The following is a 72,089-nucleotide window of genomic DNA, read 5'->3' as shown; positions in this document are numbered from 1 at the left end:
ACCAGCCACAAAGGGGTTGGTGCGCCCCCCCCCCCATATGGGCTGGCCAAATTGGAGAAAGAAAGGGGAAGAAGGAAAGGAAAAGGGAACAGGATTCCCCCTTCCCCCTCTTCCCTTCCTACTCCGAATACGAATAGGAAAGGGGGAGGCCGAATTGGGAGGACCCCAAGTAGGATTCCTCCTACTTGGGGTGCCCCCTTGGCTGCCTTTCCTCCCCTCCATCCTATATATATGTGGGGGGCCACCGCTAGAACACACAACAAACATTGTTAGCCGTGTGCGGCGCCCCTCTCCACAGTTTACGCCTCCGGTCTTATTCACGTAGTGCTTAGGCGAAGCCCTGCGCGGATCACTACACCATCACCGTCACCACGCCGTCGTGCTGACGAAACTATCCCTCGACACTTTGCTGGATGCTACCTCTTGAGCACTGCGTTGGTTTTCCCTTGAAGAGGAAAGGGTGATGCAGTAAAGCAGCGTAAGTATTTCCCTCAGTTTTTGAGAACCAAGGTATCAATCCAGTAGGAGGCCACGCACGAGTCCCTCGCACCTACACAAACAAATAAAATCCTCGCAACCAACGCAATAAAGGGGTTGTCAATCCCTTCACGGTCACTTACGAAAGTGAGATCTGATAGATATGATAAGATAATATTTTTGGTATTTTTATGATAAAGATGCAAAGTAAAGAAAGCAAAATAAAAACGGTGCCAGAAATAGCTAAGTGTTGGAAAATTAATATGATGGAAAATAGACCCGGGGGCCATAGGTTTCACTAGTGGCTTCTCTCGAGAGCATAAGTATTACGGTGGGTAAACAAATTACTGTTGAGCAATTGACAGAATTGAGCATAGTTATGAGAATATCTAGGTATGATCATGTATATAGGCATCACGTCCGCGACAAGTAGACCGACTCCTGCCTGCATCTACTACTATTACTCCACACATCGACCGCTATCCAGCATGCATCTAGAGTATTAAGTTCAAAAGAACAGAGTAACGCTTTAAGTAAGATGACATGATGTAGAGGGATAAACTCATGCAATATGATATAAACCCCATCTTGTTATCTTCGATGGCAACAATACAATACGTGCCTTGCTGCCCCTACTATCACTGGGAAAGGACACCGCAAGATTGAACCCAAAGCTAAGCACTTCTCCCATTGCAAGAAAGATCAATCTAGTAGGCCAAAACCAAACTGATAATTCGAAGAGACTTGCAAAGATAACCAATCATACATAAAAGAATTCAGAGAAGATTCAAATATTGTTCATAGATAAACTTGATCATAAACCCACAATTCATCGGTCTCAACAAACACACCGCAAAAGAAGATAACATCGAATAGATCTCCACAAGAGAGGAGGAGAACATTGTATTGAGATCCAAAAGGAGAGAAGAAGCCATCTAGCTAATAACTATGGACCCGAAGGTCTGAGGTAAACTACTCACACATCATCAGAGAGGCTATGGTGTTGATGTAGAAGCCCTCCGTGATAGATGCCCCCTCCGGTGGAGCTCCGGAAAAGGCCCCAAGATGGGACCTCACGGGTACAGAAGGTTGCGGCGGTGGAATTAGGTTTTTGGCTCCGTATCTGGTAGTTTGGGGGTACGTAGGTATATATAGGAGGAAGAAGTACGTCGATGGAGCAACATGGGGCCCACGAGGCTGGAGGGCGCGCCTGGGGGGTAGGCGCGCCCCCTACCTCGTGCCTTTCTGGTTGATGTCTTGACGTAGGGTCCAAGTCCTCTGGATCACGTTCGTTCCGAAAATCATGTTCCCGAAGGTTTCATTCCGTTTGGACTCCGCTTGATATTCTTTTTCTGCGAAACTCTGAAATAGGCAAAAAACAGCAATCCTGGGCTGGGCCTTCGGTTAATAGGTTAGTCCCAAAAATAATATAAAAGTGTATAATAAAGCCCAATAATGTCCAAAACAGAATATAATATAGCATGGAACAATAAAAAATTATAGATACGTTGGAGACGTATCACTAGATCAAGAGTTCGAGGGACGTCATCGAGCTGAACGTGTGCAGAACTCGGAGGTGCCGTACGTTCGGTGCTTGATCAGTCAGAACGAGAAGAAGTTTGACTACATCAACCGCATTGTCAAATGCTTCCGCTTTCGGTCTACGAGGGTATGTGGACACTCTCTCCCCCTCTCGTTGCTATGCATCTCCTAGATAGATCTTGCGTGAGTGTAGGAATTTTTTTGAATTGCATGCTACGTTTCCCAACAACTAGACCAAGGCGAACCTACGAACCATGAAGAAGCTATGATGAGCCCAGATTCCGATAAAATGGCTTGAGGCCATGAAATCTGAGATAGGATCCATGTATGAGAACAAAGTGTGGACTTTGGTGGACTTGCCCGATGATCGGCAAGCCATTGAGAATAAATGGATCTTCAAGAAGAAGACTGACGCTGATGGTAATGTTACTATCTACAAAGCTCGACTTATCGTGAAAGGTTTTCGACAAGTTCAAGGAGTTGACTACGATGGGACTTTCTCACCAGTAGCGATGCTTAAGTCTGTCCGAATCATGTAGCAATTGTCGCATTTTATAATTATGAAATCTGGCAAATGGACGTCAAAACTGCATTCCTTAATGGATTTATTAAAGAAGAGTTGTATATGATGCAACCGGAAGGTTTTTTCGATCCTAAAGGTGCTAACAAAGTATGCAAGCTCCAGCGATCCATCTATGGACTGGTGCAAGCATCTCGGAGTTGGAATATACGCTTTGGCGAGGTGACCAAAGCATATGGTTTTATACAGACTTATGGTGAAGCCTGTATTTACAAGAAAGTGAGTGGGAGCTCTGCAGCGTTTCTGATATTATATGTGGATGACATATTATTGATTGGAAATGATATATAATTTCTGGATAGCATAAAAGGATACTTGAATAAGAAATTTCAACGAAAGACCTCGGTGAAGCTTCTTATATATTGGGCATCAGGATCTATAGGGATAGATCAAGACGCTTAATAGGACTTTCACAAAGCACATACCTTGATAAAGTTTTGAAGAAGTTCAAAATGGATCAGTCAAAGAAAGGGTTCTTGCCTATGTTACAAGGTGTCAAATTGAGTCAGACTCAAAGCCCGACCACTGCAGAAGATAGAGAGAGAATGAAAGTCATTCCCTACGCCTCAGCCATATGTTCGATCATGTATGTTATGTTGTGTACCAGACCTGATGTGTGCCTTGCCATAAGTTTGGCAGGGAGGAACCAAAGTAATCCAGGGGTGGATCACTGGACAGCGGTCAAGAACATCCTGAAGTACCTGAAAAGGACCAAGGATATATTTCTCATTTATGGAGGTGACGAAGAGCTTGTCATAAAGGGTTACGTCGATGCTAGCTTCGACACTGATCTGGATGACTCTAAGTCACAAACCGGATACGTTTTTATATTGAATCGTGGTGCAGTTCCAAGTAGAGCGTCATGGCGGGATCTACGTGTGAAGCGGAGTACATAGCTGCTTCGGAAGTAGCACATGAAGGAGTCTAGATGAAGGAGTTCATATCTGATCTGGGTGTAATACCTAGTGCATCGGGTCCAATGAAAATCTTTTGTGACAATGCTGGAGCAATTGCCTTGGCGAAGGAATCCAGGTTTCACAAGAGAACCAAACACATCAAGAGACGCTTCAACTCCATTCGTGAAAAGGTCAAGGATGGAGACATAGAAGTTTGCAAAATACATACGGATCTAAATGTGGCAGACCCGTTGACTAAGCCTCTTCCGCAAGCAAAACATGATCAACACCAAGACTCCATGGGTGTTAGATTCATTACAATGTAATCTAGATTATTGACTCTAGTGCAAGTGGGAGACTAAAGGAAATATGCCCTAGAGGCAATAATAAAGTTGTTATTTCATATTTCCTTATTCATGATAAAAAGTTATTATTCATGCTAGAATTGTATTGATCGGAAACCTAAATACATGTGTGATAACATAAACAAATACTGTGTCCCTAGTAAGCCTCTACTAGACTAGCTCATTGATCAAAGATGGTTAAGGTTTCCTAAGCATAGACATGTGTTGTCATTTGATAATGGGATCACATCATTAGGAGAATGATGTGATGGACAAGACCCATCCGTTAGCTTAACATAATGATCGTTCAGTTTTATTGCTATTGCTTTCTTCATGGCAAATACATATTCCTTCAACTATGAGATTATGCAACTCCCGGATACCGGAGGAATACCTTGTGTGCTATAAAACGTCACAAACATAACTGGGTGATCATAAAGATGCTCTATAGGTATCTCCGAAGGTGTTTGTTGAGTTGGCATAGATTGAGATTAGGATTTGTCACTCTGAGTATCAGATAGGTATCTCTGGGCCCTCTCGGTAATACACATCATAAGAAGCCTTGCAAGTAAAGTGACTAATGAGTTAGTTACAGGATGATGTATTAAGAAACGAGTAAAGAGACTTGCCGGTAATGAGATTGAACGAGGTATGAAGATACTGACGATCGAATCTCGGGCAAGTAACATACCGGTGGACAAAGGGAATTGTGTATGTTGTCATTACGGTTCGACCGATAAAGAACTTCGTAGAATATGTAGGAGCCAATATGGGCATCCAGGTTCCACTATTGGTTATTGACCAGAGAGGTGTCTTGGTCATGTCTACATAGTTCTCGAACCCGTAGGGTCCGCACGCTTAACGTTCGTTGACGATATAGTGTTATATGAGTTATAAGTTTTGGTGACCGAATGTTGTTCGGAGTCCCGAATGAGATCAAGTACATGATGAGGAGTCTCAAAATGGTCGAGAGGTATTAATGATATATAGAACGATGGTATTTGGACACCGGAAGTATTTCGGGACATACCAGGAAGGAATCGGGTCACCGGAAGGGGTTCCGGGCACCCCCCCCCCCCCGAAAGATATGGGCCTTATGGGCCAAAGGAGGGACAAACCAACCCCTGGTGCGCCCCTCCCATGGCTGGCCGGCACTAAGGGGAAGGAAAGGGGAGGGGTGGCCCCTCCTGCCATTCCCTCCTCAGGGGAGAAAGGAAAGGGGGGCGCGCCACCTCCTCCTTCCTTCCTCCCGCGCTCCAAATAAGGAAAAGGGGGGCGTGGCTTGGGAGAGACCCCAAGTAGGATTCCTCCTACTTGGGCGCCCCCCTTGGCTGCTCCTCCCTCCCTCCCACCTATATATATGTGGGAGGGGAGTGCCTAGCACACAACAGACAATTGCCTAGCCGTGTGCGGCGCCCCCCTCCACCGTTTACACCCCCGGTCGTATTTTCGTAGTGCTTAGGCGAAGCCCTGCGGAGATAGCTTCACCATCACCGTAACCACGCCGTCGTGCTGCCGGAACTCATCCACTACCTCGTCGTCTTGCTAGATCAAGAAGGCGGAGGACCTCATCGAGCTTAACGTGTGCTGAACGCGGAGGTGCCGTACGTTCGGTGCTCGATCGGTTGGAACGCGAAGAAGTTCGACTACATCAACCACGTTGTAAAACGCTTCTGCTTACGGTCTACGAGGGTACATAGACACACTCTCCCCTCTCGTTGCTATGCATCTCCATGGATAGATCTTGCGTGTGCGTAGAATTTTTTTTGTTTTCCATGCAACGTTTCCCAACATTTACCATATAACGGTTCCCATTCAGAGATCGACAACTTCCGATGGGATATTGAAACGTCTCCAACGTATCTATAATTTTTTATTGTTCCATGATATTATATTATCTGTTTTGGATGTTTAATGGACTTTATTATGCACTTCTATATTATATTTGGGACTAACCTACTAACCAAAGGCCCAGTGCAAATTGCTTTTTTTTGCCTATTTCAGTGTTTCGCAGAAAAGGAATATCAAACGAAATCCAAACGGAATGAAACCTTTGGGAGAGTTATTTTTGGAACAAACGTGATCCAGGAGACTTGGAGTGGACGTCAAGGAAGCAATAAGGCGGCCACGAGGCAGGGAGGCGTGCCCCCATCCTCATGGGCCCCTCGTGGCTCCACCGACCTACTTCTTTTGCCTATATATACTCATATACCCCGAAAACATCCGAGAGCACCACGAAACCCTATTTCCACCGCCGCAACCTTCTGTACCCGTGAGATCCGATCTTGGGGCCTTTTCCGGTGCTCCGCCGGAGGGGGAATCGATCACGGAGGGCTTCTACATCAACACCATAGACTCTCCGATGATGTGTAGGTAGTTTACCATAGACCTTCGGGTCCATAGTTATTAGCTAGATGGCTTCTTCTCTCTCTTTGGATCTCAATACAAAGTTCTCCTCGATTCTCTTGGAGATCTATTCGATGTAATTCTTTTTGCGGTGTGTTTGTCGAGATCCGATGAATTGTGGGTTTATGATCAAGATTATCTATGAACAATATTTGGTTCTTCTCTGAATTCTTATATGTATGATTTGATATCTTTGCAAGTCTCTTCGAATTATCAATTTGGTTTGGCCTACTTGATTGATCTTTCTTGCAATGGGAGAAGTGCTTAGCTTTGGGTTCAATCGTGCGGTGTCCTTTCCCAGTGATAGCAGGGGCAGCAAGGCACGTATTGTATTGTTGCCACCAAGGATAAAAAGATGGGGTTTATATCATATTGCTTGAGTTTATCCCTCTACATCATGTCATCTTGCCTAATGTGTTACTCTGTTCTTATGAACTTAATACTCTAGATGCATGCTGGATAGCGGTCGATGTATGGAGTAATAGTAGTAGATGCAGAATCGTTTTGGTCTACTTGTCGCGGACGTGATGCCTATATACATGATCATGCCTAGATATTCTCATAACTATGCGCTTTTCTATCAATTGCTCGACAGTAATTTGTTCGCCCACCGTAGATTATGCTATCTTGATAGAAGCCACTAGTGAAACCTATGGCCCCCGGATCTATTTTCCATCATATAAGTTTCCGATCTATTTTATTTTGCAATCTTTACTTTCCAATCTATATCATAAAAATGCCAAAAATATTTATCTTATTATCTCTATCAGATCTCACTTTTGCAAGTGGCCGTGAAGGGATTAACAACCCCTTTATCGCGTTGGTTGCAAGGTTCTTGATTGTTTGTGAAGGTACGAGGGAGTTGCGTGTAGTCTCCTACTGGATTGATACCTTGGTTCTCAAAAACTGAGGGAAATACTTACGCTACTTTGCTGCATCACCCTTTCCTCTTCAAGGGAAAAACCAACGCATGCTCAAGAGGTAGCAAGAAGGATTTCTGGCGCCATTGCCGGGGAGGCTTACGCCAAGTCAAGTCAATATTTGATCTCCCAACAACTAGCCATTTCTGGCGCCGTTGCCGGGAGATCTACGCACAAGTCAAGACATACCAAGTACCCATCACAAACTCTTATCCCTCGCATTACATTATTTGCCTTTTGCCTCTCGTTTTCTTCTCCCCCACTTCACCTTTGCCGTTTTATTCGCCCTCTTTTTCCGTTCGTCTCTTTTCGCTTGCTTCTTGTGTGCCTGTTTGCCCTGATGGCCTTGCCTAAAAACGTTGATCCTCACCTTAGAAGGTTGGAAGAAATTGAAAACAACGTTAGAAGCTTTATGACTTTGCAATTTGAGCATAATAATTTCTTTAGAAACAAGCTTAAAGAACAAAAAAGCTTTATGGAGTACATGAATAAAGAGCTTGATGATATGTCTAAGGAATTTTATGGTTTGAAATCTCAGTTTGCTCATCTTGAAAACTTAATAGCCCAAATTTCGGATAAGCAGGCCACCTTAGTTAATAAGATGGCCGCCAAACCGGAAGAGCTAGATGATAATAAGGATGAAGATCTAAAAGTGATTGATGTGTCTCCTATTAAATCTTTATTTTGCAATATGAATCTTGATAATGATGGGACTGGAGATGAGTCAACTTTAGTTAAAAGGCGTCCCAATGATTCAGAATTTTTAGATCTTGATGCAAAAATTGGTAAAAGTGGGATTGAAGAGGTCAAAACTTTGCATAGCAATGAACCCACTATTTTGGATTTCAAGGAATTTAATTATGATAATTGCTCTTTGATAGATTGTATTTCCTTGTTGCAATCCGTGTTAAATTCTCCTCATGCTTATAGTCAAAATAAATATTTTACCAAACATAACGTTGATGCTTTAATGCAATCTGATGAAGAAAAACTTGAATTAGAAGTTTCTATCCCTAGAAAACTTTATGATGAGTGGGAACCTACTCAAAATTAAGATTAAAGATCATGAATGCTATGCTTTGTGTGATTTGGGTGCTAGTGTTTCCACGATTCCAAAAACTTTGTATGATGTGTTAGGTTTCCGTGAATTTGATGATTGTTCTTTAAACTTGCATCTTGCGGATTCCACCATTAAGAAACCTATGGGAAGGATTAATGATGTTCTTATTGTTGCAAATAGGAATTATGTGCCCGCAGATTTTATTGTTCTTGATATAGATTGCAATCCTACATGTCCTATTATTCTTGGTAGACCTTTCCTTAGAACGATTGGTGCAATTATTGATATGAAGAAAGGGAATATTAGATTCCAGTTTCCATTAAGGAAGGGCATGGAACACTTTCCTAGAAAGAAAATTAAATTACCTTATGAATCTATTATGAGAGCCACTTATGGATTGCATACCAAAGATGACAATACATAGATCTCTTCTTGCTTTTATGCCTAGCTAGGGGCGTTAAACGATGGCGCTTGTTGGGAGGCAACCCAATTTTATTTTTGTTTCTTGCTTTTTATTCCTGTTTAGTAATAAATATTTGATCTAGCCTCTGGTTAGATGTGGTTTTATGTTTTAATTAGTGTTTGTGCCAAGTAAAACATATAGGATCTTCTTGGGTGATAATTATTTGATCTTGCTGAAAAAGACAGAAACTTTCTGCTCACGAAAACAATTGTTAAAAATCACCAGAAAGTGATAAAATACTGATTCCAATTGCAGTAGATCAATAATAAAATTATCTAGGTCGTTCTATTTTGGTAGAATTTTTTAGTTACAGAAATTTTGCGTTTGATACAGATTACTACAGACTATTTTGTTTTTGACCTATTTTGTTTTTCGTGTGTTGTTTGCTTATTTTGATGAACCTATGGCTAGTATTGGGGGTATGAACCATAGAGAAGTTGGAATACAGTAGGTTTAACACCAATATAAATAAAAAATGAGTTCATTACAGTACCTTAAAGTGGTGGTGTAACATCCCAAATTTTCAATTTGAAATGTTAAACATTAGATCATCACGCATAACATATTTTATTGCATTTTGTTTTGCGATCCTAGAAATTCTACGCAACTCGAGGACCCACGGGGAGAGTTGGGGATTTCGTTATTTTCATATTTTGGGTTTTCTCAAATTTTGAAAATAGGATCATTTGCTTTAATTATTTTTCTCTCCAAAAATATTTCATATCAAAATATATGAGAGGGGATAAAATGACTTCTCCATAAATAATGAAATATTGGAGGAAAAATATTAAAAACAAATATTTGATTTTATTTGATTATTATTTGAATTAGGAAAAATACGCGTTTTTCAAAATTGCATTTAGACCCCAAATAAATGTTCATATTGTCCAGCTTGATTTTAGAAGTCGGGGAAAATTTATTTCGGGATTTTTGGAGTCCGTTTAGTATTTCTTTTCTTTGTTTTTCTGCACGAAATTATTTAAAAAACGCGAATGGACCTTGGCCCGTATTCGGCCAGGACTCCGCCCGGCCAGGCCTTTATAAGGCGCGCCCCCGAGGCCCCGTCAACCCAATTCACCCCCGCCGCCGCCGAAAAACCCTAACCCTAGCCCGATCCGCCGCCGCCGCCGACCCGCCGCCGACCCCGCCGCCCTGCCGGAGCCGCCCGTCGCCCCGCCGAGGTTGACCACCGCCCTGCCGCTGGCGGTTTTCCTCGAGAAAACCGTTCGGTTTTCCGTTCGGTTTTTTTAAAAAAAAACTAGATCTGCTTTTTTCGGTTTAGTTTATTTAGCGAACACTCGTTGGTTCGTTAATTTTTAACGAACGGTTTTTCGTTTTCTTTTCCCGCAGACAGCGAACGTTCGTTCATTAGCCTGTTCGTCCGTTTTCTTTTCTCGGATTTTCCGCGATTATTTCTGATCGCGATTTCCGATCTGTTTTTCGTTCTAGTATAACTTTTCGTTCGTTTATCGGAATCAGGCGATTCAAGCGCCTAGAGTTTCGTCTCGACACTCTCTTTCCGTTTAAGCAACTCAAACAAGTTTTTGCTACTGTAAAATTTGACTTAGGTCCAGATTAGTAAACGAAGATTGTTTCTTTCGCCGTTTGACTTTCGTTGCTTCGTTTGATTTGATTCTTTTTGCAAACCGGAGTTCTTAAGTAGAACTTTCTGGTTAGATCTTTTATTTGAGTTTTACCTATGCATTAGATGAGTGCTTATTGTATGCTTGTTTGTTTGCGATAGAGTACCCGGAGTGCGCAGCGTGCTACTTCGAAACTCTAGGTTTCACGGATCATCAGCAAGGCAAGTAACACTTTGATCATACCTCTTTTCATACCCAGTTTTATTGCATTAGATCAATCCTCAAACAATTGCATGATTAGGATCTAATTAAATTGTGGGTATCGGGAAGTAGATGAGGTAGTACCTATTACCTGTTTTATTATCAACCTTTGGGAGTTACTTCTACGTTTGCTTATTGCTATGCTAGTAGACGTGGATTGGGTGAGTGTATCCATGACAGATGTGAGATTGTTAATTAATGGTTTACTTAAGGTGGCAACTTAAACACACATCTGGGTGGATTGAGGCACCTGGGTATTCCAGTGATTGCCTGTTTTTTTTATGGACTGCCACCCAGTCTCAAAGGGATCATGAGATTATTCATACTAGAAACTTCCGTGTGCAGCCACAAGCTATTATGGGCTCTAGCATAGTTGATTAAGTCGTGTGAACTCTCACAGTGGTAGACTAGCAGATGTAGGGGAAAGTACGTGTAACTGTCTACCCATCGTAAGGTGCTAACGCTTCTGAAAGACTGTGTCTCGGTCATCCATTTCTCAAACACCATGTAGTGCGAGAAATCAAACGGAGGAGATCGAGTCTTGTGGGGAAAAGTGCACAAACCTCTGCAGAGTGTACAATCTAATCATGGTTAGCCGTGTCCCCGGTTATGGACATCTTGAGTATCTAGTTCTTGGATTATCATGTGAATCTCATCATCTTATACGTAACTAATTTTGTTGGGTTGTTAATGATTACTTTTAATTGGGATTGAGAGGGGGTTTACCTTCTCAATATTTTTCAACCAACTTTGTAGTTAAATAAAAATATATTCCTTTGCAGTAGGGAAAAATTGGCTTTTCGCAAAACTGTAACCATAGAGCTTTCCACCAGCCAAATATGCATGTAGTGATAGCATTATTCTGTTCATTACTCTCTATGTGTTACATTGCCAGCATATTCCATGTGCTGACCCATTTTCGGGCTGCAATGTATCATGTTGCAGACTTTTTAGACGACGAGTAAGGAGCCTTAGGTCGTGGTCTTATACTCAGTGATGTCGTTGGAGTTGATGGACTCACTTTATCTTCCAAGCCTTCCGTTGTTATCGTATTTAGATGGCCTTAAGCCATATTTATTGTAATAAGTTCTCTCTTGAGACCATTCGATGTAATAAGTGTGTGATTGCTACTCTGTTATAAATCCTTCAAGTACTGTGTGTGTCAGCATTACCGATCCAGGGATGACACTGATGCACAGAGACTAGACTGTTTGAGGTCTGGTCGCTACAGGTGGTTTGTTTTATTTCGCTAACGGAGCTCATGAGATTTTCTGTTGAGTTTTGTGTTGTGAAGTTTTCAAGTTTTTGGGTAAAGATTTGATGGATTATGGAACAAGGAGTGGCAAGAGCCTAAGCTTGGGGATGCCCAAGGCAACCCAAGGTAAAATTCAAGTACAACCAAAAGCCTAAGCTTGGGGATGCCCCGGAAGGCATCCCCTCTTTCGTTTTCGTCTATCGGTAACTTTACTTGAGGCTATATTTTTATTCACCACATGATATGTGTTTTGCTTGGAGCGTCTTGTATGATTTGAATCTTTGCTTTTTAGTTTACCACAATCATCCTTGTTGTACACACCTTTTGGAGATACACACATGAATCGGAATTTATTAGAATACTCTATGTGCTTCACTTATATCTTTTGAGCTAGATAATTTTGCTCTAGTGGTTCGCTTGTATCTTTTAGAGCACGGTGGTGGTTTTATTTTATAGAAATTATTGATCTCTCATGCTTCACTTATATTATTTTGAGAGTCCTATAAAACAGCATGGTAATTTGCTTTGGCTATAAAATTAGTCCTAATATGATGAACATCCAAGATGGGTATAATAAAAACTATCATATAAAGTGCATCGAATACTATGAGAAGTTTGATACTTGATAATTGTTTTGAGATATGAAGATGGTGATATTAGAGTCATGCTAGTTGAGTAGTTGTGAATTTGAGAAATACTTGTTCTAAAGTTTATGATTCCCGTACCATGCACGTATGGTGAACCGTTATGTGATGAAGTCAGAGCATGATTTATTTATTGATTGTCTTCCTTCTAAGTGGCGGTCGGGGACGAGCGATGGTATTTTCATACCAATCTATCCCCCTAGGAGCATGCACGTAGTACTTCATTTCGATAACTAATAGATTTTTGCAATAAATATGTGAGTTCTTTATGACTAATGTTGAGTCCATGGATTATACGCACTCTCACCCTTCCACCATTGCTAGCCTCTCTAATGCCGCGCACCTTTCGCCGGTATCATACACCCACCATATAACTTCCTCAAAACAGCCACCATACCTACCTATTATGGCATTTCCATAGCTATTCCGAGATATATTGCCATGCAATTTTCCACCGTTCCGTTTGTTATGACACGTTTCATCATTGTCATATTGCTTTGCATGATCATGTAGTTGACATCGTATTTGTGGCAAAGCCACCTTCATAATTCTTTCATACATGTCACTCTTGATTCATTGCATATCCCGGTACACCACCGGAGGCATTAACATAGAGTCATATTTTGTTCTAAGTATTGAGTTGTAAGTAAATAAAAGTGTGATGATCATCATTATTAGAGCATTGTCCCAAGTGAGGAAAGGATGATGGAGACTATGATTCCCCCACAAGTCGGGATGAGACTCCGGACGAAAAAAAGAAGAAGAGAAAAGGCCCAAATAAAAAAATAAAAAAATGAGAGAAAAAGAGAGAAGGGACAATGTTACTATCCTTTTACCACACTTGTGCTTCAAAGTAGCACTGTGACTTCATGATAGAGAGTCTCCTATGTTGTCACTTTCATATACTAGTGGGAATTTTACATTATAGAACTTGGCTTGTATATTCCAATGATGGGCTTCCTCAAAATGCCTAGGTCTTCGTGAGAAAGCGAGTTGGATGCACACCCACTTAGTTTATTTTGTTGAGCTTTCATACACTTATAGCTCTAGTGCATCCGTTGCATGGCAATCCCTACTCACTCACATTGATATCTATTGATGGGCATCTCCATAGCCCATTGATACGCCTAGTTGATGTGAGACTATCTTCTCCTTTTTGTCTTCTCCACAACCACCATTCTATTCCACATATAGTGTTATGTCCATGGCTCACGCTCATGTATTGCGTGAAGATTGAAAAAGTTTGAGAACACCAAAAGTATGAAACAATTGCTTGGCTTGTCATCGGGGTTGTGCATGATTTAAATATTTTGCGTGATGAAGATAGAGCATAGCCAGACTATATGATTTTGTAGGGATAACTTTCTTTGGCCATGTTATTTTGAGAAGACATAATTGCTTTGTTAGTATGCTTGAAGTATTATTTTTTTATGTCAATATTAAACTTTTATCTTGAATCTTTCAGATATGAACATTCATGCCACAATAAAGAAAATTACATTGAGAATTATGCTAGGTAGCATCCCACATCAAAAATTCTGTTTTTATCATTTACCTACTCGAGGACGAGCAGGAATTAAGCTTGGGGATGCTTGATACGTCTCCAACATATAATTTTTTATTGTTCCAAGCTATTATATTATCTGCTTGGATGTTTAATGGGCTTTATTATGCAGTTTTATATTATTTTTGGGACTAACCTACTAACCAAAGGCCCAGTGCAAATTGCTGTTTTTTTGTCTATTTCAGTGTTTCGCATAAAAGGAATATCAAATGGAATGAAACCTTCGGGAGAGTTATTTTTGGAACAAACGTGATCTAGGAGACTTGGTGTGGACGTCAAGGAAGCAACAAGGCGGCCACGAGGTAGGGAGGCGTGCCCCCCACCCTCGTGGCTCCACCGGCCTACTTCATCAGTGGTAGACTAGCAGATGTAGGGGAAAGTAGGTGTAACTGTCTACCCATCGTAAGGTGCTAACGCTTCTGAAAGACTGTGTCTCGGTCATCCGTTTCTCAAACACCATGTAGTGCGAGAAATCAAACGGAGGAGATCGAGTCTTGTGGGGAAAAGTGCACAAACCTGTGCAGAGTGTACAATCTAATCATGGTTAGTCGTGTCCCCCGGTTATGGACATCTTGAGTATCTAGTTCTTGGATTATCATGTGAATCTCATCATCTTATACGTAACTAATTTTGTTGGGTTGTTAATGATTACTTTTAATTGGGATTGAGAGGGGGTTTACCTTCTCAATATTTTTCAACCAACTTTGTAGTTAAATAAAAATATATTCCTTTGTAGTAGGGAAAAATTGGCTTTTCATAAAACTGTAACCATAGAGCTTTCCACCAGCCAAATATGCATGTAGTGATAGCATTATTCTGTTCATTACTCTCTATGTGTTACATTGCCAGCATATTCCATGTGCTGACCCGTTTTCGGGCTGCAACGTATCATGTTGCAGACTTTTCAGACGACGAGTAAGGAGCCTTAGGTTGTGGTCTTATACTCAGTGATGCCGTTGGAGTTGATGGACTCACTTTATCTTCCAAGACTTCCGCTGTTATCGTATTTAGATGGCCTTAAGCCATATTTATTGTAATAAGTTCTCTCTTGAGACTATTCGATGTAATAAGTGTGTGATTGCTACTATGTTATAAATCCTTCAAGTACTGTGCGTGTCAGCATTACCGATCCAGGGATGACACTGATGCACAGAGACTAGACTGTTTGAGGTCTGGTCGCTACTGTATCAGAGCACACGCTGACTGTAGGACACGACCACTAAGCTAAAGCCCTAGATCACTACTCTCTTCTCATTTCTGACTCCTCTCCTTTCTTCCACTCTTTTAGGATGGCGGATGCAAGGAACAAGTTCGCGCAACCGGATGAGGATACACCTTTTGGACAACACTTGTGGGAAGTTACTAGGTACCTGAACATCGGAATACCAAGATTCACTGGGACCTACAACGCCACACTACTAGAAGAGGAGCACTGGATGATTCAAGTTCAAGTTCCAGGAAGGACGTTCACGCCAGTCACTGAACCCATAGAGTTTTCCTTTGATGCACCAACCTGGAGTCTAGGAAAGAGTATGGCAGCTCACATTACCATGGGACGCATTGGAGAAGTGTACCACAATGATCTCAAGGATACTATCTACCAGATTTGTGGGCGCCAAGACGAGCAATGGGAGATGATCAGCACCAGGAAGGATAGATCTATTGCAGCTTTCATTCAGGAGTTAAACCAGCACATTCGTCGCCAGGAAAACCAGATGTGCGCAGACATGATAGATCTGAAGAAGGCAAAGACTAGGATCATGGAACTGGAAGAAGAACTCAAGGCTACACGCGAGGATTATATGGAGGAAATCGTCGCACTAGTGAGGAAGAACGGCGACCTGACACAGAAGCTAGGAGTATTCATGGGAGACCCGGCACCAGGAGGAGAAGATGACGATTCTACTTGCCCGGAGAACTACATCATCATCGACGACACCGACTCGGACCCCAGTGATGATGATTGGGAGGATGAAGCCGGAGCAGATATCATGGAGTCTTCGACTGAGCAATTTTTCTAGTAGACCACCAAATTAGTAGTAGTATTCCACCATGTATATAGTATAGTCCAAGCACTTTGTAACGATAGTTAGATCGATTGTATGCCTTGTTTGAATTGATTGGAGTGATATGATTGTGTTTGTCTCATGTGCATATGGGTAGTGTTTTCCCTCTAGACCTCATTCTATTCTATTTTCTCATCTTTTCTAAAAAAACCATCAGATGCCTCAGAGACGCGACACTGGATTTGTTTTCCCACCGGAGATCACTCAGTTGATTCAGCAGCAGAATGCCCTGATGCAAGTGCTAGTTCAGAACCAGGGGAACAACAACAATAACAACAACAACAACAACAACAACAACAACAACAACAACAACAACAACAACAACAACAACAACAACAACCCATCACCACCACCACCTGTGGACCACTTAGCCCGTTTTCTTAGGCTGAATCCGTCAGTGTTCTCCAACAGCACCGAGCCGATTGTGGCAGATGATTGGCTCCACAAGGTTGGAAGGGAGCTGACCACTGCAGGATGCACAGATGTGGAGAGAGTGCGTTTTGCCGCACATCAGCTTGATGGACCCGCAGCGTCATGGTGGGAGAATTACACAGCCACACACCCTATTGACACTGTCACATGGGACCAGTTTCAGCAAGCTTTCTGTACTGCCCATGTTTCAGCAGGAGCTATGGCCATGAAGAAGCGTGAGTTTCGCAACTTACGCCAAGGAGGACGCACCGTAGACCAGTATGTGGAGGACTTTAGTAAACTAGCACGTTATGCCCAGATGACGTTGCTACAGATGCAGCCAAGCAGGAGAAGTTTCTGGAAGGATTGAATGATGAGCTGAGCATGCAGTTGATGGTAGCAACCTTCAACAACTACCAGGAGTTGGTAGATAGAGATCTCATGATTGAAGGGAAGCAGCAGCAGATTGAAAGCCGCAAGAGGAAGTATGGACAAGGGAAGTACAATTCTGGAGCTCATCAGAAGCCACGTTTTACCCCAAATTCGGGAGGACCTTTTCAGCATACCCCAGAAGGAAGAAGGATTAAGTATGTATCCCGGCATGTGCCGAAGAGGACTCAAGTAAATTCCTTATCAGGAGTTGTACAGGAGGAAGTGCCAGTGGTGAAGGATTTCCCTGACGTATTTCCAGAGGAGTTGCCAGGCATGCCACCGGATAGAGACATTGAGTTTTTGATTGAGCTTTTGCCAGGCACAGGGCCAATATCTAAGAGACCGTACAGGATGCCCTCTAAGGATTTGGAGGAAATTAAGAAGCAGATTAAGGAGTTACTGGATAAAGAATATATTCGCCCAAGTTCGTCACCTTGGGGATCACCAGTACTTCTAGTGGAAAAGAAAGATGGATCGTTGAGGATGGTTGTTGATTATCGTGGATTGAATGAGGTGACGATCAAGAACAAGTACCCACTGCCGATGATCAATGATTTATTTGACCAGTTGCAAGGAGCTAAAGTGTTTTCTAAAATCGATTTGCGATCAGGATACCACCAGTTGAAGATTCGAGAGCAGGATATACCCAAGACAGCTTTTACCACAAGGTATGGGCTATATGAGTACACCGTTATGTCATTCGGTCTGACTAACGCACCTGCCTATTTTATGAACATGATGAACAAAGTGTTTATGGAGTTTTTGGATAAGTTCATCGTAGTGTTCATTGATAATATTCTGGTCTATTCGAAGAATGAAGAAGAGCATAAGGAGCATTTGCGTTTGGTACTTGAAAAGCTCAGAGAACATCAGTTATATGCCAAGTTCAGCAAGTGCGAGTTTTGGTTAAAGGAAGTTGGATTCCTTGGACATGTTATATCCGGAGAAGGAATAGCAGTAGATCCCACCAAGGTTAACACTGTGACAAATTGGGAAGCACCCACGACAGTTGGAGAAATCCAGAGTTTTCTTGGACTCGCAGGATACTACCGGAGATTCATTGAGAATTTCTTGAAGATTGCAAAGCCTATGACGGAGTTGTTGAAGAAAGACACCAAATTCAATTGGACTGAGGAATGTGAGGCTAGTTTCCAGGAGTTGAAGAAACGTTTGGTTACATCGCCAGTATTGATTCTGCCAGATCAATGCAAGGATTATGAAGTATATTGCGACGCTTCTCATCGAGGACTTGGAGCAGTGCAAATGCAGGAGGGAAGAGTTGTTTCATATGCCTCACGACAACTTAAACCCCATGAGTTGAATTATGCTACACATGATTTGGAGCTAGCAGCCGTAGTGCATGCGTTGAAGGCATGGAGACATTTTCTCATCGGAAACCATTGTGAGGTGTACACGGATCACAAGAGTTTGAAGTACATTTACGCGCAGAAGGAATTGAATCTCAGGCAAAGGAGATGGTTGGAGCTCATTAAGGATTATGATATGAGATTGCATTATCACCCAGGGAAGGCTAACGTAGTAGCTGATGCGTTGAGCCGCAAGAGCCATGTCAACACACTCATGACTGGAGAGTTACCCAAGGAGTTAGCAGAGGATCTTCGCGAACTATGTTTGGAAATAGTTCCGAGAGGCTATGTAGCAGCATTGGAGATTTAGTCTACTTTGATGGATAAGATCAGAGAAGCTCAGAAGATAGACAAGGAGATTGCTGAGATAAAGGAAAGGTTGAGTAAAAGAAAAGCCAAGGGATTTCGTGAGGATGAGCACGATACCTTATGGTTTGAGGACCGCGTTTATGTGCCCAATGATCTGGAGATTAGGAAGTTGATTTTGCAAGAGGCCCATGATTCACCATATTCGATTCACCCAGGAAATACCAAGATGTATCTGGATTTGAAGGACAGTTTCTGGTGGACCGGAACGAAGAAGGATATTGCGGAGTATGTAGCAGTTTGTGATGTATGTCAGAGAATGAAGGCAGAGCATCAGAAGCCAGCAGGATTGCTACAACCATTGCCGATACCCGAATGGAAGTGGGATAAGCTAGGCATGGATTTTATCACGGGATTGCCCAGGACTCATTCAGGCTATGACTCGATATGGGTTGTAGTCGATCGTTTGACGAAGGTAGCTCATTTCATCCCAGTAAAGACCACTTATACAAGTGCTAAGTTGGCAAAGATATACATGACCAGGATCGTATGTTTGCATGGAGTTCCGAGGACCATTGTATCAGATAGAGGAACCCAGTTTACTTCAAAGTTTTGGAATCGGTTGCACGAAACTTTGGGTACCAGGCTATAGTTCAGTACCGCTTTTCATCCACAGACAGACGGACAGACCGAGAGAGTCAATCAGATTTTGGAGGACATGCTGAGAGCTTGTGCGCTAGATTATGGATCCAGTTGGGACGACAATTTGCCATATGCAGAGTTTTCTTACAACAATAGCTACCAATCCAGTTTGAAGATGGCCCCTTTCGAAGCTCTGTACGGAAGGAGGTGCAGGACACCGTTGTTGTGGGACGAAGTTGGAGACCGTCAGTTGTTTGGACCAGATTTGATTAAAGAGTCTGAATAGAAGGTGAAGTTGATTCGCGATAGGCTCAGGGTAGCCCAGTCCACGCAGAAGAGTTATGCGGATTCTAAACGCAAGGAGACAGTTTACGAAGTCGGAGACAGAGTTTATCTTCGAGTATCACCACTTCGAGGAGTGAAGCGCTTTGGAGTTAAGGGAAAGTTAGCGCCACGTTTTGTAGGACCATACAAAGTTTTAGAGCGTATGGGAGAAGTTGCTTACAAGTTGGAATTGCCCGAAGGATTGTCGGGAGTTCACGATGTGTTCCACGTATCCCAGTTGAAGAAGTGCCACGCGGAGATGGCTAAGATACCACTGAAAGATACAGTGCCCCTGCAAGCGATTCAGTTGGATAGTAATTTGACCTACGAGGAGAAACCAGTTAAGATTCTCGAATATGCCAGTCGAGTCACCCGCAGCAAGGTTATCAAGTTTTGCAAAGTTCTGTGGAGTCACCATACCGAGAATGAAGCCACCTGGGAGCGAGAGGAAGATCTACGGAAGGACCACTCTCACCTATTTTCTAGCCAACTCGAATCTCGAGGGCGAGATTCATCTTAAGGGGGGTAGGTTTGTAACATCCCAAATTTTCAATTTGGAATGTTAAACATTAGATCATCATGCATAACATATTTTATTGCATTTTGTTTTGCGATCGTAGAAATTCTACGCAACTCGAGGACCCACGGAGAGAGTTGGGGATTTCGTTATTTTCATATTTTGGGTTTTCTCAAATTTTGAAAATAGGATCATTTGTTTTAATTATTTCTCTCTCTGAAAATATTTCATATCAAAATATATGAGAGGGGATAAAATGACTTCTCCACAAATAATGAAATATTGGAGGAAAAATATTAAAAACAAATATTTGATTTTATTTGGATTTTATTTGATTATTATTTGAATTAGAAAAAATACGCGTTTTTCAAAATTGCATTTAGGCCCCAAATAAATGTTCATCTTGTCCGGCTTTTTGGAGTCCGTTTAGTATTTCTTTTATTTGTTTTTCTGCGCGAAATTATTTCAAAAAACGCAAACCGACCTTGGGCCGTATTCGGCCAAGACTCCGCCCGGCCAGGCCTTTATAAGGCGCGCCCCCGAGGCCCCGTCAGCCCAAGTCGCCCCCGCCGCCGCCGAAAAACCCTAACCCTAGCCCCATCCGCCGCCGCCGCCGTCGTCGTCGCGTGCCGCCGCCGCCGTCCCGCCACCGACCCCGCCGCCCCGCCGGAGCCGCCCGTCGCCCCGCCGAGGTTGACCACCGCCCCGCCGCCGGCGGGTTTCCTCGAGAAAACTGTTCGGTTTTCCGTCCGGTTTTTCGTTCGGTTCTTTTTAAACCTAGATCTGTTTTTTTGGTTTAGTTTATTTAGCGAACACTCGTTTGTTCGTTCGTTTTAACGAACGGTTTTTCGTTTTCTTTTCCCGCAGACAGCGAACGTTCGTTCGTTAGCCTGTTCGTCCGTTTTCTTTTCTCGGATTTTCCGCGATTATTTCTGATCGCGATTTCCGATCTGTTTTTCGTTCTAGTATAACTTTTCGTTCGTTTATCGGAATCAGGCGATTCAAGCGCCTAGAGTTTCATCTCGACACTCTCTTTCCGTTTAAGCAACTCAAACAAGTTTTTGCTACTGTAAAATTTGACTTAGGTCCAGATTAGTAAACGAAGATTGTTTCTTTCGCCGTTTGACTTTCGTTGCTTCGTTTGATTTGATTCTTTTTGCAAACCGGAGTTCTTAAGTAGAACTTTCTGGTTAGATCTTTTATTTGAGTTTTACCTATGCATTATATGAGTGCTTATTGTATGCTTGTTTGTTTGCGATAGAGTACCCGGAGTGCGCAGCGTGCTACTTCGAAACTCTAGGTTTCACGGATCATCAGCAAGGCAAGTAACACTTTGATCATACCTCTTTTCATACCCAGTTTTATTGCATTATATCAATCCTCAAACAATTGCATGATTAGGATCTAATTAAATTGTGGGTATCGGGAAGTAGATGAGGTAGTACCTATTACCTGTTTTATTATCAACCTTTGGGAGTTACTTCTACGTTTGCTTATTGCTATGCTAGTAGACGTGGATTGGGTGAGTGTATCCATGACAGATGTGAGATTGTTAATTAATGGTTTACTTAAGGTGGCAACTTAAACACACATCTGGGTGGATTGAGGCACCTGGGTATTCCAGTGATTGCCTTTTTTTTTATGGACTGCCACCCAGTCTCAAAGGGATCATGAGATTATTCATACTAGAAACTTCCGTGTGCAGCCACAAGCTATTATGGGCTCTAGCATAGTTGATTAAGTCGTGTGAACTCTCACAGTGGTAGACTAGCAGATGTAGGGGAAAGTACGTGTAACTGTCTACCCATCGTAAGGTGCTAACGCTTCTGAAAGACTGTGTCTCGGTCATCCATTTCTCAAACACCATGTAGTGCGAGAAATCAAACGGAGGAGATCGAGTCTTGTGGGGAAAAGTGCACAAACCTCTGCAGAGTGTACAATCTAATCATGGTTAGCCGTGTCCCCGGTTATGGACATCTTGAGTATCTAGTTCTTGGATTATCATGTGAATCTCATCATCTTATACTTAACTAATTTTGTTGGGTTGTTAATGATTACTTTTAATTGGGATTGAGAGGGGGTTTACCTTCTCAATATTTTTCAACCAACTTTGTAGTTAAATAAAAATATATTCCTTTGCAGTAGGGAAAAATTGGCTTTTCGCAAAACTGTAACCATAGAGCTTTCCACCAGCCAAATATGCATGTAGTGATAGCATTATTCTGTTCATTACTCTCTATGTGTTACATTGCCAGCATATTCCATGTGCTGACCCATTTTCGGGCTGCAATGTATCATGTTGCAGACTTTTTAGACGATGAGTAAGGAGCCTTAGGTCGTGGTCTTATACTCAGTGGTGTCGTTGGAGTTGATGGACTCACTTTATCTTCCAAGCCTTCCGCTGTTATCGTATTTAGATGGCCTTAAGCCATATTTATTGTAATAAGTTCTCTCTTGAGACCATTCGATGTAATAAGTGTGTGATTGCTACTCTGTTATAAATCCTTCAAGTACTGTGTGTGTCAGCATTACCGATCCAGGGATGACACTGATGCACAGAGACTAGACTGTTTGAGGTCTGCTCGCTACAGGTGGTTTGTTTTATTTCGCTAACGGAGCTCATGAGATTTTCTGTTGAGTTTTGTGTTGTGAAGTTTTCAAGTTTTTGGGTAAAGATTTGATGGATTATGGAACAAGGAGTGGCAAGAGCCTAAGCTTGGGGATGCCCAAGGCAACCCAAGGTAAAATTCAAGGACAACCAAAAGCCTAAGCTTGGGGATGCCCCGGAAGGCATCCCCTCTTTCGTTTTCATCTATCGGTAACTTTACTTGAGGCTATATTTTTATTCACCACATGATATGTGTTTTTCTTGGAGCGTCTTGTATGATTTGAATCTTTGCTTTTTAGTTTACCACAATCATCCTTGTTGTACACACCTTTTGGAGACACACATGAATCGGAATTTATTAGAATACTCTATGTGCTTCACTTATATCTTTTGAGCTAGATAATTTTGCTCTAGTGGTTCGCTTATATCTTTTAGAGCACGGTGGTGGTTTTATTTTATAGAAATTATTGATCTCTCATGCTTCACTTATATTATTTTGAGAGTCCTATAAAACAGCATGGTAATTTGCTTTGGCTATAAAATTAGTCCTAATATGATGAACATCCAAGATGGGTATAATAAAAACTATCATATAAAGTGCATCGAATACTATGAGAAGTTTGATACTTGATAATTGTTTTGAGATATGAAGATGGTGATATTAGAGTCATGCTAGTTGAGTAGTTGTGAATTTGAGAAATACTTGTTCTAAAGTTTATGATTCCCGTACCATGCACGTATGGTGAACCGTTATGTGATGAAGTCAGAGCATGATTTATTTATTGATTGTCTTCCTTCTAAGTGGCGGTCGGGGACGAGCGATGGTATTTTCATACCAATCTATCCCCCTAGGAGCATGCACGTAGTACTTCATTTCGATAACTAATAGATTTTTGCAATAAATATGTGAGTTCTTTATGACTAATGTTGAGTCCATGGATTATACGCACTCTCACCCTTCCACCATTGCTAGCCTCTCTAATGTCGCGCACCTTTCGCCGGTATCATACACCCACCATATAACTTCCTCAAAACAGCCACCATACCTACCTATTATGGCATTTCCATAGCTATTCCGAGATATATTGCCATGCAATTTTCCACCGTTCCGTTTGTTATGACACGTTTCATCATTGTCATATTGCTTTGCATGATCATGTAGTTGACATCGTATTTGTGGCAAAGCCACCTTCATAATTCTTTCATACATGTCACTCTTGATTCATTGCATATCCCGGTACACCGCCGGAGGCATTCACATAGAGTCATATTTTGTTCTAAGTATTGAGTTGTAAGTAAATAAAAGTGTGATGATCATCATTATTAGAGCATTGTCCCAAGTGAGGAAAGGATGATGGAGACTATGATTCCCCCACAAGTCGGGATGAGACTCCGGACGAAAAAAAGAAGAAGAGAAAAGGCCCAAATAAAAAAATAAAAAATGAGAGAAAAAGAGAGAAGGGACAATGTTACTATCCTTTTACCACACTTGTGCTTCAAAGTAGCACTGTGACTTCATGATAGAGAGTCTCCTATGTTGTCACTTTCATATACTAGTGGGAATTTTACATTATAGAACTTGGCTTGTATATTCCAATGATGGGCTTCCTCAAAATGCCTAGGTCTTCGTGAGAAAGCGAGTTGGATGCACACCCACTTAGTTTCTTTTGTTGAGCTTTCATACACTTATAGCTCTAGTGCATCCGTTGCATGGCAATCCCTACTCACTCACATTGATATCTATTGATGGGCATCTCCATAGCCCATTGATACGCCTAGTTGATGTGAGACTATCTTCTCCTTTTTGTCTTCTCCACAACCACCATTCTATTCCACATATAGTGTTATGTCCATGGCTCACGCTCATGTATTGCGTGAAGATTGAAAAAGTTTGAGAACACCAAAAGTATGAAACAATTGCTTGGCTTGTCATCGGGGTTGTGCATGATTTAAATATTTTGTGTGATGAAGATAGAGCATAGCCAGACTATATGATTTTGTAGGGATAACTTTCTTTGGCCATGTTATTTTGAGAAGACATAATTGCTTTGTTAGTATGCTTGAAGTATTTTTTTTATGTCAATATTAAACTTTTATCTTGAATCTTTCGGATCTGAACATTCATGCCACAATAAAGAAAATTACATTGAGAATTATGCTAGGTAGCATTCCACATCAAAAATTCTGTTTTTATCATTTACCTACTCGAGGACGAGCGGGAATTAAGCTTGGGGATGCTTGATACGTCTCCAACGTATAATTTTTTATTGTTCCATGCTATTATATTATCTGTTTTGGATGTTTAATGGGCTTTATTATGCAGTTTTATATTATTTTTGGGACTAACCTACTAACCAAAGGCCCAGTGCAAATTGCTTTTTTTTGTCTATTTCAGTGTTTCGCAGAAAAGGAATATCAAACGGAATGAAACCTTCAGGAGAGTTATTTTTGGAACAAACGTGATCCAGGAGACTTGGAGTGGACGTCAAGGAAGCAACAAGGCGTCCACGAGGCAGGGAGGCGCGCCCCCCACCCTCGTGGCTCCACCGGCCTACTTCCGCCTATATATACTCATATACCCCGAAAACACCCGAGAGCACCACGAAACCCTATTTCCACCGCCGCAACCTTATGTACCCGTGAGATCCCATCTTGGGGCCTTTTCCGGCGCTCCGCCGGAGGGGGAATCGATCACGGAGGGCTTCTACATCAACACCATAGCCTCTCCAATGATGTGTGAGTAGTTTACCACAGACCTTCGGGTCCATAGTTATTAGCTAGATGGCTTATTCTCTCTCTTTGGATCTCAATACAAAGTTCTCCTCGATTCTCTTGGAGATCTATTCGATGTAATTCTTTTTGCGGTGTGTTTGTCGAGATCCGATGAATTGTGGGTTTATGATCAAGATTATCTATGAACAATATTTGGTTCTTCTCTGAATTCTTATATGTATGATTTGATATCTTTGCAAGTCTCTTCGAATTATCAGTTTGGTTTGGCCTGCTAGATTGATCTTTCTTGCAATGGGAGAAGTGCTTAGCTTTGGGTTCAATCTTGCGGTGTCCTTTCCCAGTGACAGCAGGGGCAGCAAGGCACGTATTGTATTGTTGCCATCGAGGATAAAAAGATGGGGTTTATATCATATTGCTTGAGTTTATCCCTCTACATCATGTCATCTTGCCTAATGTGTTACTCTATTCTTATGAACTTAATACTCTAGATGCATGCTGGATAGCGGTCGATGTGTGGAGTAATAGTAGTAGATGCAGAATTGTTTCGGTCTACTTGTCGCGGACGTGATGCCTATATACATGATCATGCCTAGATATTCTCATAACTATGCGCTTTTCTATCAATTGCTCGACAGTAATTTGTTCACCCACCGTAGATTATGCTATCTTGAGAGAAGCCACTAGTGAAACCTATGGCCCCCGGATCTATTTTCCATCATATAAGTTTTCGATCTATTTTATTTTGCAATCTTTACTTTCCAATCTATATCATAAAAATACCAAAAATATTTATCTTATTATCTCTATCAGATCTCACTTTTGCAAGTGGCCGTGAAGGGATTGACAACCCCTTTATCGCGTTGGTTGTAAGGTTCTTATTTGTTTGTGCAGGTACAAGGCGACTTGCGTCTAACCTCCTACTGGATTGATACCTTGGTTCTCAAAAACTGAGGGAAATACTTATGCTACTTTGTTGCATCACCCTTTCCTCTTCAAGGGAAAACCAACGCATGCTCAAGAGGTAGCAGATATCGGAAGGCCGAGGTATTTGATTGGGAAGCCCCCAAGCTTGCAGCTTAGTAAGTTGCCACCCGCACACTATCATGGTCGCCCATCCCTATGGCGACGACTTCGCTTTTTAGGAAATTTATTTTAAGCGCCGACAAAATCTCGAAGGCGAGGAGCAAAAGCTTGATCGACGCGATACTATGGTCGTCTGGCTCAAGAGGAGCATCATATCGTCCGTGTATTGCAAGTGAGTCAGCCCACCGGGAATGAGGTGGGGCACCGACCCTTTGATGTGACTCGCAACTCTCGCCTTGGAAAGCATGGCCGACAAGGCGTCCGCAACAAAGTTAAAAATGAGCGGGAAACTTGGGTCTCCTTGTCGGAGGCCCCTTTTGTTGCGGAAAAACTTGCCCATTTCGCCGTTAATCGTGACCGTCGTATGTCCGCAACTTACCAAGTGCATGATACGATGGACGAAACCTGCCTCAAAACCCTTTTTGAGGAGGACCTCCCACATGAACTCCCAGTTCATGCAGTCGTAGGCTTTCTCGAAGTCAAGCTTGAGCAAAACACCCTTCCTCTTGGCGCGCTTGAGTTCGTGCACATTCTCTAGCAACGCAATTGGCCCTTCTAAAATGTTACGACCCTTACAAAAGGCGGTCTGGCTATTGCTGGTCACTCGTTTGGCAATAGCGCCAAGCGAGAAGCGTAGCACACACTTTGAAAGGAACATTAATAAGAGCGATCAGCCTAAACAATTTAATGTTATCCGCACCTTTAACATTAGGAATCAAATTAATAGCACCGTAATTGAGGCGGGACAAGTCTACCCTCCCAAGGGCAAACCCGTTCACTATCGCATAGAATAGGTGCTTAAGGCACGTCCAAAACTTTTTGAAAAACTCCACTGGCCACCCATCAGGGCATGGCGCTGTGTCCGTCTTTATATCGGTCAGGGCCTTGTCGATCTCTTCTGGTAGGAAGGACAGAGCTAGCCCGTTGTTCACAAAAGGCCAGTGAAAAACTCATAAATATGGCTCACTATATCATGTTGGGTTAGGAGAAGGCCATTATCAGATTGGAGACGCAAAGTATAACACTTGCGTTTACACCCATTGGCATACGCGTGAAAATAGTCGGTGTTCGCATCTCCTTTAGTTACCCATTTGACTTCGCCCCTACGGCGCCAATATTCTTCTTCTGCTCGAAGAATTGCGAGGACTTGATTTTCCAGGGTGTATCTATGAGCCCATTCACCTTCCGAGAATGGCCTGACATCCGCATGGGCGTCGAGCGACGCGATCTCGTCCACTATCCTAGCTCTCTCCCTCTTGGATTCACTTCCATGGTTGGCCCCCCACCCACGGAGGAAAGATCGCAGTGCGCTAGCCATGGCAGTCAAGAACTCCACCGGACCGTGTTGTCGCCCTAACTACGATGAAATCAGCTCCCAGCGATCGAAAACCATTTGAGAGAACCCCTCAGCCTCAAACCAGGCCGTTTCGAAGTAGAATCTACTACTACGCCGAATGAAATCCTCCCCTGAGGATAGAATTAGTGGGACGTGATCGGAGCCAATTCTCGTCTCCGCCACCAGAGAACAGAGAGGAAAAAGAACCTCCCACTCTGGGGTGAAGAAGACCCAGTCTAACACGCTCCGGACAGGTCTCAGTTCCATGTTAGTCCAAGTAAACCTGGCACCTGTCCATGCGGCTTCACGGAGGGCAGCAGCTGCAATGGCATTATTAAACATGGATACCCTAGTCCAGTCAATGTTATTGTTATTCTTGTCCTCCCCTCGAGCGGATCAGGTTGAAATCGCCCCCAACAATTAGCGGTAAGTTGGCAAATCGTTTTGCCGCAACCAAATTCGTGAGCTCCATCAAAAAATCTGCAGATCGCGCGTGATCAGCAGGACCATAAACACATACAATCACCCACGAAAGCCCCGAAGCACGGTGTGTTATGGTAGCAGCAAGGAAAAAAACACCACACTCCCAGGAAATAACATCACATACATCACGATTACATCCCATCAAAATACCACCCGAATGGCTGGTGGAAGGCACCCAGTGCCAATCGAAACGCTGCAAGGGGTCATACGCAAGAAAATCCCTGAAGGTAAAGTCCGTTTTGACCGTTTCCTGTAACGCTACTGCATCGATCCGTTCTTTGGCCATGAACTCTTTGAGTTGCGTACGATGGCCCCTGTGGTCACAACCATGGAATATTTCAGAACATATACCGCATTTAAATGATATGGTTACAAAGGCGAACTCCCCATAAGCTCACCACTTTGGCCACAAGCTTCCGAGCCGGAGCACGGCTGGAAGAAGGGAGTGCAGAAGCATCCCCAGCTTCTACCCCCTCGTTGGGCCCAAGTCCAGCACTAGCCTCTACTGGTATTATGGACGTATCCGGCACTGCCACACACCTAGCAGCAGCAGCAACAGCGATTGCCGCCTATGCCTCTTCGCGCGCACGCACCAGAGAGATAATATCGCCGTGGGAAACCTCAACAGCAACGCCACTATCGTCTAAATCCTAGCCAAATGATCGTCCGTAAAAGCATTTAGAATTCTGAAAGAGGGTAGTGGTTTACCTGAGGTTTCCATGTTCTTGTCAGCGAGGCGGAGCTTGGCACTCTCCATAGAGGACAACTCCCCCAGCTTGGCCTTGGCCCGGACGATCGGCGCCCGCTGCACCACCGGGGTCGCCTTGGAACGCTTAGCCTTGATGCATGTCCCAGTCGTCGCCAGCGCCGCCCCCAGGTCCCCTCCTAGCGCCGCCTCAGCCACAGAGGACGAGGGGGGCACCGGCTTGCTCGCCCGCTTCCTCCCCGCCATATTTTTGGGTTGTGTGCCGGAGCCACTGGAACCGCGTCGTGTAGAAGCAGGCGTCAGCTCGCTCCCCTCGTTCAGCACACATCCCGAGTCCGTCCCCACAGCCACCGGAGAGGAGGGCGGGAGACGTCCCTCGTCTGCTATGGGAGCCCCCACCACCCCAGGGTTCGGGTAGCGCTCCAGGACCAGTACCGAGAGGTTGGAACCATATTCATCAAAAGCCACCATGAGGGAGCGCGCCAGGGGAGGCACACTCACCGCCGTGTCTTGGGTAGCCACCCCCATGGCCCCAGCAGCAAGAGCACCCAGCTTGTCCCACGTCTCGGTGTCAATGGAGGTATCTTGGATACTATCCTCAAGCTCATCCTCCTGTCCATCCATCCTCACATCTTTATCCACCGCCGCTCCATGCGCACCATTAGGACCCTCCTTATCCTTGCCCTTTGTGCCCCCACTGTGCTTGATGTTGTTTCCCAGAGGCAGCGCACGGTCACCCTTATCTGAGCCGCTGGGGGGTTGCTTGTCTAAGGGACCGGATCCATGAGCAGCAGCTTCGCCCCCACGCTTGGGCCGCCCAAGGTCCACCTTGACCTGGTACCCCTCATGATTGAACCACACTTCCACCATCACATTGAGTTTCTCCGGAGCTTTACAAGCCAATATCATCCTCACAGGCCCCAACCTGATAAGAGACAGCTCGTCCACCACAATCGGTCGGCCCAGCATCTTAAACGCCTCCATGATGCGCTCCACCCTCCGGTGTTTCTTAGGGATGCCGACCCTCCGGCTCTTCGGCGGCTATTTTTGGGCGACGTGGGGAAGAGGAGAGAAAATTATAATATTTCTTTTGTTTATAGTACAGTTTTCAGTATCTGTTCAAGCTGAGTCAGTTTCATACTGCAAAAACAGTTTACAAGGAATCATAAATTGATTTTATAGCATCGAGATATAAGGGATCTGCTAGACAGGTAAAAACATACTGCTGTTCCCCATGTCTATTTGTGCACCCAAGAAACGCAATGCTTCTACGTTAGCTCTTGGAAATCAGTATCATCAGTTTCAGAATCTTCATAAAATAAATCAGTCCCTGAATATGTACAGTTAACTCCTGTACGATTCTTTTCATATAAATTAACCCCAAAAAAAAATGCAGGCGGATGCACAGCATGGCTACAAGAAATCTATCCTTTGGATAGTTGACAGGGTAGCAAGCAACAAGAAGCATGCTCACTGCCGAAAGAATTGCTTTATATACACACAACAAAAAGAACCAAGGAAAAGGTGTAATTTCTTCACAAAGAGAAAGGTGTAACTCTAGCCTACGCGAATGAACAAAGATCCCCTACTCCTAAGCTCGAGTGGATGTACTCATCTGGACTTCTGGTTGATTAGCATCACGAGAATCTTGCGACTTCTCCATCTCTCTCGCAATCTGGATGTCATTGGGCATGAAATGTTCCCTGATGGCCTTTGCGGCAAAATGAGGGATCATTCCAACCACAATCACCGCAAGAAGCAATGCCCAGAACAATGCAGTTCCCATCACCTCATAGATTGCCCTGTGGTTCAGTTAGAGAATCAGAAATCATGTAGGTTTCCTTTTTTCCAATAGGCGAGCAAATAATAAGGATCAATAAGGATGAGTATGTACCAGAAACCGGGCAAGGTGGGTATGGAGTCTATGATGATGACGCAAATCCATGTCGCCACAATACTGCCCCATATTGCTGCATGAGTGATCCAAGTCCATCTGATGACATCCATGGCAAGGTGAATGTTGACAAGAATGACAACACACAGTGTCCACAGGTCTCCGAGGCTGGCGCTGTCGATTGCGCTGTTTTTGTATGCGAGGTAAGGGATGAAGAAAACTACGACGCTCTGCCAGACGGAGTCCACCATGATGAAAATGAATAGTCTTAGGTTGTAACTCTCCTCGCGCTGCCCCGCACCGTAGAGTTGGGGGTATTTCAGCAATGTCCTTCGGCTCAGATCCTTGTCGAGAATGGCGACAATGACAGTCGGCGCAGAGGTATAGACCACAGAGTATAACACACTGCTCCACTCATTTATTGCTGTTGACAGGGTATAACCAGTGTAAAGTACATACCTGCAATGGTTATTGTGGTTTAGGTATATTTCTAGGTGCAGATTGAACGAACCTGGTAATAAAGAGAATGCACTTACCAGAAAAGCACAAAGACAAAAGTAGCATTTCTGTAAAAATTGTATAGGATCATGTAGCTCATTCTCTGGTAGTTCCAGTGGCCATGAACTAACAATAGAGGGACCAAAAATCTAAATTGCCCCATGGCAAAATCTGAGGCCATCACAGCTTGCCTTCCTTCTTGACCACTGATGCCAATGCCAACATCGGCCATTTGGATCATGGATACATCATTTGCACCTGAAAAATAATACTTCTTCAGATTAATAACGAAAAACGAATAACTCAGAGCAAAAAATGGAAGTGCTGAACTAGTTTGAAACAAAAAATGTACCATCTCCAATAGCTAGAGTCATGTCACTTGTTCGCTTCTTTATTAAATCAACAATCCCAGCCTTCTGTAGAGGAGCCACTCGACAACATAGAACGACATCGCATGCTATCGCGACTTCAAAAAGCTGCACAATTGACATTTCATAGGTTATTTATAAGAAAATGACTGTTTTTCCTTTTGCGGGGAAATTACTGCGCTTGTAGAGATGCTAGTATGATTGCATACCTTCTCCTCCCGGTCTGTGTCAAAAATGTAGACGAGACTGTTTCCGTCAATGATCAAAGCGAGGGGAACTCTAGATTGGGAGTCTGTAGACAGTGACCGAAGTTTGTTAACCATGGAGATTGCATCATCCAGACTTTTTCTGCACGACTCTCTTGAATTACTATTGATTACAATCTGTGTCATGTCCCTTGTCAAAAGCTTGCAGGAATAGCCAATGGAGATGGCAGTTTCTTGTTTGTCACCTGTCAGAACCCAAACCTTAATCCCTGCTTCCCTTAGTTTTTCAATTGCTTCAGGCACTCCATCTTGCAGCTTGTCTTCGACACCGGAGGCTCCTAACAGGCGCATGTTCCTTTCAATGTTGGCGGCCACACTGCGTAGAAGATTGCCTCTGCCTAATAAGGCAGTACTAGCCTTCTCGTAAGCCATTTGCCACTCCTGAAACTCTGACTGACTAAGTTCCCGGACACCGATGACGAGTGTTCGCAGGCCGACTGACGAATATGAATGGAGATGTTTCTCGGTTGCCTGGACAACATCTGGATTCAGTGTTTTGTCGATGATTCCAAACATGGAACTATCTGCACCTTTTACAAACAGCTTGATAGTCTTGTCCGGGCAGCCAATTATAACTGACATCCTCTTGCGGTCGCTGTCAAACTCATGAAGACCAAGGACGTCAAACCTGCACAATAAGTCCAGTAAAGGCGATTAAATGTAATGTGAAAGTTATTAGTAATGGCCAGATGCACAAAGGACTGAAGCAAAACGAAGCAAATGTTGCACATTCTGAATGTACTCAAAAACTAAGGAAACCAACTCAACCTATTGCAGTCATCAACCAATGTCAGTTTAGGTGAAGCAATATCTGAAGTTGTGCGGTTGCCTTGCTACTACCACAAATGGACTGAACCGCATGCTGCAGGCCCAAAAAAAAGAGATGCAAGCAACGGCCACAAACCAACGAAACCTCCCCAACTAGTACTAGTACTAGAAGACACAAACTAACGGCAAACTGTATATCATGAAATGAAAGCAAAATTCCCATGGTCAATTTGTCCTTATTCCCAATGCAAATCTATCATCAGTGATGTATATACCTCTGCTTCTGACCAAGGACGTCAATGACAATGTGCCCGGAGCTTCGCTCAACGAGCACAAAGCCATACGCCGCGGCGGCAGAAACCAACGCCTGCTCGTCCGGCGACTCGCCTTGGTAGTCAATCACCTTCTTCTTTGGGTCAGGGCCATCAATGATCAAAGGAACAATGGTGTTGCACGTTGCCAGGGCAAGAAAGAACTCTCCGGCGTTCATCCCTTGCTCCGTAGCACCCCCATTCCTCACCAGCTCCATCACCTCTCTGTCGACCTTCACCGGCACCTTTGGCACCCAAGCCGGCTCGCCCTCTGCCATGAATCAAAGGCCATCAAACCCCAGCCCAGACTCCTCCACTCGATAGAATTCACTGAGAATAAGAGAGAAGCTAGTCCTACCGACAGGTCGCTGCGGTGCGACGTCGCTGTAATCGACGCCGTCGATGCTCGCGCACCGGAACTCCATCTTGTTCTGCGTCAGCGTGCCGGTCTTATCGGAGAAGACGCACTTGACCTGCCCCAGGTCCTCGTTGATGTTGAGCGCCCTGCACTGGAACCTCGAGTCGGACGACGCGTCGTACAGCTTGGCGTCCCGGATCATGAAGTAGGCCTGCCCGAGCCTCACCAGCTCCATGGAGATGTAGAGCGAGATGGGTATCATGATCTGGAACACGATGACCGCCATGAGGAAGTTGAACACGATCTGCGCCGCGATGCCGTAGTAGTTGTAGTTCTCGTTGTCCTCCTTGCCCACCTTGAGGTAGTCCTTCTTGTGGAAGAACTGCGCGAGCTCCAGGTCGGTCTGGTGGGTGCGCAGCCACACGCCCGAGAGCGTGGCCACGGCCGAGCAGAGCACGATGAGGATGCCGGAGAGGAAGAGCGTCTCGCGGTTCATGTGCGTCTCCAGGCGGCTGCGCTTGGTCGGCGTGCCCGCGTTGTTCAGCATCGCCTTGGTCTCGCGCCCCGCGTAGACGACTACGCCGACGGCCCAGGACGTGTTCTTGAGGTCGCAGCCGCGCAGCACGATGTTGGACGGGCCCAGCGGTATCCGGCGGCCCTCCCCCTGGAGCTCCAGGTTGGCCTGGAAGCCGTAGATGTTGCGGTTCGGGCGCTCGCACCTGACGACGGCGCCGGCGAGATGCTCCAGCGGCGTCGTCAGCGTCTCTTGCTTAGCGTAGCGAGTCTTTAGGTTGGACTCGCCGTCAAGGTTGAGCGTCTGCACGTAGGCAACGCCGGTGGTGTCGCTGGTGGCGAGGAGGACCATGTCCGCCGGGGGCGACTCGTTGGCACCGACCCGCACGACGTCGCCGACGCGGACGTGCTTCCACTCGGTGGGGACGAATTGGGCGCCCGCACCGGGGGACAGGACAGCGGCGAGGCGGTTATTCTCGGCGCGGTCGGAGCGGTGGCGTCGCCAGTCCTCGTACGCGTCCTTGACGGCGGTCACCGCGAGGACGAAGGCGAGCGGCATGACGGAGGCCCCGCGGCCGAAGACCGCGAGCTGGGGGAGCTGGTTGAGCACGGCGATGACGAGGAAATAGACGTAGGCGAGGCGGTGGAACTGCTCGAACAGGTTCCGCGGCAGGAAGGTGAGCGGCGAGTACTTGGCGGTGCGCACAGCGTTCCCGGCGAACTGGAGGCGCTCGTTGGTGCGCTCCGCGTCGCCCACATGCACCACCCGCGCGTCGTCGTCGCCCAGCTCCTTGTGCGACATGGACATGGACGACATGTGCCGCGACGATCCATGGTCCTCGGCCATGGCGTGCGCTGTCGCTGACCGACCGGACCAGCCGCGTCAGTGGGAGAACCTCGAATCCCCGCCCATGGCGATCCCAAAGTCCGATTTTGACCGGGGCACAAGCTGGGTTTGGGTTCAAGAAACAAACAGGGGAGGAAGGAAGGAAGCAGAGCAGAGCAGAGGAGAAGACGAGTTGGAAGCAAGAAGAGCGCAGTGGTTGGGTTGAAGTGGATGCCCGGGAGTAACTATGGCGAGTGTTGCATTAAAGATGGGCTGCTGCTGCAGAGGAATTTTTATTTCAGGGGGGAGAAGGAGACGAAGCGGAAGCAAGCAGAGGAAAGATACGCGATCTTGCTGAGGGCTTGAAATGGCGCTTAAAATCTGGGAGAAGGGAGTTGGTGAGGACAAAAGCACCGTTTGGATGAGCGAGCGAGCGAGCGAGGGAGGGAGAGACCTTGTAGGCTTTGGGTTTTGGGGCTGCTCCTTCCATGTCTCATGACTCAAATAGTCTATCTTACAAGCAAGGGATTCTAGTCTAGAAATAAAAGTCTAACAAGTAATCGATAGGAGTATTAGTTATTAGTCAGTGGCCGTATGCATCGTTCTGATGCAGAGGCCGGGGAGTCCCTTTTTTGAAGAAAAAAAAGTTATTAGTCAAGTCATCAAAGGCAAGTAGAAATTGATTAGGATTTCATTTGGAGACGATGGGGAAGACGAGGGAATGAAGCCAACTAAGTGAGCTGTTAATTTTGTTTATAGGCGGCTTATAACTTAATAATGTGGTTTAATTAGTGCAGAAACAAAGCTGTCATACGTAGACTCGGAGTAGCGCAGCCGGTAGCTTAGCTGGTCAACAAATGGTGGATAGAAACGGCCTCCGAAAGTGGGGAGACGGTGACGACGACGGCGACTCGCTAAACAAGCTTGTCATTTTCGTCGGGTTGGTACTTTAGGGTGCCGGCTCTGCTTTCTTTCTTTCTGGCGGAGATGGCGAAGCTTCCAGACACGCCAAATGGATTGCAGATGGCTCGATCATCGTCTCATCGATGATGCTTCTTCATTTCTTGGGTCATCGATGGTGTGCCGGCGATGATGGGTCCCTCTCCCTCCCAATACGAACAAACAGTTTGCAACCAGTTTCTAATTCTATGGGAGCCTCCTCGGCCTTGGTATTTTGGGCGAGATTTAATCTGTATCCCGTATAGTATTAAGCCCACATAAACCAAGGGCTAAAGAAAAGGCATTTCGTTTGCATTACTTGGACGGCAATCACGAAATACCATCTCTGACTTGATGACTTTTCGCTACGCCAAGGCTGCTACTTTCTTTTCTGCGTTTAGTTTCGTATCAAGTCAACGTTCGCAATGGAATACGTTAGATGAACACAAGTGCTTTAATAATAAATAACCTAATTGTTGGACACAAACATATTTTAGGCCGGGAGAATCTTGACAGAGGATCGCTCTGCTCTGCTCCTGGAGCAGAGCATGGAGGCCATAAATCTTGGCAAAGCCGCCTTTCAACCTCCGCGCAATATGTAAGAGTTGACATCAAACCTTCGACTTGAAAGTCCCCGTAAACCACGGCATGTGCTTTGGTAAACATGGCGACGAGTCATCGGACGGACGGACTCTGTAAAGAATTCTAGAAACCCATGCGTGACGATAGCGCATGCGCCATCGTCCAATCCTGTGACCAAACCCACAAGCTACGTTGCACTAAACTACGCTGCTCCCGCACCGGTCTTGGCTCTACGCGCATGTTCCTATTCGTCTCGAAGCTTTTAAATTCAGTGTGGCAATTTGCTGATGTTGGGATGTATCTATCCACCAGAGCGAGGCACAGGGAACTAATAGCTGGTGAAGCATTTTAGGCCTTCTGATGAAAGCATGAAGTTTCTCAGCTAGTAGTAAAAAAGAAGGAAATCATGGGCAAAAACGACAAATTTGACCTATGAACAAAAAGAATTCACAAAATGAACTGTGCTTGAAAAAAATTTACTCCACTGACCCTTTAGTGTGACGCCCGACAGTCAGGCGTCACGCTACATTGTGCAGCGCCTAACTGACAGGCGCTACACGTCTGTCTAGCGTCGCACTCCGAACTGTCTAAAAATTACTAAGTCAGTGTGCAGCGCCTAAGAGCTATGTGCTATATTGCACTATTTGCATTATCCGTGCCGCGTTTTAGTTTTCTCTACCGTGGCAGAGACAGGCCTGCCGCTGCTACGGGATGCTCGTCAGCAGCGTAGCTTGGCTTTTCAGTGATTGTATAGTATGGTCTACTGCTAGCTGCTATAGTATGGTCTACTGCTAACTGCTATAGTATGCTAGCCGGCTAGGCTGGATGAGGTTTATTTTATCTTTTTCTTGTCTCTCCAGTAGATGTCTGCTCCCCTCCCATGTACGGCGCTACAACATCTTTCTTGGGTTTCATTAACTCTTGGATGTTTCTGCCCTCTCTTTACCACTAGAGGCGTTTGCTACATAATTTGATTCTAATTCATCTATCTACGTTACACCCTCTGCACCGATGCGTACATGCAAGTAGTGCAGCACCTATGATCTAGGCGCTACACTATACTTTACTATACTGTGTAGCGTCTAGCTTTTAGGCGTTACACATTGACTTAGCAATTTTTAGGTATTCCGGAGTGCGACGCTAGTCAGATGTGTAGCGCTTGTCAGTCAGGCGCTACACAGTGTAGTATGACGCCTAACTGTCGGACACTACACGAAAGGGTCAGCGGAGTGAAATTTTTTCAAAGACATTTCACTTTGTGAATTCTTTTTGTCCACAGGTCAAATTTATAGTTTTTGCCGAAATCATGGAGCTATGCCGTGCGCAGAGCATGGCAGAACTGGAAAAGAGGTCGAACTGGGAGCATTGTCCAAAAATTCAGAGTTCTCTCGTCGCAGTTCATGGATGGATTGATGGATGACCGACGATGTAGGAAGTGACCACGCCATATCGCTCGCACAGTGGATTTACCAGCAGAAAAAAAACCGAGTATTTTATAGTAGTACTTGGATGTGATCTGTCCTGGGAAAGTAGAGTTCGTAGGAGCTCGCAGGATAGGACAAAGTTGCTCTTTCCTTTTTTCTTTGTATTTCCCCCACTTTTGTGCCGAACCTGACTGGATCAATTCTAGTACTCCAAGTATATCTCTTCCAGATAATCTAGGAATTTCAGGTATTTTGAGGGTGCATGCCTTTGACTACCAAGGAATTTCACTCTTCACAGTATATTGAGGGTGCATGCCTTTGACCAAACGAGTGTTGTACGGTACTCCCTCTGTAAAGAAATATAAGATATATTTGTTTACAGAGGGAGTAATTATTTATGCGTGTTCTCATCGAGTGGAGACGAGATTTCTTGTGTCTAAAGGTCAGACACTGACCAAAATGAGGTTTATGGAATATTTTCCCGTGTTTAGGTGTTCAAAGTTGACCATTTGAGATGGAGAAATACAAGACAGCCACGTGAATGGGATACGATTTTGGAAATTTCCATTGGTACCGTGTAGGCTCCATCCCAGATTAGTTAGACCGAGTCAACTCCGTTAAACAACGCCATGGTTGGGCTGCCGGACTAACGAACGATCCATGCGCCCGGCACTTTTCATATCTGCATATATTTTTCGGATGCAGAGGCGGGGGAAATCCTCCTTTTTCAAAAAAAAAGCGCCAGGCACTCCAATTAGAGTAGCCCATTTACATTGACATTTTTGTCTATATAAAGAAAAGATACATAAACAAACTACTACAGATTTATTAGTCATCGTATTTGGACTGGTAACCGAGACGGATGTATTAATAGGAGTAGACCCTGGCGCAAAAGTTTGTCTCTACATGAGTTAAAAAAAGATGTGGCTAGGCCTCATACGACTACAATTTCTCACGGGTCTTCACATAAGATCTTATGAATATGCCATCTACTGAGACTTGGTTAAGTATTAGTCGACTGAAATTAAGCAAACCCGTTAAAAAATATTCTACACATATGAGTAATAGGAGTGGACTCTGGGGCAAAAGTCTGTCTCATGCCATGCGCAAACAAGTAAAAGTATTCCGCGTGCACATGAGTTAAGGTTCATTGATAATCACGTATGAGCAGACTCGCAGGGTTCCACTAGAATCCCATTTTCAATCCCATGAGCGCGGAAAAAGCTCCGACAGCAGCGGTAAATCCATGGCACGACGCACTACTTGAGTCGACGCACAACCACATGAGTCCTTACTGTAGGTAGTGCGTACAAACTGGCTAGTGATGAATGCTCAAATTCCAGTGAGGTTTCTACTAGTTCCCGGCCGGATGGAACAAGAGAAGGATGGAACTTTATATGGCGAAGTACCGTACCACCAAAGGTTCAGTCTTTTGCTTGGAGATTAGCTACAGATTCGCTAGCAAATTGGACAAATAAAGTGAAAAGGAACTTGGAAGTCTCAGGAACATGCCCTGTGTGTGGGATGGAGGAGGAGGACTCGTTCCATGTTTTTTGCACCTGTAACCATGCCGTGATCCTATGGAAGGCCATGGCGAAGGAATGGACATTGCCGGACCGACTAAGCATCGTACATGTTGGTCGTGATTGGTTCCTTCATCTCCTGTCGAAAATGCATGAGGAGGAAAGAGCTAGGATCATGATGCTATTCTGGCGAATCTGGTATGTGCTAACGAAATTGTGCATGCAAAACAACCACTGCCCGTGGAAGTTTCGGTGCGCTTCCTGGCCAGCTATCTGTCCTCCTTAAACTCCATTATCATATGCTCAAGTGATGCTCTAGTGAAAGGAAAAATGACAGCAGCATGTTTTCGGATTCCCGACCAGGACATATACAGAATTGATGAAGTGGGAGGCTCTTCGTCCGCTCCAGCTTTGGGCAGAGTCAAACTCAACACGGATGCTTCGGTCTTGGGCTCTACTGCGGGAGCCGGAATGATCCTAAAGGATCAGGAGGGAGAAATTGTTTTCAATGCTTGCAGATTTCTCTATGCATGTGATGATCTTCTGGAGGCAGAGTTACTTGCAATAAGGGAAGGAATTTCTTTGGCCCTTCAATGGAGTATCTTACCAATAGACGTGGAGTCTGATTGTTTAGAGGCCGTCAATATGATTAAGAGAGGGATTAGCAACAAATCTAAATATGCTTTCATCATCAGAGAAATCATTAGTAGTATGGGAGAAAGGAATTCTTGCATTACTCATATTCGCCGGAGCTGTAATAGGGTTAGTCATGCCTTGGCAAATTTTGGTAGGTTGCAACGCCGAACTTTGGTTTGGTTAGGCTCTGGTCCGGAAGATGTTTTGGCACTTGTGGGACGAATTGTAATCTCTGATACTTGAGTAATGAAAGAATTCTTTCGAAAAGAAAAAGAGCGGAGGGAATGGTAGCGTGCGATGGTGGTACCGTGCTACTCATTCTCGAGGCGTCGCGATCGTCTCACCTCGCCGTGCACGGGCGGCTAGGCTAGGCCAGGGTCATCAAGATGGCTCGCATGCGATGGGGCCCGACATATGGCACCCGGGCGACCAGCTGGCCGCGCACGTCCACGTCCGCGCAGGCCGCTGCGCAGGTGGGCCGACCAAACTAGGCGCTGCCCAGGACGATGGAAGTCTATTTTGGAAGCCTCGTAGGCGCCGTCGGGTTCGGCCTCTTTGGGCCAGGCACGGGCCCACGTGCCTTGGGCACCACGACCCAGTTCGTGACAATAGCCTTTTGTTTACCATCGCATGCACGCCCTGGGCCCAGGATAGATCGCGACTTGTTTCACTGGACCTTCAACTCGACAATAATGTTCCGATCACCAAAGAAGAAGGGAAAACAAGTGAGCAACATCCTTGTGCTTAATTTTGACCTTCTAGGGGCTGTGCGATAACCCTGCGAGCGACATGGGAAGGTCCAAAGTCCAACGCAGCACGGAACACATGTGAAATGCACACGAGTCGGGGGTGTTTTGTGCGGTCGGGCCCACACCCAGTATGGACTAACAAAGAGTAGTTTCTCTCGACTTAATTCTTCTTCCCTCCTCCATTAATTGATACGTACGTACACGTCCATGTGGGATAGTAGTACTAGTCTCTCGGCTTCTAGACGGGGTTGCATTTGCATTCATCATATTCCCGTACCCGATCGGGAATTGACTGTTGCAAGTTCGCCTACTGCGAGACCTGTCACATCCATCGATCGCATAATTTTCCTCGCCAAGAATAGTGAGCCTGCCTGCACCTCTGATTACCCCTACGTGTGGTACATGCAAACAGCTTCCTACGTCAATGCCTCGTCCTCGTGGCATGGTGCCGTGGCACATGGATCATTTGCTAGAAGATTGTATTGTAAAAGAAAGAAAATTCGACTTCATGTCTTGGATCCCTGCAGACCATCTGCTCCATTCAGGTAAATTGGTCACAATTCTACGCCACGCCTTTGATTGGAAATTCATCTAGGAAAGTTCTTATATCGCTTTCATGGTTGCCTCTAGAGACGAGCATCGCTTGGTCAGAGAGGCTAGAAGGTCTCGGCTTTGAATATTCTGTTTGCCAGGTAGGCTTTGGGAAACTACGATTTAGATGTTTGCTGATCGTCTGGAAGAAGTTGATGGTTTTGGATACCCAAATTACTAAGCCGGTGGTCCAATCATGCCTGCAAAATGGTTCAGACCAAGATCCCTGACGGCAACTACTATGTCATGACAAATTCAACTTACTCCCTAATAAGAAGCGTGATGCACTCTGGCAGAAGTGTGATGCACAAGAGGGAGGAGGAGGAGGAAGAAGAGGTCTACATGCGGGCGCCCCAAACCGGCCTCAAACATCCGGGATGCCCGTCGGTCATGAAATTTTGATCCAGACGGGCGCCTCAAACGGGTCTCAGACGCCCCGGCTGGCCGGCACCCCACATATCCAGCCCAAATATGGAGTTTGGGTGTCCGCCATGTCGGACTGACGGCGGGGTCCCACGCGGAATCGCCTGGAAATCCGGCAGTCCAAAGCTTGTCTCATCTGTTGGACCGATGTCGTCGCGTGGCGCTGCGTAGTGCTTAGCCCGGCTATTTAAGTCCATCGTCAGCACCAAAATCCTACCATCCACATTTTCCTCCGTCTGTCCGCCGCCGCCACCACTTTTCACTCACCGTCCGCCTAGTTGCCATGCCCCCATGCCGCCAGTTGAGGAGCCACCCATTTCTAATGCGGGAGCGCGGGCTGGAGCTCCTTGAGCAGATCCGGGCAAGGCGTGAAGCCCGGATCACCGTGGGGCTACCTTCGGATGCAGTGGATCCGGAGGAGGAGTTGGAGGAGGACGACGACAACGACGAAGAGGAGGAGGAGGATGAGCCGGAGGAGGAGGAGGATGTGGGGGACGCTGGCAACGCGGACCTGTAGGCGGAGCAGCAGGCCATCCTCGATTATCTCCGCTCAGAGTTGGCTACGGAGGCCATACGCCATCGCCGGCGGGGAGATGGAGGCCGCGGAGAAGGCGGAGATGCTCACCTACTTGGATGAGGTCGAGCAAGAGGAGGATGAGTCGGAGCCCTCCTATGCGCCCGTCCAGCCGGCGCCTGTCACCGACGTCGTGGACATCTCCAACAACGAAGATTAGTTAGGATAGTATGTAGGATTTCTTTTGCATGCTTTGTATGTATCTAGGGGTTGAAATATGGAAGACTCGGATGCAGAGTGGCTATTTTGAGATGTGACCGGTCACTGTCCACGGACGTGCCCGGCCGTTTCGGGCCGGATTTGCAAAGTCCGGCTGTAGATGCTCTTACTGGTCAAAATAAACGGAGTTGGCTTTCTTGCCACATCGGCTCTGATGGATGGGTCCTGCCTCTCATAAACGTGTTTAAATCGTCCAAACCAATCACTATTTGAAAGTGGTAGTTCTTACCAAAAAATAGCTTTATCTATTTGATTTTTGTTGCCGATTTGAAAGTGGTAGTTCCGTGGGATCGAAACCTAAAATGTGGTATTTCTTTTGTTAAATACTCAACATACTCTGGATTGAAGGCTTGAGCAGGCTAGGATTAAAGATTCCACTACAAATCTGCCATCATATTTTTTACCATGGAAAATCAAACATTTTAAATGACAAATGGTGTTTTTCGAGAATGGCAAGTTTATTTGGCGAGCATGACAAATTCATCTCGGTTCAATTATATTGTCAAAAAATTATCGTGCTTGCAAACTAAATTTGCCATCATCGGCCCTCTTTGGATCCATGGGTTAGAGTTAGTTTGAGCTCAAATAGCCCTAAAGTATCCAAACATGAGTGCTTTTGAGATAGTTGCATCTAACCCATTAAAAAAAACTATCCCACCCAAAAGATGCTAATTGGAGCTAGTTCTCCTAATGCATTTATTGTCGATCTAACCTTGTCATCCAAACACCTCTTTAACTAGAGTTAGTTCAGGGTTAGTCATGAGCTAGAAACTAACTCCGACCTTTAGTTTTACTTTTTTGAGAATTAACTCAAACCTCTAACTAAATTAGAGTATCCAAACAGGACCATCATGTTAATAAAAATCGTCGTGAAAAACATCAGCATGCCTAAAAATCCACGAACAGCCACACCTGCCCTGTGGCTTGCATGGAAGTGGAGCAGTTCACAGTTTCGCTTTCTGCGCCCAGATGGTCGGAGCGACGTAGGAGTATCACATTAGCCGCCGGACCCAGGATTTCGTGACACCAACTGAACACTTTAGTTTTCCCCTTGTCTCACTAACGTCTACTCCTACTCCTATATGACGTCTGCCTATGGAAATGTCAATGTCGATCGCAACACAACCTCGCATATTTATCGTTATGGCAACAAACAAACAGAAATTTCAACCACAAACAATGCAGTGAAATCCTAACAAAACAGAACAATTTCACCAACGGCTGCCATGCTGTGAGAAATTGAGAAGCAAAAATTTTGCAGTAAACGGGCGGGGTGGTGAGCTCGTACCTTTGCCTGGTGCCGAACACGTCGACGACGATGTGGCCGGAGGTGCGCTCGACGAGCTTGTGCCCGTACGCCGCGGCGGCGTACACCAGCGCCTGCTCGTCGGGGGACTCGCCCTGGTACTCCACCAGCTTCGCCGCCGGGTTCACGGTGTCCTCGACGATGGGCACGATGGTGTTGCAGGTCGCCAGCGCCAGGAACAGGTCGCGGGCGCGGCTGGCCTTGGCGCCCATCCCGTCCTTGAGCAGCGCCGCCAGCTTCGGGTCCGTCGTCACCGCCGTCTTGGGTCTCAGAACCACGCCGTCCGCTGCACCCAAACAGAATGTCCCGCCAAACATGGACTAGATCAGATTCGTTTCTCCTCGTGATTGGATGTTGAATTTTACTTAGTAGAAAAATAACTGGGTTGTCAAACGAAGGTGTGCTGTAACATTAGTGTGTCGTGTCGGGCTCTCATCCCAGGAAAATGGATGGTGACGATTCATCGTTATCGATACAGCCAGTCAGTCTCAAATTGAAATCCGAAAGAATGTTGGTTGTTGACGTGCGGTAATTCTATGCTTATTGGGCCAGATGGCGGTCAACCCTGATCAGTGACCCGAAGTTGTGTCATTCGACTAGAACCTAGAAGAGTCAAATGGCAACACAACACAACACACAAGCTATGTCCCGGCAGCTTAAATGTTCTGCATAGTGGAACAGCTCGCTTTTGCCTTTTGGGCTTAAAAAGGGGAGGAAAGCTCATTCAAAAGTTTGACTCGATCAGTGGCATAACAAATCAGTAATGAACAGTATCATTGCACGTACTTGTCATGTAACCATCAAAAGATGTTCTTTCTTTTCACCGGTTATCTAACTATCGAAATGTGTCAGTGCTTGTATCTTGCGTGCTGCAGAACTCGCGTGCTCATTTCTAGTTCGGCGTGTGGATGCAGAAACTTCAAATTCTGCATACGTGTACCCAAAATAACCATGGCGATCACCCTAGCACGCAACACACCGGCGAGTGACATGTCTTCGAATAGTAGTACTACTAGTTTTCTTACGGTCAGATAATGCCAACCCCGCCGCTCAAAATCGGTGATTAGTCAACCAAGCTTACCGCTGGTGAAAATTTCAACCAAAACTAACATTTGCTTACCTTGCACGGCATGTCCGTCCTCCTCGCCGCCGTCGGTCTCGCTGAAGTCGCGGCCTTGCACGCTGGCGCAGCGGAACTCCATCCGATTCTGCGTGAGCGTGCCGGTCTTGTCGGAGAAGACGTACTTGATCTGCCCCAGGTCCTCGTTGATGTTGAGCGCCCGGCATTGGAACCTGGCCTGGCTCTTCTCGTCGAACATGCGGTTGTCCTGCACCATGAAGTATGCCTGCCCCACCCTGATGAGCTCCATGGATATGATGAGCCCGATGGGGATCATCACCTGGAACTGGATCACCGCCGACATGAACGTGAACACCACCTGCGCGCCCGTGCCGTACCAGTTGTACCTCCCGTCGTCGTGCGCAGCAGCCCCCGAGTAGTCGTATTTGTGGAAAAAGGGGATGATGCCGAGCTGATCGACATGGTCACCCATCCAGATGCCGGCGAGGAGAGACACCACCGAGCAGAGGACGACCAGAGCCACGGCGAGCGCGATGATTTCGCGGTTCATGTGCGTCTCGAGGCGGCTGCGCTTGGATGGCGCACCCGAGCTGTTGAGCACGACCTTGGTGTCCCGGCCGGTGTACACCGCCACCCCGATGGCCCAGACCGTATTCTTGAGCTCGCAGCCGCGGAGCATGACGTTGGAGGTGCCGAGGGAGATGGCGCGGCGGCCGTTGAGGTCCACGGTGGCGAGGAAGCCGTAGATGTTGCGGTTGGGTTTCTCGCACTTGATGACACCGGCGAGCGCCTCCGGCGGCGTGGACATGGTTTCCTGCTTGGCGTAGCGCGTCTTGAGGTTGGACTCGCCGTCGAGGTTGATGGTCTGGATGTAGGCCACGCCGGTGGGGTCGCTCGTGGACACAAGAACCATGTCGCACGGCAGCGTCTCGTTAGCCACGAGACGCACCACGTCGCCGACCTGAATGTCCTTCCACCGCTTCGGCCGGAACACGCCGTCCGCGAGCACAGACGCCGTGCGGTTGTTCTCATTCTTGTCTGACCGGTGCCGCCTCCAGTCCTCGTACGCGTCCTTCACTGCCGTGACGCCGAGCACGAAGGCCAGCGGCAGAACGCCCGCTTCCTTGGACAGCACGAGGAGTTGCGGCACGAAGTTGAGCACCGCCAGGATGAGGAAGTAGATGTAGGCCACCCTGTGGAACTGCTCGTAGAGGTTGCGCGGGATGAAGGTGAGGACGGAGTACTTGGAGGTGCGGATGGAGTTGTCCGGGAACATGGCCGGCGGCGCGTTGGTGCGCGGCGCGTCGTTGATGTAGACGAATCGCGCGTCCTCGTCGCGGAGGTCCCGCTGCGAGCCGGCACGCTCGGACGCGGATCGCCTGGTGGACGACCGCGAGACGCTGGACGGCCTCGACCGGGCCGTCCGGAAGCTGTCGAAGGACGGCGAGGTGGATTCCGGCTTGGAGGGCGACCGGAAGTCGGCCGCGAAGGTGACGGACGACGTGTCTGCCGCCGACCGCAGCGAGCGCGATATCGACGGCGAGTGCTTCAGTATCGGCGACGGCACCGGGTCCGGCAGCCTGGCGTGCGGGTCCATGTCTGTTCCCGTCGCTTGCTGCGGCCGTTGCGGCAGCGGGGCCAACGATGGATGTGGCGGCGGCAATTTCCCGTCTGGCCGCATGCTTGTGTACGGACGTCGAAGAGTACGTATACTAACTAAAGCACCCAGCTGATAAAGATTGGATTTAGGCAAGCGAGGAACAAGAAGGGATGAGTACTTGATTTGTCTGCACTGGAGTTAACGAGATCGGCCAAAGGTTTTGGAGGGACCGCTTGGTCGTTTGCGCGAGACAGGCGGGGAGTTCGAAGGAGATGATGGAGTAGGTCTGCAGACTGCAGCTGTGTTATCAATTCGCGGGGAAGGAGAGGAGAAGCTTTGCTGCGAGTGCGAGTGCGAGTGCGACGGCCAGAGGGAGTGACTGCGGAATACTCCCTCCCTCTCTTCCAGATGGAAAATGGTCAGGGGCGGCGGAATACTCCCACTCTTCCAGAAATGAGATGGAAAATAGTCAGGGACGGCGGGTGCTCAGATTGGACCGGAAGGCGTCAGGTGCTGATGCGCATGGACCGAGTCCAGGGGGTTAACGAGGGGGCGGTCGTGGGCCCCGGATTTTGCTACCTTCTTTGTTAGATTTTTCTTAGAGTAACTTAATTAATGTCATGCATATGACACTAGTCTATATTATCATCTTTATATAATGTAATGTAAAGTGTCTTAGAAGTATTTATTAGCTTGTAGACTCAACTTTTATTGGAGAGCGCTGTGTGATAGTAACTTCTAAAACTAAGACTTGCAGGGGAACCTGGGCTCTCTCAGAGCTTAGAGCATTTTGGCCGTCGGATCGTTTTGCTTGATGCGTTTGAGCTGTAGGATCCCCCTCCCGATCGATCTTGTCCGCCGGATAAAAACTGAGCACTCTATCAACGAATAGTGCACCCTCCGGCGAAAATATCATGTGCCACCGTGTGTAATTTCCATGCCCCGCCGAGGGTACGAGTGGTATTTCGCGTGATCCATTGTGACGTGCCTTACACCGATTTGCTGCTCCATCCCCAATCGGGGGAGATGCTAGGGTTTGGTCTCTCTTCTCTCATTCTTCTCTCTCTCACTCCCCGAATCTCTATTTGGCGCCGCCGCCGCCATTGACATCGACCGCAACCACCCGCTGCCATCAGTTCCAGTCTCGCCGCCCTCCCCCGCCGCTCCTCCTTCTCCTCCATTGCCGGGAGAGGCTCGGCCTCGCTCGGGCCGCTGCTCCTCCGTGGAGTCCGCGCGTCTGCGTTGTCAGGATGAGTGGAGGTTGCAGCTCGTGCACTCTGCTCCTCCCTGGACCGCAGCACAGACGGGCGAAGACGTCGATCCCGCTCTGTGCGTCCCCGACGTCATCGCTGCTGACTCTTCTCCACCCCCTTTGGCGCTCCTCGTTCGGTGTTCTTGGTGAGCACCAGGCCCTTCTACCCTGCCGCCGGCGCCGCCTCCTTGCAAGATCCCGGCAACGGTGGGCTCCCCCACCCTTCCCTCCCACCACCGCTGTCGGTGTGAAAACCAACAGACCTCGAGGTAGGGGGTCCCGAGCTGTGGATCTCAGACGGATGGCAACAGGAACAAGGAGACGATGTTAACCAGGTTCGGTCCCTCTTGATGGACGTAAAACCCTACGTCCTGCCCTTTTTTATATTGATATAGATGTATCGAGTACAGAGTTGATCTACCTCGAGATCATAAGATGTGTTCTAACCCTAGAGCTAGGTGAATGAGATTGCGCTGATGTCCCGTCCGCGGGCTAGACCCTATGGCTTATATACACGTCAGGTAGGGTATCTAGGGCTACAAGGTCGGCATCTTGGCGTGGAGGCGGCAGGAAAGTCTTGGAGTATATGACAAGTCTTCGGTTGATGCAGTCTCGGCCATGCCTCTAGTGTGCAGCTTCTGGAGTCCATCTTGAGAAGAATGAGGGCACATCAGCCCAACCCGAGGAGTATGGGCCGACTAGGTTAGTACCCCCTAGTCCAGGACGCCATCAGTAGCCCCCGGACTGGTCTTCTATGCCGAGGAAGATTCCCTTGATGAACACAACCTCGGATCCGAAGTCCTTGGCTTGACAGACGAGTTCCCTTTGTGACTTCAAGACTCCCGAACCGCCCTTTATAGGAGTGGTGTCTTATAAACAAGACCTAGCCGAGCTCACACCTTGCCCAAAGAGTAGGGGTAACTTAGCCTCGAAGGCCGACCACGTAGGTGTGAATAGTGCCACCTAGTATGACAACTATATCGAAGCGGCGCATCCCACAACGGGTCAGGCAGTTACTGCTTACCCCAAATCATGGCCCGAGGCGGCCTTTTTACTGGCGCGTCCCATCAAGGCGGAGATCGTGCCCGTTTTCTTAGGGATATCATCAAGATTTTGTTTCCCCCCATACGCACAACGGCATCTTTCGGGGGGAGTGGCATTTTTATCGACGTAGCAAATGGGGGACTCTTGGCCTCTCATTAGCCTATAAGAGTAAGAAATCAACAGCGCAAAAAAGCACGCTCTCATTTCCCCCGCCAGCTGCCTTCTCAAGCTCTAGCACCCAGATCCAATCTCGCTCTCTTCCTTAATCGCATCCAAGCTTTCCTCACCCCACCATGGCCGACACCCTCAAAGGGCACTAGGGTGGGTCCACCGTGACAGATGACACCATCTTGGAGCTGCGTAGTGCGGGATACCTCCCTGCCAACATTGGTGCCCGCGCTCCTGGCACCGACCGGCAGGTGCCCGCTCCAAACCCAGGGGAGCGGGTAGTCTTCGTTCCCCACCTCATCCGAGGCCTAGGGTTCCTGCTGCACCCGTTCATGTGCGAGATGACGTTTTACTGCGGGCTCGACTTCCACCACATGGCGCCGAACTCCATTCTCCACCTCACCTCCTTCATCACGGTCTGTGAGGCCTTCCACCGTATCAAGCCGCACTTCAGCCTGTGGCTGAAGATCTTCGGCATCAAGCTGAAGTCCAGCGGCTCCGATATGGCGGAGTGCGGATGGGGCCATGGTTAGCAAAACCAGAATGCCGACTCGTTCAAAGGCACCTTCAACGAGACAGTCAAGGAATGGCAGCGTGAGTGGTTTTATATCACTAAGCCGCTTGCCCCCGGCCAAACCGAAGTCCTGGCCTTTTGGGCCGGGCCCCCAAGGAAGCTCAAGTCCTGGAAGGAGAAGGGCGTCATCTGGGGGAACCCAAAGGAGGTGGAGACACTGATCAAGAAGATCAAGTGGTGGTCTACCAAGAAGGACCTCCAGCTCGCCGACGTAGTCAACGTCATGCTTCACCGCCGCATTCTCCCACTCCAACTCCGGGCCACCCTGATGTGGGAGCATAAATACGAGGAAGTGGGGCCCGTCCTCAACTTCTTCCGCTCCAACTTGGCCGGCATGTGGACACGACTCTTCAAGTTGGCCAAGGACAAGATCCCTAAGGAAGGGGAGGACCTTGGCTTCGAGGTCGGCTACAAAGCCCCACCGGTAAGTGTCTTAACACTCATGTTCATATTCCTCTTTTCCTGTAAGGTGAGACAGATTTTGATGAATCATCTTGTTTTATATTTGCAGAACTGGTCAGCCAAGATGCAACAAATGCAGTTCCCAGCCCCACTACCAGAGGAGGAGAGAACTCCTCTGCTCACAGCGCTTCTAGGCGAGGAGCCGCACGTAGTGGTGAAAGTGTCCCTATCCCTGGGTGGTTTTGGTAATTCCTAAAAACATATAGCTCATTGAACTAATGCTCTCTCAAGATGATCATTTCAGAAAGTTCAATGATTGGCATGGCATGGACTAGGAATGTGGACCCCTCAAAATGCTAAGGACACATATTGGCTCAAGCTCAAGACTCTACATTTTCATTTTAGTGATCCAAGATCACATTGAGTCCATAGGAAAAGCCAATACTATTAAAAGGGGATGAGGTGTTGCTTAATGGATTGCTTGCTCAAAATGCTTAGTGATATGCTCTAAAAGCCCTCAACCACTTTCTCATATCCACATATGTCCCAAACCAAAAGTCAAACTCGGCCCCACCGACTTGATCTATCCGGCGCCACCGAGTTCATTTGACATAGCCATAGCCAGAAACCCTAATCAGTTCGGTCTCACCGATAGGGATCTCGGTCTCACCAAGATGGGATTGCAAACTCTTTGTTTCCCTTCGCAACGTTTCGGTCTAACCGAGATGAGCGATCGGTCCCACCGAGTTCACAATGCAAACTCTTTGTTTCCTTTTCGTAACGTTTCGGTCTCATCGAAATGAGCGATCGATCCCACCGAGTTTGCCTGACTAACTCTCTGTTTGCCTATTAAAGAAATCGGTTTCACCGAGTTTATGTGATCGGTCTCACCGAGATTACGTTATGCCCTAACCCTAATGAAATCGGTCCCACCGAGTTGACATGTCGGTCCCATCGAAAATCCTAACGTTCACATTTTGAACTGAATCGGTCTGACCGAGTTTGAGTATTCGATCCCACCAAGTTTGGTAAATTGTGTGTGACGGTTAGATTTTGTGTGGAGGCTATATATACCCCTCCTCAATTTGGGGAGAGAGCCATCAGAACGTGCCTACACTTCCATCATTCATTTTCTGAGAGAGAACCACCTACTCATGTGTTGAGACCAAGATATTCCAATCCAACCACAAGAATCTTGATCTCTAGCCTTCCCCAAGTTGCTTTCCACTCAAATCATCTTTCCACCAAATCCAAATCTGTGAGAGAGAGTTGGGTGTTGGGGGAGACTATCATTTGAAGCACAAGAGCAAGGAGTTCATCATCAACATACCATCTATTACCTTTTGGAGAGTGGTGTCTCCTAGATTGGTTAGGTGTCACTTGGGAGCCTCCGTCAAGATTGTGGAGTTGAACCAAGGAGTTTGTACGGGCAAGGAGATCGCCTACTTCGTGAAGATCTATCCTAGTGAGGCAAGTCCTTCGTGGGCGATGGCCATGGTGGGATAGACAAGGTTGCTTCTTCGTGTACCCTTCGTGGGTGGAGCCCTCCATGGACTCGCGCAGCCGTTACCCTTCGTGGGTTGAAGTCTCCATCAACGTGAATGTACGATAGCATCACCTATCGGAACCACGGAAAAAAATCTTCGTGTCTACATTCTACATTGCATTTGCTCGCTCCAAACTCCTCCCCTTTACCTTCATATGCAATGACTTACATTCCGCTGCTATACTCTTAGATTTGCATTTTTAGGTTGATTGCTTGACTTGTGCTAAGTTGCTAAAATCTGCCAAGACTTAAAATTGGGAAAAGGCTAGACTTTTATTTGGTCAAGTAGTCTAATCACCCCCCTCTAGACATACTTTCGATCCTACAAGTGGTATCAGAGCTTTGGTCTCTATTTGCCTTGATTTCCATAGCTTTGGTGATCATAGCCTTGGTTTCACAATCTAGGGAATAAATTGCACAAAACCACCACTTTGAAGGCAAGGTTTGCGAAAACCACTACAATGCATTTTTTTTGCAGAAAACACCGTGTCTTCTGTAATCTTTTTGCATAAAACACTGATCGGCGGATCGGGCTCAGATAAGTGAGTTTATGACAGAAGGGACCCACCAGTCAGGCTGATGTGGCACCGCTTAACATCTCACATGTAACGGCAACGCCTGGTAAAGTTATCATCCCTATGTGGGTCCACCTGTCATTGGAAGAAAAAAGAAAAAAACGGGTTCATCTTATCTTCACGCACAGGTCCACCATCGTTGTTGCCTCGCCCAGGCTCGCCGCTGCCGTTGCCTCGCCAAGGCCCGTCGCCGCCGTTGCCTCGCCCAGGTCCGCCGCCGCCGTGGTCTGCATCCCACTAGGCTGGAGCGCCGCCGTGATCTGCATACCCCTCGGCACCGGTGCGCCCCAAGGTCTGCATCCCCTTGGGCACCGGCGTGCTCGAGCTCGGCGACGGAGCCGATGCTCCACCCCCCTCGACGAGCCACTAACGCTGGAGCTTGCCGACCGCGGGTCGCCTCACCTTCTCAACGTCGAGAATCGCCTCGCCGCCCTCCAGTTCGTCCAGATCCCGTCGGGATCGGGCCATTGCCTCGCCCAGGCCCGCCGCCGCCGTGTTCTGCATCACACTAGGCTGGAGCGCCGCCGTGGTCAGCATCCCCCTCGGCACCGGTGCGCACCAAGGTCTGCATCCCCTTGGGCACCGGCGTGCTCGAGCTCGGCGACGGAGCCGGTGCTCCCACCCCCCCGACCAGCCACTGACGCTGGAGCTTGCCGACCGCGGGCCGCGACACCTTCTCAACATCAGGAACCGCCTCGCCGCCCTCCAGTTCGTCCAGATCCCGTCGGGATCGGGTCATCCCCGCCGGATCCACGTTGCGCGCCTCTATTGCATCGCCGGAGACCGCCTCGGCGAACCTCCTGCGCCCTGCAACACCTGCACGGCCGCAGTGAGCTGCACCTGCTCGATAAAATGACCAAGTGGTCTGACACAGAGAAGAGAGTGTTTCACTGACAAGCGGGTCCCCTGTCAAGCAAAACGATTCGATGTAACGGTGTGAGAGATTGGTGCCATGTCAGCCTGTCTGGCGGGCCCCATTTGTCATAATCTCACTTATCTGAGCCCAATCCGCCGATCAGTGCTTTTTGCAAAAAGATTACCGAAGACACGGTGTTTTCTGCAAAAAATATGTATTGTAGTGGTTTTCACAAACCTTGCCTTCAAAGTGGTGGTTTTCTGCAATTTACTCCAATCTAGGAGAGTATGGTGTCTAGCGAGGGAAATTACCACCGTAGAGGTCCTTACTTTGATGGTACTAATTTTGCTAGTTGGAAGCATAAGATGAAAATGCATATTCTTGGACATAACCCCGTCGTTTGGGCTATTGTGTGTATTGGCTTGCAAGGTGAATTCTTTGATGGGAGAGAACCGAACCATGAAGCTACCGCGGAAGAGTTGAAGATGCTGCAATACAATGCTCAAGCTTGTGATATCATCTTCAATGGATTGTGCCCTGAAGAATTCAACAAAATCAGCCGTCTTGAGAATGCAAAAGAAATTTGGGATACTTTGATTGATATGCACTAAGTACCGACTCCGTCAAGGAATCCAAGTTGGATGTGCTTCAAACTCAGCTTGACAAGTTCAAAATGAAGGATGGTGAAGGTGTCGCTGAAATGTACTCTAGGCTTGCTCTCATCACAAATGAGATTGCCGGCTTAGGAAGTGAAGAGATGACCGATAGATTCATCATAAAGAAGATCCTAAGAGCCTTGGATGGAAGATATGATACCATGTGCACATTGATCCAAATGATGCCCAACTACAAAGATCTCAAGCCAACGGAAGTCATTGGAAGAATTGTTGCTCATGAGATGTCACTCAAGGATAAAGAAGAGCTTCACAACAAGTCAAGTGGTGCTTACAAAGCCTCATGTGATGCTCCTAGATCATCAAGTGAGAAACAAGCCTTCAATGAGGAATTGAGCCTAATGGTGAATAACTTCAACAAGTTCTACAAGAGTAGAAGCAAGGAAAGAAGTTCCAAGTCAAGGTCCTACAATGACAAAAGATCTTCTAGTCGTGAGCGTAATTGCTACAATTGTGGAAGACTCGGACACTACTCCAATGAGTGTACGGCTCCCTACAAAAGAAGAGAAGACTCACCTAAAAGGAGAAGTAGAAGAGAAGAATCACCTCCAAGAGAGAGAAGAAGTAGAGATGATCGTTATGAACGAAGAACCTCTCGCAGAAGCAAGGATTCGGAAAGGAAGGACAAGTCATCAAGGAGCTACACAAAACGAAGACATCAAGCTCATGTTGGTGAATGGGTATCCGGCTCCGACTCCGACCATCACTCCGAGAGAAGTTATCACTTCGACTCCGAATATACTCAAGATGAAGGTGTTGCCGGTCTAGCACTTGTGTCAACCAACTCCTACGACATATTTGACTCACCAAATGAAGGAATTGGAAGATGCTTCATGGCTAAAGGCCCAAAGGTATCACACCTCGAGTATGTTGATGTCAATAGTGATGAAGATGATTTGCTGGGTGATGATGATTTACTTGTTGACAACTCTAGTGATGAAAACTATGATGAACTTGCTATTAATCATGCTAATCAAGATAAAACGAATGACGATGATAAGAAGGAGATTGAGCGTCTAACTAAAGAATTAAACACTCTTAAGTTAGCTCATGAAACTACCTTAGAAGATCATCGAGAGCTTTTAAAGACTCATGAGAAGCTACGCTTTGAAAAGCTCAACCTTGAGCAAGAGCATGGGTTCTTAAAAGCAATCAATGATGATCTTCGTAAGAAAAGTTCTTCTTACATTGCCAAGCGTTTACTCTTGTCTACTTACATGCCACAAGTAAAATCTAGCAACAAGAACAAGAAAGATTCTTCTTCTCGTAGTAACAATAATCATGTTAAATCCAATGTAGTTCTCTTGATTCCACTAATGATTCTCTTAGCCAAGTTACACTTGAGCAAGAAAATAGCTTATTGAAGGGAATTATAGAGAAAGGTGTTTACAAGAGCCTTGCCGGAAGTAAGCAATTTGAGGAAATTGTACGCAAGTAAGGAAGGCACCGGAAGAATCAAGGTGTTGGTTTTGAATGAAAGTTCAATGCCAATGGAGTTGAGTGGGAAGAAGATCAATACCCCAAGACGAAGTTTGTTCCTCAACAAGTATGATCCTACTTCTTTCAAGGGGACACAAGCTCAAGATGATCTTCTACCACAAGACCACAAGCAAAAAGGCAAGGAAGAGCTTCAAGAGGAGATTGATGCATTTGAAGAAGCCCCCAAGGCCTTGGTCAAGTGGGTTCCCAAGACTACATCAAGTTCTACTTCATCAAGTACGACTACAACTCCAAGGATTCCCATCAAGATGATGTGGATCCCGAAGAAGAAGAACTAGAGAGATCTTGAGGGTGACTCCGCCAACATACTTCTCTCATACCATTTTGGTGAGAACAAGTGCAAACAACTTCCACATCTTGCACTAGTTCAAGGAGTCACAAACCCTCTTGTTGGTAAGACAAGGGACAAGGTAACCCAATGCTTTCATGGACATCAACTTGTGTGAACTTCACTCTATGTCTATGGATATCCTTGTTTGTTCCTTGCGGGACTAACCCGTGTAGGTATTGAAAGTGCAACTCACTCCAACGGATTGCTCTGAATGATCTACATCAACATTGAGCATCCACATCTTCAACATCTACATGAAGTCATCATCGACAAAAACCCAAGGTTAGTTCATCCCTCTTAGGGGGGATATCACATCTAGGGGGAGCTTTACTCTAAATATTGAGCTAAAGCATCTCTAATGGTGTGAACACAACAATGCTTTATGTAAAAGTGGTAACCCCACTTGTGCTTAAACGATGAGTATGACCTATGATCAAATGTTCTCATTTGACTCCTAAGTCAATATACTCATATATAAATGACCTAGTCATCGCCAATTGCTTGATAGATGCTAGAGTGTTTGTGCATGCTTTTCCACATATTTCATTTTCCATTTTATTGTGTGAGCATGTTGATTGTATATTTTTCTCATTTGAGGACATCCATTTGTTGCTTTGATTGTTTGGCTCTTCTTCTTTTGCCAAATGGATGGACAAGAATGCCTAAGAACTTCCTCTAGCTATCTATGCTTTTCTCGTCTCAAACTCTATTCATGCTACATCACAAAGTTTGATCAAGTCAGATTCAAACCCTCTATGTGAGGAGCACTCGGAGTCACCGATTCGTCATAGACTTAAACTTCCAAAACCTCTCTGTGCATTTCGTTCTGACTGATTCATCCCTCTCGATCAAACCGAGTTCACTGAGTTTATCTAGGTTTTCAACATCGGTGCAACCGATTAGAACCTTTCGGTCACACCGAGTTGCAGTAACCGCTTGCGATTCCGCATCTCGGTGCCACCGAGTTATTCCACTCGGTCACACCGACAGGGTCAGGATATATATACCGAAGGGTCAAAATTTGGAAATTTCTCCAAAACCTCTTCGCCCGCGTGTGTCCTGCTCTACCGTCTCGGGTCTCCGGATCGTCCTCTCGTCGCCAGCGACCTCCCGCCGCTGGTCTTCGTCGCCGTCACCAGAATTCTACACCGCCGTTGCCGCCGTAGCGAGCTCATCACCGAACTAGGGTATGAGTTCGAACCTTTGTGTTGTCCTTATCTCTGATTCTTAGCACAAAGCAAATGCCATGTTTCTTACCACATATGAGATCAATATGTCCAGCAAAAACCTCCTTTAGATTATATTAGATTCAAAAATTTAGGATTAGGTTTCCGCCGAACTTATCTCGGACCGACCGAGTTGTGGAAATCGGTCTCACGGATTTGGCTTAGGCCATTGCACTCGCACTTTTCGGTCTGACCAAAACTTGCAAATCGGTGTGACCGAGTTCAACTCTCAGTGAAACCCTAGCAATCTCAGAGTCAGCGAACTGTGTCTCGGTCTGACTGATTTCACCAGTTTAGACTCCAAAAGTTGCTTCGGTGTCACCGAGTTTAACAAATCGGTAGCTCCGAAATGCTTTCTGTGGAAAACTAAAACTAAGTTTTTGACTCATCAGTTTTGCAAAATCTCTGCACTTTGTGATGCTCATCCACTCTATCTCATCTATAACTATTCACAGGGTCAGCTGTCAGTTTGCAGTGCCAGTATGTCTGATCAGAGTGACAGCCAGAATAAGTCTGAAGAGCAGGTGAATCTGAGTGAGGGCACCAGTCCCTCTGACAGTTATGATGAAGACAGCAGAAGTACTCCTAGCAATCTGCCTAAGGCTGCTACTAGAAATTCTGAGCCTAAAGATGAAGACTATGTAGCTGTTGAGGAGGAGGTCAGCTCCAAGAAAAAGGTTGTCAAGAAAGAGTTTGGCACAGCTGCATCTACAAGGCCTTGTATGCATAATAAGGCTCTTGCAAAAAGAGTGCCCATGTCTAAAGCCAGAGCCTCAACTCAGGATACAATTGAGTTCACTCTTGAACCAAAAGAGGCTGGTGAAGGCAAGAAGAGAGAAGAAAGGGTCAGGAAAATTGTGGCCAGAGTCATTGGGAGATCCTCTATGATGAGAGATCCAGCTGAGGATGAAGAGGAAGAGGAAGAGGATGCTTCACCAGCACCCAAAGCTCAAAAGCTGATGGGGGATGCCATCAAGTTTGGGGCTGCCCCTTCTAAGCCCAAGACAGCCTCCAAAGCTTCTGCTCCTGCTCCCAAGACTACACCAAAGAAAAGCACAAGAAATATACCAGCTGCTGAGAAGAACAAGGCCCCAGTGCCTGAGACTCAGATTGAAGAAGAAGAAGAAGATGCTGAAGCCCAAGTGCTTAGGAAGCTCAAGCCCAAGATCCCTGACCATGATGATAACCATCCAGTGGCAGAAAATATGAAGATCAGAAAGGATGCAGGTCTCAGACTATGGAGACAATCTGATCCATATGTTGTGAGGAGAAGGACTGTTGTGGACTATAGGTTTCACACCAAAGAGCAGCAAGACTTCTATGAGACTATCCTGCTGGATAAGAAGCCAATTGTCTGTGATATGAAGTGGGTAGACTGGAAGTATATTGACAACAATGAAGACCACTTTCCAGGAGTGCATGAGAGCTTCAGGCTGTGTTGAGTAGATGCTTTTGTGGGTCAGAAACTCACCAAGTGGAATGATGAACTTATTATGCAATTCTACTCCACAGCACATTTCTATCCTGATGGCAGAATTGTCTGATTGTCTGAAGGTACTAGGTACCAATCAACAATTGCTGAATGGGCCGAACTAATCAATGCCCTTACAGAGCATGAGGATGACATAGATGTCTATGCCAAGAAGAAGAAGGATCACAACTCCATGGCTAACATGTATAAGGAAATTCCTGACAAAGCCTTGTAAACTCACAAGATGGGCTCTGTATACTATCTATTGTCTGGTCTGACCACCATCAACACTATCTTGAGGCATACCTTGTTGCCCAAGTCAGGAGATCATAGGATGATCAGAGGCCATTCCATAAACCTGCTGCAATTGTTTGATGTGCCCCAAAAGTTTAAAGTGATGAGTCTGATTGTTGAGACAATCAAGAGGACAGCTGCAGATCAGAAGAGATCATGTGGGTATGCTCCACACATCCAGATGCTCATCAACTCCAAGATGGGCACATGCACATACTTATTGGACAAGGAACATCTTCCCTTGAGGCCTGATTTTGAGGACAACATAGTTTTCATGAATGAAGAAGATCCTACATCTGTAGAGGCTCAAGAGAAGAGGGAGAAAGCTAAAGCTGAGAAAGCAGCAAAGATGCCAAGTGCTGAAGAGGCTTCTCAAGTGTTTCTCAAGTCTAAGCAAGATCAACTTGGATATCTGATTCAAGCCACCTTGAGGATTGAGAAGGGATTGGCCACCCTGACTCAGAACCAAGAAAGCCTGGAGAGGATCATTGAAACAAAATTCTATGATCTTGACTTGAAGGTGACAGAGATGCAGACAACAGTTGAGCAGCTCCAGGAAGAAGCTGAGGAGAGGAAAGGGCAGGCTACCATAGATGCCTTTCAGAGAGTGCCTAGGGGACAGAGATCTGCTGCAGTGCCAGTGACTGACACAAGAGCTACTACATCAGCACCTGCAGCCACATCATCAGTAGCACCTCCAGTTGCCACTCCACCAGCTCCAACAACTTCAACAGATGTTTTCGTCCTTGGAGTCCTCTCAACGCCACCTCCCGAAGATCAAGCCTAGAGAGACGCATAGCACTATGCATTTTCAAGCTTTTTGGTAACTTGTTGCCAAAGGGGGAGAAAGTGTATAGATCATAGGCTTCGAGAGAGAGAGAGCTTTGCTTCTTTTTGCTATCTCTTTTTCTTCGTGGTTGATACTTATTTGTGTGCTTGCTTGGATGATAATTTATGTTATGTGTGTGTGAGATACTCGTTTGATCATGTGTTTGATCATATCATACCTTAATGCTTGTGCTTGAATGATGCTATTATTTATCTCTCATATATGATCATTCACTTTGTCTTGGTGATGAGTGCATACTTTACTTTCTATCATTTTGAGCGCTCCACCAAGATGTATGTGACATGGAAGAGTAACCCATGATCCTATTCGATTGTGCATTTGCATTCAAAAGCAAATTTTAAATAATGCACAAATTTAGGGGGAGCTCTTGCTTATCACATACTTCTCAAAGCGACGATGTGTTTCAATCTTATTATCATTTGTCGAAGCTTTGATCTATATGTTGCCATCAATTACCAAAAAGGGGGAGATTGAAAGTGCAACTATCCATGGGTGGTTTTGGTAATTCCTAACAACATATAGCTCATTGAACTAATGCTCTCTCAAGATGATCATTTCAGAAAGTTCAATGATTGGCATGGCATGGACTAGGAATGTGGACCCCTCAAAATGCTAAGGACACATATTGGCTCAAGCTCAAGACTCTACATTTTCATTTTAGTGATCCAAGATCACATTGAGTCCATAGGAAAAGCCAATACTATTAAAAGGGGATGAGGTGTTGCTTAATGGCTTGCTTGCTCAAAATGCTTAGTGATATGCTCTAAAAGCCCTCAACCACTTTCTCATATCCACATATGTCCCAAACCAAAAGTCAAACTCGGCCCCACCGACTTGATCTATCCGGGGCCACCGAGTTTATTTGACATAGCCATAGCCAGAAATGCTAATCAGTTCGATCTCACCGATAGGGATCTCGGTCTCACCGAGATGGGATTGCAAACTCTCTATTTCCCTTCGTAACGTTTCGGTCTAACCGAGATGAGCGATCGGTCCCACCGAGTTCGCAATGCAAACTCTTTGTTTCCTTTTCGTAACGTTTCGGTCTCACCGAAATGAGCGATCGATCCCACCGAGTTTGCCTGACTAACTCTCTATTTGCCTATTACAGAAATCGGTCTCACCGAGTTTATGTGATCGGTCTCACCAAGATTACGTTATGCCCTAACTATAATGAAATCGGTACCACCGAGTTGACATGTCGGTCCCACCGAAAATCCTAACGTTCACATTTTGAATTGAATCGGTCTGACCGAGTTTGAGTATTTGGTCCCAGCGAGTTTGGTAAATTGTGTGTAATGGTTAGATTTTGTGTGGAGGCTATATATACCCCTCCTCCATTCGGGGAGAGAGCCATCAGAATGTGCCTACACTTCCAGCATTCATTTTCTGAGAGAGAATCACCTACTCATGTGTTGAGACCAAGATATTCCAATCCAACCACAAGAATCTTGTTCTCTAGCCTTCCCCAAGTTGCTTTCCACTCAAATCATCTTTCCACCAAATCCAAATCTAAGAGAGAGAGTTGAGTGTTGGGGGAGACTATCATTTGAAGCACAAGAGCAAGGAGTTCATCATCAACACACCATCTATTACCTTTTGGAGAGTGGTGTCTCCTAGATTGGTTAGGTGTCACTTGGGAGCCTCCGTCAAGATTGTGGAGTTGAACCAAGGAGTTTGTACGGGCAAGGAGATCGCCTACTTCGTGAAGATCTACCCTAGTGAGGCAAGTCCTTCATGGGCGACGGCCATGGTGGGATAGACAAGGTTGCTTCTTCCTGGACCCTTCGTGGGTGGAGCCCTCCGTGGACTCGCGCAGCCGTTACCCTTCGTGGGTTGAAGTCTCCATCAACGTGGATGTACGATAGCACCACCTATCGAAACCACGGGAAAAATCTTCGTGTCTACATTGCATTTGCTCCCTCCAAACTCCTCCCCTTTACCTTCGTATGCAATGACTTACATTCCGCTGCTGTACTCTTAGATTTGCATGTGTAGGTTGATTGCTTGACTTGTGCTAAGTTGCTAAAATCTGCCAAGACTTAAAATTGGGAAAAGGCTAGACTTTTATTTGGTCAAGTAGTCTAATCACCCCCCTCTAGACATACTTTCAATCCTACAAGTGGTCCTCAAGGGGCCGAAGTCCTAGAAGGATAGGGTGGGTCTTAGGAATCGGGAGACCTCGGTCTCCTGGTCCGAGGAGACCCACACCTCCGCCATCCACGAAGATGACGTGGGGAAGGATGAGGAGAAGGAGAACCCTCCCCTTAAAGTGAGGGCGGCGTCGGAGGACGCCGAGGTCAGAACGCGGCCCAAGGGCCAGAAGAGGTTAAAGAGAACCTCGGCTAGGGTCGCCGACAAGTCGTCGGAGAAGATCGTGCTCTCTGACGAGTCAGGAGATGATCCCCTTGCTATGGGTAGGAAGAAACTGGCACCCGAGGGTACGTTATCGTTTTTATGTTGATGTTGCAGCAAGTCCCTTTAGCAGGAGCAAGCTCAAGCGGGTTGTCGTCCGCCAGTGGGACGCCGGGTCCCACCACTCCTCCCCTAGCTCAAGACAGGCTGGGGAGGCAAGGTATACTCTGGTCCCCTATGTTGATACGTCGGGGGCCGAAGAGCTGGTGGTCATGGCAGAGGATGAGACCTCGGCCCTACAGGGCCAAGGGGATGGTGTCCCCGACATCGTCAAGGAGAGGCTGGGCCAATGATTGGCCCAGCCGAAGTCCACTCTGGCTCCACCACCGCAGCTGGAGACCCTCGTGCCTGATACGTTTCCAATATATCTATAATTTATGAAGTATTCATGCCATATTTACAACAATTTTATATGGTTTTGGTATGATTCAAATGGAACTAACCCGGACTAACGCTGTTTTCAGCAGAACTACCATGGTGTTGTTCTTTATGCAGAAATAAAAAGTTCTCCAAATGCAACGAAACTTTTTGACGATTTTTTTGGAACAAAAGAGGCACTAGAAGCTTCGTAGGAGGACCAGAAGGTGAAGGAGGTGGTCACCACCCACCAGGGCGCGCCAGCGGCCTTGCCCGTGTGCTGGTGGGTGGTGGGCCACTCGAAGCCCATCTGGACGTGAGACCGACACCAAAAACTCCTATAAATACAGAAACCCCCCAGAAATAACCCTAGATCAAAAGTTCTGCCGCCGCAAGCCTCTGTAGCCACAAAAAGCCAATCTAGACCCCGTTCCGGCACCCTGCCGGAGGGGAAAATCATCACTGGTGGCCATCTTCATCATCCCGGCGGCCACCATGATGAGGAGGGAGTAGTCCACCCTCGGGGCCGAGGGTTTGTACCAGTAGCTATGTGTTTAATCTCTCTCTCTCTCTTGTGTTCTTGAGTTCGCACGATCTTGATGTATCATGAGCTTTGTTAATATAGTTGGATCATATGGTGTTTCTCCCTCTCTATCTTGTTGTGATGAATTAAGTTTTCCCTTTCAGATTTCGTTTTATCGGATTGAACACTTTTATGGATTTGAGAGAACTTGATGTGTGTCTTGCTATGAATACCCGTGGTGACAATGGGGTATCACATTGATTCACATGATATATGTTTTGGCACTCAACTTGCGGATTCCCGAGGTGACATTCGAGTAATCTATGCATAGGGGTTGATGCACTTTTTCGTCCTTGTTTCTCTGGGTGAAATCTTGGGGTACTCTTTGAGGTTATTTGTGTTGGAGTGAATATTATGAATCTGAAATTGTTTGATGCATATCGTATAATCAACTCACAGATACTCGCGGTGACATTGGAGTATCTAGGTGACATTAGAGTTGGTTGATGTGTATCATATGGTGTTATTTTAGTACGAACTCTTAGATAGATCGATTAGAAAGGATAACTTTGAGGTGGTTTGTACCCTACAAACAATTTCTTCTTATGCTCACCGCTAGATAGGAACTTTGGAGTGATTCTTCATCGCACGTTGAGGGATGCTTATACGACCCAATTATATTAGCATTGTTGAGAGATTGCACTAGCGAAAGTACGGACCCTAGGCCTTATTTCTAAGCATTGCAATACCGTTTGTGCTCAATTTTGTTACTTACTACCTTGCTGTTTTTATTGTTCCTATTACAAAAATCAATATCTACTATCATTACTACACTTGTGTCACCATCTCTTTGCCAAACTAGTGCACCTATGCAATTTACCATTGTATTTGGTGTGTTGGGGACACAAGAGACTCTTTGTTATTTGGTTGCAGGGTTGTTTGAGAGAGACCACCTTCCTCCTACGCCTCCCATGTATTGATAAACCTTAGGTCATCCACTTGAGGGAAATTTTCTACTGCCCTACAGAACTCTGCGCTTGGAGGCCCAACACGAGTCTACAAGAACAAGTTGTGTAGTAGACATCAGTGCCCAGCACCCAGGTGCTAGGGTATGAGGTCTTACCACCCCCACCTCCCGCTCCAGGGCGGGTTAGCGCGGGATGGACCGAAGAAATGGAGGCAGCCTTAATGGGCTCCTCCCTCAAGGAAGAGCACCGCGCTTGGATTGGCACGGCGCTGCAGGGATTCCGGTCCACAGAGGCCGGAATGCGCGAGGTCTTCAAGGGCCTCATTACGAGCTTCGAGGTACTCTTCTGCCCTTGTGCGAAAATAATTTCTTTGTTTGCGTTTACTTTGCAAATCCATGTATTTGTCCGAGGACATCTTTACTTGATGTTTAGATAGCCTAGGTAGTGAGTAGCCCCCGAGCCCAAGGCTAGTTTCAAGAAACTGGCGTTGGGGTCGAGTTGTAGTAGGAGCAGAATGAGTAGCCCCCAGGACTCTGCCCAATGTCATAGGGTGCTTGTCCAGAGTGTCAATAGATTTGAACATGGGGCTCATGATGAAGTGTTTGCATGCAGTTTTCGACCTTGGCTCCAGGCTCCGCCTCCGAGGAGATTGCGGAGATGAACCGGAAGCTCGAGAGGTCCGAGAAGGACCTAGACCTGATGGAAAAGCGGGTCGAGTAGTCTCAAGGTAAGTGACCAGTGTTTCGTGCCTTTGAATGTTATTTGAACACGAAAAGTGTACTGTTTTTTGTTTTTGAATTAGGAATTAATGCCAAATTGTTTGAATGACACGGCCTTGGCCACGCTTGAGGGGCTCAAGGCCGAGCTCAAGAAGGCTCAGCAAGAGGTGGAGCAGCAAAAGGCTGCGGCCGCCAAGGTGGAGAAGGCCCGAGCTGCCGAGAAGGTGGTGATACGTCTCCAACGTATCTATAATTTTTGATTGTTCCATGCTGTTTTATTATCAATCTTGGATGTTTTATAATCATTTTATATCATTTTTTGGTACTAACCTATTGACATAGTGCCAAGTGCATGTTGCCGTTTTCCCATGTTTTTTACATCGCAGGATATCAATATCAGATGAAGTCCAAATGCCACGAAACTCCACGATCATTTTTTATGGGCCAGAAGGAAGGCAATGGGCCCTGATTGCACCTAGGGGGTTCCCTAAGGGGGGCACAACCCACCAGGGCGCGCCAGGAGGCCCAGGCGCGCCCTGCTGGGTTGTGCCCACCTCGGGTGCCCCCCGGACCGCCTCTTTGCTCTGTAAATACCCCAAAAATCCCAGAACCCTAGAAGTGTCAACGAAATATTCATTCAGCCGCTGCAGAGTCCAGAACCACCAGATCCAATCTAGACACCATCATAGAGGGGTTCACCACTTCCATTGGTGCCTCTCCGATGATGCGTGAGTAGTTCTTTGTAGACCTTCGGGTCCGTAGTTAGTAGCTAGATGTCTTTCTCTCTCTCGCTGAATTCTCAATACAATGGTCTCTTGGAGATCCATATGATGTAACTCTTTTGCCGTGTGTTTGTTGGGATCTGATGAACTTCGAGTTTATGATCAGTTATATCTTTTTATATCCATGAAAGTTATTTGAGTTTATTTGATCTCTTATATGCATGATCTCTTATAGCCTCGTATTTCTTCTCCGATATTTGGGTTTTGTTTGGCCAACTTGATCTATTTATCTTGCAATGGGAAGAGGTGCCCGGTAGTGGGTTCGATCTTACAGTGCTTGATCCCAGTGACAGAAAGGGAACCGACACGTATGTATCGTTGCTACTAAGGATAAAAAGACGAGATCTATATCTACCGCCATATAGATAAACGGATCTTGTCTACATCATGTCATCGTTCTGATTGCATTACTCCGTTTTTCCATGAACTTAATACACTAGATGCATGCTGGATAGCGGTCGATGTGTGGAGTAATAGTAGTAGATGCATGCAAGAGTCGGTCTACTAATCTTGGACGTGATGCCTATGTAATGATCATTGCCTGGATATCATCATAATTATTTGAAGTTCTATCAATTGCCCAACAGCAATTTGTTTACCCACCGTTTGCTATCTTTTTTGAGAGAAGCCACTAGTGAAATCTACGGGCCCCGGGTCTTCTTCCTCATATATTTGCTTTGCAATCTATTTTATTTGCTCTTTTTATTCAGATCTATTAAACCAAAAATACAAAAATACTTTGCTGCACTTTATTTTATTTGCGATCTATTATTTCAATCTATTACAACTTTCTCCCATCGAGAGGAACTTTTTGGCGCCGTTGCCCGAAAGGGATTGACAACCCCTTTAACACGTCGGGTTGCGAGGTGTTGTTATTTGTGTGCAGGGGTTGTTTACGTTGTGTTGCTTGGTTCTCCTACTGGTTCGATAACCTTGGTTTCATTTCTGAGGGAAATACCTACCGCCGCTGAGTTGCATCATCCCTTCCTCTTTGGGGAAATACCGACGTAGCTTCAAACGATATCAAAAGGAATTTCTGGTGCCGTTGCCAGGGAGGATCTTCAACATAACCAGGTTCCTAATCACAAATCTCATCTCCTCGCAATTTACATTATTTGCCATTTGCCTCTCGTTTTCCTCTCCCCCACTTCACAAAAATTTGCCGTTTTATTCGCCCTTTTTTTTCATTTGCTTTTTCTTGTCAGATCTCTTGTCTGCTTGAGTGACCATCTATTTGCTTGCATCTTTGCTTGCTAGAAATCTATTGATATGGATCCCCATCCACTACTAATCTTTTTAAGAGATCTAATTATGATGAACCAATTGCTAGTGAATTGAGTTCACTAGCTTATCTTTATGAAGTTTTGCTTGAGATCTATGAATCTGAAAATTGTGATGAAGTGTTAAACGAAGAAATTTATAAAGTGATTCATGATAGATCCTTGAATGAAAAGCATGATTGCAATGATGTTATCATAAATTCTATTAATGTCAATTGTGCTAATAATATGCAAAACGCCAAGCTTGGGGATGCTTGTTTTGTCATGTCCGCTACTTATTGTAATGATCATGATTGGGGTGATAATGTTTCTTATGATCTTGAAAATTTATTTAAGCCTCATGATGAATATGTTTGTGATAATATTGAAAGTGGGTTTGGAAGAGTGTCAACTTTAGCTAAAAATAATCCCACATATTTGGAGAGTGTTCAATCTTATGAAAGTTTTTATGAAAGTGGGTTTGGAGAGGTCATGACTTTATTTGATGATAATCCCACTATTTTGGAAGAGTGTCAACTTTGCATGCATGTGGATCATAAAGAGAAAATTTTATATGATAGTTATATTATTGAATTTGATTATGATCCATCATATAATTATTATTAGAGAGGAAAATATGGTTCTAGAAATTTTCATGTTATTAAATTTCCTCTCGTTGTTTCGAGATTGTTAATGTTTTATTTCTCTCCTTTGCATATGCTAGATATTGCTTGTCTTGATAATTTGTTTTCTTACAAAATTCCTATGCATAGGAAGTATGTTAGACTTAAATGTGTTTGTCACATGTTTCATGATGCTCTCTTTGTGTTTCAATTATTATCTTTTGTGTGAGCATCGTTGAAATTTTACGCCTAGCTAAGGGCGTAAAACTACAGCGCTTGTTGGGAGGCAACCCAATGAATAAAATTTATTTTTGCTTTTTGCTTTCTGTTTTTGTGTGTTTACACAATTATGCTACTGGTATGATTTTTTTTGTGTGTTTTAATTAGTGTTTGTGCCAAGTAAAGCCTATAGGATCTTCTTTGATGATAGTTGTTTGATCTTGCTGAAAAAGACAGAAACTTTGTGCTCACGAAAATAATTTTCATAAATCGCAGAAAAGGGCTTTTGCCCTGATTCTTTTTACAGAAGATTAATATACAAATTACCCTGGTTGTGCTATTTTGGTAGAAGTTTTGGAGTTACAGAAGTATTCGCTAAAGTCAGATTACTACAGATTGTTCTATTTTGAAAGATTCTGTTTTCTTTGTGTTGTGTGCTTATTTTGATGGCTCTATGGTTTTTTTGACGAGTTTTTGCCATAGAAAAGTTGGAATACAGTATATATAATACAAAAACGAAATATGAATTGGTTTGACACATCACTTATAGTAGTGGTTTGCTTTCTTATACTAACAGATCTCACAAAGGTTTTGTTGAGTTTTGTGTGATTGAAGTTTTCAAGTTTTGGGTTATCATACGATGGATGAAGGAAGGATGTAAGAGCCTAACCTTGGGGATGCCCCGGCATCCCAAGATATTATCCAATAATGAGCAACCAACTAAGCTTGGGGATGCCCCCGAGTGGCATCCCCGCTTTCTTCCAACAACTATCGGTATTTTACTCGAGACTATATTTTTATTCGTCACATGATATGTGTTTTGCTTGGAGCGTCTTGTATGATATGAGTCCTTGCTTGTTTTATTTTGTGTTTTAAGTCATCAATCCTTGCTGGACACACCTATCTGAGAGAGCCAAAATTATCATGACTTGTCAGAATTGCTCTCTGTGCTTCACTTAAATCTTTTATGAGCTAGGACTTGCTCTAGTGCTTCACTTATATCTTTTTGAGCACGGTGTTCTTAGTATTTTTGAAGAATTTATCTCTTGCGTCACTTAAATTATTTTGGTAGAAAGAAAATTTGTTATGCTCATGATCTTCACTTATATTTGTTTGAGCTTATGAAAAGCAACACATGAAAATTAGTTCCAAAGTGATATATATCCAAGAAGGATAAAGTAAAATTTGTCATGAAGATCATTGGACAAAATAAACTTGATTCTTAGTAATAGTTTTGAGATATGATGATATGATATGTGAGTTATGTTGATGAGTAATTGTGCTCTAGTAAGAATATTGCTGTTAAGGTTTGTGATTCCCTATGCATGCACGAAAGTCAATAATCATGCAATGAAAATTATATCCTACTTGTGGTGCATTATTCGGTGTTAATTATTCTTAATGCTTGCTTATGAGATTATTCGTTTCTTGTTTGGTCACTTCTCAATCTGTTTGCTAGCCTTCATTTTGCACTAAGTATGACCTCTACTTGTGCATCCAAAATCCTTTAAACCAGTTTTGCCACATGAGTCCACTATATCTACCTATATGCGGTATTCTTTTGCCATTCTAAGCAAATTTGCATGTGCCATCTCTAATTTTCAAAATAAACTTCTCTTTTGTGTGTTTGTGTTGCTCGCGGAACGGTAACGGGTGGCTAATATTTTCCATGCTAGATGTGTTATTATCACAATGAGTGTTAGTTCACTTGTCATTGCACGAGAGTAAGGAAAAGGTCTTAGGGAGGCCCAGTCCTGAAATGCAAAAAAATGAATTTACTTTATGTTGTCAAATAATAAATTCCTTGGAAAGTGTTTGTATGGAGGGCACCCATGGATACGGTTAGCTATGGAAAGTTAAAGTATGGTGGAAAAAGGAATAAACTTTATTTTCTGTTTGGGAACCGCCTATGGCATATCTAGCATGGAAAGTGTTCGTAGCTCTACGTAGTTTGCGTTGGTGGGATGGATACACCTCCCAAAATGTTTTTATCTCAATTTTTTTTGCTTTGAGCTCGGGCACCTCTACAAATCCCTACTTCCCTCCGAGAAGGGCCTTTCTTTTACTTTATGCAATTTTTATTTTGAGTCTCCATCTTCTCTTATAAAAGCACCAACTAGGAGGCAATATGATCGTGCTCAAGTATTGGGTGTAGTTAATATTCGAGTGTGTTTCATGAATGGATCAATGTTTGAGCATGATGGGCTAGGGATAACTTATTTTAGCGTTGATATTTTGAAAGACATGGTTGCTTGTTGATATGCTTGAGTATCTAAATTATTATGTCAAAACTAGACTATTGCTTTGAATCACATAAAAGTCCAAATGTCCATGCTATAAAGAAAAGAATATGATATGACTTGATGAACAACACTCCACATCAAAAATTCTGTTTTTATCACTTACCTACTCGAGGACGAGTAGGAGTTAAGCTTGGGGATGCTGATACGTCTCCAACATACCTATAATTTTTGATTGTTCCATGCTGTTTTATTATCAATCTTGGATGTTTTATAATCATTTTATATCATTTTTTGGTACTAACCTATTGACATAGTGCCAAGTGCCTGTTGCTGTTTTTCCCATGTTTTTTACATCGCAGGAAATCAATATCAGATGAAGTCCAAATGCCACGAAACTCCACGATCATTTTTTATGGGCCAAAAGGAAGGCAATGGGCCCTGCTTGCACCTGGGGGTGCCCCGAGGGGGGCACAACCCACCAGGGCGCGCCAAGAGGCCCAGGCGCGCCCTGGTGGGTTGTGCGCACCTCGGGTGCCCCCTGGACCGCCTCTTTGCTCTATAAATACCCCAAAAATCCCAGAACCCTAGAAGCATCGACGAAATATTCATTCAGCCGCCGCAGAGTCCAGAACCACCAGATCCAATCTAGACACCATCACAGAGGGGTTCACCACTTCCATTGGTGCCTCTCCGATGATGCGTGAGTAGTTCTTTGAGACCTTCGGGTCCGTAGTTAGTAGCTAGATGGCTTTCTCTCTCTCTCGCTGAATTCTCAATACAATGGTCTCTTGGAGATCCATATGATGTAACTCTTTTGCGGTGTGTTTGTTGGGATCTGATGAACTTTGAGTTTATGATCAGTTATATCTTTTTATATCCATGAAAGTTATTTTAGTTTCTTTGATCTCTTATATGCATGATCTCTTATAGCCTCGTATTTCTTCTCGGATATTTGGGTTTTATTTGGCCAACTTGATCTATTTATCTTGCAATGGGAAGAGGTGCCCGGTAGTGGGTTCGATCTTACGATGCTTGATCCCAGTGACAAAAAGGGAACCGACACGTATGTATCATTGCTACTAAGGATAAAAAGACGAGATCTATATCTACCGCCATATAGATAAACAGATCTTGTCTACATCATGTCATTGTTCTTATTGCATCACTCCGTTTTTCCATGAACTTAATACACTAGATGCATGCTGGATAGTGGTCGATGTGTGGAGTAATAGTAGTAGATGTATGTAGGAGTCGGTCTACTAATCTTGGATGTGATGCCTATGTAATGATCATTGCCTAGATATCGTCATAATTATTTGAAGTTCTATCAATTGCCCAACAGTAATTTGTTTACCCACCGTTTGCTATCTTTTTCGAGAGAAGCCACTAGTGATATCTACGGCCCCCGGGTCTTCTTCCTCATATATTTGCTTTGCGATCTATTTTATTTGCTCTTTTTGTTCAGATATATTAAACCAAAAATACAAAAGTACTTTGCTGCACTTTATTTTATTTGCGATCTATTATTTCAATCTATTACAACTTTCTCCCGTCGAGAGGAACTTTCTGGCGTCGTTGCCCGAAAGGGATCGACAACCCCTTTAACACGTCAGGTTGTGAGGTGTTGTTATTTGTGTGCAGGGGCTGTTTACGTTGTGTTGCTTGGTTCTCCTACTGATTCGATAACCTTGGTTTCATTTCTGAGGGAAATACCTACCGCCGCTGTGCTGCATTATCCCTTCCTCTTTGGGGGAATACCGACGTAGCTCCAAGCGACATCAGGTGGCTAGGAAGAAGGACTAGGCGCGAGTCCTGGAGGTCGAAGAGACCTTCAAGGGCGTGTTCAAAGCACATGATAAACTTCAGGATGGGGAGAATAAGGCGAAAGAAGAGCTCAAGAAGCTCCATCTTGCGCACTCCGAGCTCCAGACCAAGGCTGCTCCAACAAGTGGAGCAAATAGACGCGGGTAAGCCATATTTACTTCAATGCGTGTTTGGCAGCATAGGGTGCGTCGAGCTCACCTAGCTGCGACATTCCGCAGAGGCCCTCGCGGATCTCCCGAAGGGTGTGGCGGCCGCCGCCCATCACTTCAACTAGCTGGCGGGCCATGAGGAGGAGAAGGCGTTCTGGAGGCAGTTCCAGGAATCGCCGTCGTCACAGCTGCTGAACCATCAAATGAAGTAGTCAGCGGAGCTATTCCGCATGGTGAGGCCAACACTCTAGGACCTATGCATCAAATTGTGTCCTGCCGAAGCCCTGTTGACTAGCTTCTTCCGCCTCCTAGCTCGGCTGCGAGTTGCCGCCCCATAGGTGGATTGCTGGAAGCGATCCGCGTGCCTGGAGGGAGCATGGTGGGCGTACGCCTGCGTGAAGATGCACTTCTGGAAGTTTGATGCGGCGATCGTTGCTGTGGGCCCCCCGAAGGGAAGCTGTGCACCGCAGAGCAGTTCTTCGTCGAGGTGGAAGAGGTCGCCGGGGCTACCGAGGCCTTGTGTCCAAAAGACACTTTGTATTTGGTTTAGCACTTCGGAATGCCAAAGTATGTGGGATGTACAAAAAACTATCTTTTGTTTTAATGAGTATGGCTTTAAATTCCCTTTTATGATTGTGTTGTTGTTTGCTTAAGATTCCTCCCGTGTGACCGTTTTGGACTGAAAGTGGTCAGTCTTCAGCTTTGACTCCATGTAGAATATATAGAGGGTGTTCCTTGAGACAGTTTACGACCCTTAGCTGACGCCTCGGTACTCAAAGGCAGTCTG

General features: G+C 45.6%; 1 protein-coding gene across 3 annotated transcripts; it reads right to left on the bottom strand.

Moving 5' to 3' along the window:
• Nucleotides 1-30,289: 30,289 nt before the first annotated feature.
• On the bottom strand, nucleotides 30,290-46,800 carry LOC123097594 (phospholipid-transporting ATPase 1). 3 transcript variants are annotated; one of them, XM_044519377.1, is made up of 8 exons: nucleotides 33,828-35,920; nucleotides 33,473-33,737; nucleotides 33,079-33,385; nucleotides 31,979-32,663; nucleotides 31,754-31,877; nucleotides 31,440-31,659; nucleotides 30,904-31,362; nucleotides 30,290-30,811 (listed from the first exon to the last, which is right to left on the bottom strand). In XM_044519377.1, exons 1-8 carry the CDS (start codon nucleotides 34,830-34,832, stop codon nucleotides 30,601-30,603), a joined length of 3,276 nt encoding a protein of 1,091 aa, XP_044375312.1. In that variant the 5' UTR covers nucleotides 34,833-35,920; the 3' UTR covers nucleotides 30,290-30,600. The 3 variants fall into 3 exon arrangements, with proteins under 3 accessions (XP_044375312.1, XP_044375310.1, XP_044375311.1); XM_044519375.1 differs by lacking the exons at nucleotides 33,079-33,385; nucleotides 33,473-33,737; nucleotides 33,828-35,920 and adding exons at nucleotides 43,760-44,063; nucleotides 44,898-46,800; XM_044519376.1 differs by having other exon boundaries at nucleotides 33,473-35,920.
• Nucleotides 46,801-72,089: the final 25,289 nt, after the last annotated feature.

This window comes from Triticum aestivum, chromosome 4D, assembly GCF_018294505.1.
Source record: "Triticum aestivum cultivar Chinese Spring chromosome 4D, IWGSC CS RefSeq v2.1, whole genome shotgun sequence".
NCBI classification, from domain to species: Eukaryota; Viridiplantae; Streptophyta; class Magnoliopsida; order Poales; family Poaceae; genus Triticum; species Triticum aestivum.
Note: the sequence above shows the minus strand (reverse complement) of the source record. Positions and strands in the feature narration are given on the sequence as shown.

Coding starts and splice junctions, on each gene's coding strand:
- LOC123097594 (XM_044519375.1), bottom strand. CDS start 46,539: ATGCGGCCAGACGGGAAATTGCCGCCGCCACATCCATCGTTGGCCCCG. Junction 44,064..44,897: donor GGACGGACATGCCGTGCAAG/GTAAGCAAATGT, acceptor GTTTGGGTGCAG/CGGACGGCGTGGTTCTGAGA. Junction 31,878..31,978: donor ACACAGACCGGGAGGAGAAG/GTATGCAATCAT, acceptor TCAATTGTGCAG/CTTTTTGAAGTCGCGATAGC.